At 44.5% G+C, this 54,812-nt stretch overlaps 10 protein-coding genes across 10 annotated transcripts; 4 read left to right on the plus strand and 6 right to left on the minus strand.

Moving 5' to 3' along the window:
* Nucleotides 1–12,379: 12,379 nt before the first annotated feature.
* On the minus strand, nt 12,380–12,889 carry HD556DRAFT_1231844 (uncharacterized protein; the record flags this gene model as incomplete). The annotated part of the gene is made up of 1 exon (XM_041297465.1): nt 12,380–12,889. A coding segment is annotated over one exon (510 nt), but the record flags the coding sequence as incomplete, so codon positions are not given.
* Nucleotides 12,890–15,492: 2,603 nt separating this feature from the next.
* On the minus strand, nt 15,493–15,975 carry HD556DRAFT_1231883 (uncharacterized protein; the record flags this gene model as incomplete). The annotated part of the gene is made up of 1 exon (XM_041297470.1): nt 15,493–15,975. The coding sequence occupies one exon, from the start codon at nt 15,973–15,975 to the stop codon at nt 15,493–15,495; it is 483 nt and encodes a 160-aa protein (XP_041163399.1).
* A 1,832-nt stretch (nt 15,976–17,807) lies between these two features.
* HD556DRAFT_1305720 (uncharacterized protein) lies at nt 17,808–20,615 on the plus strand (the record flags this gene model as incomplete). The annotated part of the gene is made up of 4 exons (XM_041299821.1): nt 17,808–18,314; nt 18,377–18,464; nt 19,279–19,770; nt 20,485–20,615. 4 exons carry the CDS (start codon nt 17,808–17,810, stop codon nt 20,613–20,615), a joined length of 1,218 nt encoding a protein of 405 aa, XP_041163400.1.
* A 2,795-nt stretch (nt 20,616–23,410) lies between these two features.
* On the minus strand, nt 23,411–23,608 carry HD556DRAFT_1232117 (uncharacterized protein; the record flags this gene model as incomplete). Its single annotated transcript, XM_041297486.1, has 1 exon — nt 23,411–23,608. A coding segment is annotated over one exon (198 nt), but the record flags the coding sequence as incomplete, so codon positions are not given.
* Nucleotides 23,609–25,729: 2,121 nt separating this feature from the next.
* On the minus strand, nt 25,730–26,113 carry HD556DRAFT_1305722 (uncharacterized protein; the record flags this gene model as incomplete). The annotated part of the gene is made up of 1 exon (XM_041299822.1): nt 25,730–26,113. The coding sequence occupies one exon, from the start codon at nt 26,111–26,113 to the stop codon at nt 25,730–25,732; it is 384 nt and encodes a 127-aa protein (XP_041163402.1).
* Nucleotides 26,114–26,419: 306 nt separating this feature from the next.
* Nucleotides 26,420–26,638, minus strand: HD556DRAFT_1216167 (uncharacterized protein; the record flags this gene model as incomplete). The annotated part of the gene is made up of 1 exon (XM_041296688.1): nt 26,420–26,638. A coding segment is annotated over one exon (219 nt), but the record flags the coding sequence as incomplete, so codon positions are not given.
* A 2,452-nt stretch (nt 26,639–29,090) lies between these two features.
* On the plus strand, nt 29,091–29,863 carry HD556DRAFT_1305724 (uncharacterized protein; the record flags this gene model as incomplete). Its single annotated transcript, XM_041299823.1, has 4 exons — nt 29,091–29,207; nt 29,245–29,300; nt 29,453–29,618; nt 29,762–29,863. The coding sequence occupies 4 exons, from the start codon at nt 29,091–29,093 to the stop codon at nt 29,861–29,863; spliced, it is 441 nt and encodes a 146-aa protein (XP_041163404.1).
* Nucleotides 29,864–37,487: 7,624 nt separating this feature from the next.
* Nucleotides 37,488–38,134, plus strand: HD556DRAFT_1217180 (P-loop containing nucleoside triphosphate hydrolase protein; the record flags this gene model as incomplete). Its single annotated transcript, XM_041296711.1, has 2 exons — nt 37,488–37,784; nt 37,850–38,134. Coding segments are annotated over 2 exons (582 nt in total), but the record flags the coding sequence as incomplete, so codon positions are not given.
* Nucleotides 38,135–38,453: 319 nt separating this feature from the next.
* HD556DRAFT_1231862 (uncharacterized protein) lies at nt 38,454–39,323 on the plus strand (the record flags this gene model as incomplete). Its single annotated transcript, XM_041297468.1, has 3 exons — nt 38,454–38,568; nt 38,630–39,190; nt 39,241–39,323. Coding segments are annotated over 3 exons (759 nt in total), but the record flags the coding sequence as incomplete, so codon positions are not given.
* A 93-nt stretch (nt 39,324–39,416) lies between these two features.
* On the minus strand, nt 39,417–41,864 carry HD556DRAFT_1430733 (uncharacterized protein; the record flags this gene model as incomplete). Its single annotated transcript, XM_041304935.1, has 9 exons — nt 39,417–39,779; nt 39,833–39,932; nt 39,987–40,220; nt 40,253–40,307; nt 40,344–40,515; nt 40,552–40,590; nt 40,699–40,881; nt 41,047–41,457; nt 41,673–41,864. The coding sequence occupies 9 exons, from the start codon at nt 41,862–41,864 to the stop codon at nt 39,417–39,419; spliced, it is 1,749 nt and encodes a 582-aa protein (XP_041163407.1).
* Nucleotides 41,865–54,812: the final 12,948 nt, after the last annotated feature.

Genomic DNA, 54,812 nt, shown 5'->3' on the forward strand with positions numbered 1-54,812 from the left:
TTTTCGGAAAACCGATGCTACAAGCATTCAAAGCAATACACGAGTATGAAATGGACACCATCGTTATTGAAGACCAGAGTGGGAAGGTCACGATATGCAACCAGATCATAAACACGCCAAACGAGGAGGAGAGCTTAACACTAGATAATAAGCAGTAGGGAAACACAGTGGGGGGCTTGGAAACACCCCCCTCGAGGCAAGTCTTGACAACTCCTAGTAATAATGGAACAAAGGACACTAATAATAAGCCGGAGTATATGCAAATATCATGCTATGGTGGAGATGTTTGCGCGGATACATTCTGCTATAATAGCAGCTCATTCAGCTACATCTTTTTCAGAGTGGTCAAACACCCAGACTACGAACTTGGGGTGTTCTACTTGGAACCATGCTAGTAAGACTCTATTGTCAAGATGGTCAAAGATTTGGGCGGAGTGTGACATATGCACTGTTGGGAATCCCCTGTTTGGAATTGGGGTAAACTGGGAAAGGGCTGCATGGTGATTCGAGCTGTTCTGGCTCAGAATGGATCTGTTTGTGTCTGCTAGTGCTAGGTGCGCTAGGATGGCCTGTTCTTCAGTAGTTGGTTCATGCTTGACAGTGGGACTTATAGGGGCACTCATATTTTGATCTTCTGTGAAGTTACTGGGAGCGTAGATGGAGGTAGCAAGGCCGTAGTTTGGGGGATCAACATTGTCAGCTTTGGACACTTTGACACTAAATTCCTGATAGACGAGTAGGTCAGGTTGGAGGGTGTGTGTGTAATTTGTATTGGGAGTAGGGGTAGGTGTGTCAGGGGGGGATCTGGGGGAGTGCAGGTTTTTGGGGACGGGGGGTCAGGTAAATAGGGTATTAGGTCCATGGCGCATTCTAGGTCATCATCGTCCTGGATGATGTTGGGGGATATTTTGGTCCAGACTGAGAGGTCTGAGACATTGGATGAGGCATGCTTGGGTATGGGTGTGTGGCCCAGGATATGGCCTTGGAGGAGGTAATTTCCTTGTCTTTCATCTTGGTTGGACGAAGGATATGGGTTTTAGACGTCGGGGATTTATACTGTTCCTTCAGGTGTAGTCATTCTGGATTTAGTTAGTTTGGCCTGTTCAGTGGGAGTAGCATGGCCGGGTTCATCTTGGTCTCAATATTAGTTGTGGCCTATCATGACTCATCTTTGGGTGTGATTTCTCAAGGGATATGTGTTAGCGGTGGTATGAGTCGGTGCAATGTCAGTCTCTTTATGTGTAGGCATGTGGTGGTGTGTCAGTTTTGTAAGTTGGTGTGTCTTAGACATCTGCAATGTGCATATATGTCGTTTTGGTCAGCTTCTAGTCGTGTGCGTGGGTGTCTTGTTGGGGGTCATTTTGAAGTGGTTGAATCGATTCTGAGTGGAGTTGTGTTAGGAGGTTTAGAGAGGGTTTATTGTTTCAGGGTTTTAGAGTCTTTTTTTATATTTTCATAGCCAGTTGGTACTGTGAGCTGCGACAGCTCAACCTTGCCCCGCAATTTTCATGTGTGGGAATATTCAACCATGGTGGTGGTACGAGAACAAGGGCCCCCCACTACTACTTTTGCCTATAGCACTCCAAAATTCTACATAGATACTATATATTTCACATAATAATTACTTACCTTTCTACCTCCGAGTAGGAGGAGGTCATCTGATATTAGTAGTTCTTAGCTGAATTCCATAATATCATCCTTTCTTTATCCAAAACACTCTGAAAATACCGACAGTAGCCCAACATTCAGTATCCCCAACATTCACTAACTTTCTGACGCATTCCCGATGCAACCTGACCTGAAAAACATTGGACCCGACATTTTTACCTTTGGACATTGTTTCCTGCACTTGGACTATCTTCCTTTTCATATAACTAATTATTCTACTTCCAAACAGCAAACTCCTTGGATCGAATGCACTTGTCTCACAAGTATAGCAGACTAGGCTGTGCAAGACCACAACATTTATATTTGGCTGAGTACTTACTGTGTGTTGTGCTCAGCTATTGTTATATCATTACACTAAAAAACATTGAATTCATAATTATATCTTTGGACATTGTTTTCCATGCTCAAACTATTGACTACACATCTTATCACTAAATACTACTTCTAAACAGCCAACCCCTCAGGTCAAACACACTTGTCTTGCAAGTATAGCAGACTAGGCTGTGCAAGATCACAATATTTATATTTGGCTGGGTGCTTACTTCATGCAGTGTCTAGCAATTGTTGTATTGTTATAGCATGGAAAATGCAGATAAGGTATAGGGAAATCAAGGAATAAGGTTTAGAGTGAGTGAGGGCAAATATATATTGTGAGGTAAGGAGAATCTAGGTATAGGAACATAATAGAGGCTAAAAAGTGCACACTATAAGGGACTACTTCTAAGGTAAACCTATAGGGAGAGGTATACAGCAGAAGGGAAGTAAGTTATAAGCACTTGGAGAAGGAAGGGATAGGAAGGATTGTAAATATGTAAAGACATGTGATAAGACTGCAACACCTTTTACAAGCCTTGAGGTAAAGAAAATCATATACCAACGGGATTTAGATAGACTATGGATGAACAAAGGACCTTCCTAATGTATTTCTGAGATATCCAAAGCACATGAATGTACATCTGATATGGCTGATGCATAAGAAAATGTGGGTTTGGCTTTACACAGGAGTTAATTGCTGAACAAAGGATGGACAAGAATAGGGAAACTTATACATATGTGAAAATAACCTATTTGACACTCAACTCTCTGTTGAGTGTCATAACATATTGTTCTGCTTCCTTCATGGCACCTTTCCTGACTCTATTGGTTTGTCATATGTGTACTGTTTTTTTTACATCCTTACACCTTCATTTTTTACTTCTTTAGCTCATGGTTACAAGTACACCACTGAGTCACAAGATGTATAGTTTGTTTGCATTGTTTGCATACTTTTATTTGTTTTAGAATTGTAATTAATGCACTCTTTGCTCTCCCTCAAATAATTCTTTCTAAATAACTGGCAAACATCTCTCCTAGTACAAAGATAAAAAAAGATTGCAAAACCTGCTCGAGGGTCTAGTCTCAACTCTTCTCATACATCTGTAAACACACAGATTAATCTTTCTGATGAACAACCACAACCTCTAGTTCAAATATCTAACTTTAATTCATATCATTGGCAGCACCTCCTAGATGTACATAACCAGTAAGTACACTTGTCTATCTTTCTGTACACTAATAATCAAATCACTTTATAGGTCAAGGTCAAGCCCAAGCCACTCAAACTCTGGCTATTTAGATTTCTTAAATCTGGCTTTAATAAGTATCTGGATTCTTTTAGCACTAGTGATGCAAAACCAAGCTACTCAGATCCCTCAAACATATACAACTACCAAGACACTAGCTATGGCAACTTGCTGTCTGATGCTGGCTGCAGAAACTTGTTGTCTGGGGCTGCAAGCTTAATGGTAGATCTGGTGCTCATGCAACCTCCAATAATACTGAACTGTCTTACCAGACCTATACATCATTGACTAGACAATGATACTGATGTCATACATACACTAATATATAATTCAATAGCAGATGAGATACCAAACTCAAACATTATACATGTAAGTGTTTCATACTATCTCATGACATATTTTAACATTGATAATAAACATTGAATCCTGCAAAATCTTCCAAAAGATGCCAACACTCTCAACACATGCCTCCAACACTATCATTAAAACTCTATGCAGTACCCTCTCATCAAATGCATACTTATACTCTTACAGCCACTGCTGGCCCATCCAATGCTGCATCATTTGCTGACATTGTTGAGGTTAGTATAGTCGCTTATGAATAAGTCTATAACTGCTCAAGAGAAAAATTATTAAAGGCATTATTTTTTCCCAATGCAATTGCATCATCTTCTGTGGTCCAAATGCCTTATCAAGAAGGTTATTAATAAGGTAGTGCCTTCTGTTATAAGCCTTTGTGGTAAGTTTAATAATAACTATGATAACTAATATTAATTAAATTGTAGGGCTAACTTGGTAGCCATCTGTCCCAAAGGATGTGTCAGCAATTTGATAAGGAGTAACAGTTGTGTGCTTGGTAACCTCATGTATACAATATCAGGGTGTGCATTGTTGGAACAAGGCCAACTGACATTCATGAAGTACAAGTTTTCTGCAGACAGAAAGAAGAGTAAATTTGATTTTATTAGTTTCTGCTTGAATTCTCTCAGTAAGGCCAAGAAGATAAGTTTAAATAGGTGGCACTGCAGGCATTTTCCCATTTTCCTTCACCAAATATTCAAAAAACATTGATTGAGAAGATGGAATTTTCCCCTCATTTTGTCTGTCAAAATAAAGTAATTCATATTTTAATGATTTTCTGTGTGTGGGACATGATGCAAAAATTGATCATGTTCCTTTAAGGATAATGCTGTATTTTTCATTTATTGTCTGTTAAATAACAGCTTAAAATAATGTTAATTTTCTTCTCTGTGTTTGTCAAATATACATAGAACATTTGAAAAACTAGAAGAACTTTTACAAGGTTGTTCATAGAATTCAAATCATACAGCAATACAAATTCTTGCAGCTGACTTATGTGAAGCTCACAAGATGCTCAAACAGTTCAAGAAGTTTAGACTCCTATACTATTAGCATCATATTAACCACCTCCATTTCATTCAACCATGAGCATATTCACTTAGATATCTCACACCTGAGGCTATCACAAAGGGTCCTTTGATCTGCTTCTCATAGTGGACTATGGAGCAGATGATTGGTAACCTTAGTTATAAAATTTGTTTACATTCTTAGTCATATGCTAACTTGTCCAAACATCATATTCAATATTGTAAGGTTAATGCACTGAAAGTTGTGATTCCAACTCTTGACCCACCAACAGACATACTCCCATGCTATTTACACTGCTGAGTGCTGAAAGGCTATCACACAGGTTTAAAAGTAGCACCCTTGACCGCTGTAGGTAAGAAATGTAAAGGAGTGGAAAGTGGGTGGTGTGAGATGTACTCAGATGGTCCTCTGTATGCAAGCTAATGTTGGCCCAAGGGGATTGCTACTGAGAAGGTTCCTTTATGTATATAATGGAGGGAAATACTAAATCAGGCGCTTAGTCAAGCCTGGTAAGACATGCAATGGTATGTGAAACACGAGAAAGTGAGAGTGCTACTAATTGATAAGGCATGATGGCACACATGCGGGTGGTTGGAGGACAGTGACTCTAGATGAGCCAAAAACAAATGGAAAGAAGTTCTAGTAAGAGTGTGATGATTGGCGCTCATATACATTCAGGTGCTTAGTGTCAGTTGGCAGTTATGATGGAGATTTAGACTTAGAGTCCATCCAAGTGCGAGAAGATGGTGGTCACTTGTTAAGAGAGGAGAGAATACATGAAAACTATCTGAGTATCGCTAAGTGCTGTCAAGTGCTGAGGTGAACCAGGAAGTGAAGCGATGTAGAGACTGACATCTCTGTGGCCTCATAAAGGTCTATTTCTCTGACGTTATAATCACCTTCCTAGCACAGTGCGACTCATATCTCTTTCCCACACACTTTGCACTTTGTTGGCTGCTCGTGCACATGAGCGCTTTGGACATGCATCGGCACATGCATCCTTGGTTCCGTCATTTGTCCTCCATCCATTCATTCCATGTCTGTTTGGTTCGTCAGTGAGTATTCCTATCATATTTCCATATATTCTGACATATCTCTGGTGCTTGTGCACACATTCCATATGTTGTGTTATGGACCCTTATATTACATGTTATCATGTACTCGCTTTGCCAGCTGTTTGCTTTAGCACTTAAGCATTACTTAGATAGAATATATATACTCCTGTCTCTCTGTATAATGATTATCTTCTTCCCGCACATCATTGGACTCTAAGTCTAAATCTTCGTTGTAACCACTGACCAACACTAAGTGTCTGAGTGTATATAAGCACCACTCATCACATCTTACTAGAACCTCTGTCTATTTGTCTTCCAACTTGTTTAGAGCTGCTGCACTCCAACCACCCACACGCCTGGAGGCCGAGTACTACAGTGCCTTACTAGGTTTGACTAAGTGCCCAGTTCAGTGTTTTCCCTCCATTATATACATAGAGGAACCTTCTCAGTAGCAATCCCCTTGGGCCAACATTAGCTTGCACACAGAGGACCATCTGAGTATATTTCACACCACCTATTTTCCTCCACTTTATATTTCTCACCTACAGCGAATATGTGATAATATGTAATGTAAGGGTCCATAACACAACATATGGAATGTGTGTGCAAGCACCAGAGATACTGCCAGAATACATGAGAATAGGATAGGAATATGCACTAACAAACCAAACAGACATGGAATGGATGGACAGAGAACAAGTGATGGAACCAAGGATGCGTGCACCAATGCACATCTGAAGCGCTTGCACACACAAGTGGCCGATGGAACACCAAGTGCACGGGAATGAGATATAGGTCGTGCTATGCTTAGAAGGTGATTAGAGTGTCAGAGGATTAGACCTCTATGAGACCACATAGATGTCAGTTTCTACTCTATGTGTTCTATTCATCTGTTCTGGTGAGAGAAGAAACATCAGATTAATTGTTAGGAACATAATATCTGAGAACAAATTGAGAGATGCATATAGGTATTTGGGCAAAGCCCCAAAGGGGCTTTCGGCCAGAAACAACGCTCCAAACCTAAGAGATCAAGATGAGCCGTGATTCCCACATGCATAAGGAGCCCAGCGACGCGTCAGGCGCAGCCTGGACTCCCCGTTATAAGGAGCGGGGCGAGACACACCTCAAGGCTAGCACAGCTGTGGCATTGTATAACGAGTGAAGGGTTCAATTATTGGGGTATCTTGCAGGTAAGGTGCCATTATCATAGCGTGGTTGCACAAATAGATAGTGAAGGCTTCGCTTGACCATCTTCCCATTGACTTTACGACGTCGAATGGGATCCCACACAATAGATATTCAAGTGTTCCACCAATCCGAATGCTATGACCCTTCAACTCTGGGCAGCCGCCGTGTCTGGTAATATCTCCAATTCTCTTTAGGAAAGCTCCTTGCATCAATGGTCGCATGCCATTTGGATGTCTCCATGCAAATAAATGATTGTCGGAAGAAGGATTATTGATCGTGAAGTGATTAACGAGTGCCGCTTTGGGATCTGATAAGTCCGTTTGAGCTGCCCAATAAATGTCTTCACCCGTCGCTGATGACTTCGTCCGTGGTATCCGAATCTTAGAAACTCGCAAACCATGACAATCTTCCCCATCCAATTGTATGTCTGCCCGTTTAACGTGTTGAGTTGGTGTGAAAGCCTTGATTGATTTTACAGTCAACTCTCCAAGCCGAGCGAGCAAATAGAATGAGCTAGTTAGGCATGCAAAGATGGCAGCATCGAGAGGTGATTCCAGATTAAGGCCAGTTCGGATTTGGATAATAAATGCGCCTGTAAATGGTTCTCTCTTTGCGTGTTTTGATCCCGCGGGGGCTTCATTGGCTGCGCCATCTAGCGCTGACTTGAGTTCACCTTGTTCTACCTTCCATGCTTGACCATGCAGAATATGCCAGGCCCGAATGCCAAAGACATAATTTCCCAATGTTTTCCCTGCATATGCCCTGGCACAGCTCACAATGAAAGTGAGCATGGTGAGAGTATTAACGGGGCATCACTGATGTTCTGGGATGCTTCATGTGTCACAGAAGACGTGAAAAACTAACAGACCTGCCCCATATGATTCCCTCATGCCTTGTGCCCATGAGGAGTTCATGACAGTGAGAACTCGTTGTAGGTCATCATCTGTGATAGTGAGAATGTTTCCATCTGCATTCCGAATTGACCGACTTTCTGCTGGACACCAAAGCTTGAGTCGATCGCGAGCTACACAGTGTGGACACAATGAGGATATTGCTGGGGTGAGTCCTGCTTTGTACAATGGAGGTTTCGAAAGTGAGGCCACAGCTGTGATTGGTGTTGTGAAACGGGTGAGGTTCCTCTGCTTTTGTTGATCATGTCTCATGCTAGCTGGTCTGCAAGTCTCGTTTGATGCTACCAAAGAGGTTGTGGGAACGTTGGATAGTAGATGAACTGAAGATTCTGGACTGTTATGATCTGATTGCTGTGACGTCGAAGGGATCATAGATGAAACGATGAAGTGGTCTGGGAATGGGGATGGGTGCGAGGAGTAACTCTGTGTTGCCATAGATTCCTCGGGAAGGAGCATTGGCTGGATTGGAGTTACTGGTGACGTATGTTGGATGGAAAGAGTGTGTAGATGGTAAGCCGGATAAGAATTTGAAAAGTCGTTGGAAGACTTGGTTGATGGCTTTGTTACGACTTCTCCCATTCTTCCAGCCTTCGATGACCCCTTGGTTGTCTCCATAGACATGGAAGTGTCATTCTGGTCTATCCAAGGTACTAATGTGTCGAATGAGAAGCTCGAAGCCGACTGCTTCCACCCAACCGATATCTTTTTGTCCATCGAGAGTTGACCACCTGGGATATAACTTCCAAGCTCTCCACTTCTTCCCAATGATAATACCAATACCAATACCAGAGCTAGCATCCAAAAAAGCTGCTGCGTCGTATAGCGTGAGTGGTTTTGGGATGTTTTGACCAACGAAGTTGCTTTGTAACAGGTCTGTCCACCAATTGAGATCTTCTGCCAGGCCTTTGACCGGCCAATGAGGTAAGAATGGACAGTTAAGACAGACCCACAGCATAACCTCGAGGTTTGTGAGATATGCGCGGCCTTGTGGATAGACCAAAGAGACGTGAATGAGTTTACCATACAGCTTTTGTATGTCACTGAGAATATGTGAGACACGACCCTGCCATTCTCATACTGCGTTAAGATACTTTGACTTCTTTTCATTTGCGAGATAAACCAGATTGCATGCGAGATCCCAAGTAAAACCAATGTACAAGTTGGAATATGCGAAGTGGGCATCTTTCTGCGGTTCCCAAGGAATTCATGTGGTACGAGAAGATCGATCAATATCGTCGAAATTAAAGGTGAATGCACCGTCTTCTGGTGAACGCAGTGAGGCACTTGATAAATTGAGGATCGGAAATCTACAATCTTCATCAAACTCTTCAATCATCCCATCATCAAAAATGTGCCTGCCAAACCATATTCGGCTTTCATCTTGATGACTTCCTCTTTGGATAATTTCGTCGTGCCATTGTCTACACTGCTCATTATACTCCTCAAGGAATTCGGTTTGTATTCGAAAGAATAAATGGTCATCGACCCATCGCAACGTAGGACCAATGCCATGAGATCTAAAGATATCAAGTCCTGCATCTGCAAGGCAACCGTAAGCTCCAGCTGAGGGAGATACTCCAAAACATGTGCATGTGTTAATGCAGAATTGGTCATCGGAAATTCAGACCACAGCCCCTGGCCATTGAGAATGATGTAAAGGGATTGTGTGATAAGCTTCCGAAACGTCCCTTGTAGCCATCTGTGATCCAGGTGGTAGTCGACTAATGATAAGTGCAACTGTGTGGAACGTTCCCCAGGTACTGGGAAAATCGTCCAAATTAATACAAGAATTGATTGATGGATTAGGAAATCCGACTGAGGGTGCGTGTGGAAAAGAGTAGTCTTGTATGATGTGAAAACATCCTGGTCAGCCGGGCTTTGGAATAATAGAGAAGGGAGATGACTGGAATGGGCCAATGAGATTCTTGATTTCAGCTGCTGTGCATGGACCGATGTATCTATCTTTTTGAATTTTGGAATGGATAATGGACATGAATTCGTTCTTATAGATGAGGATGGAATCTTTATTCGGCGGAGTCTGAGTGGATGTAATAACAGGAAAATTAAGATTAAAGCCTCGACGAAGACCTTCAGGAATATGTGCATATCTATCAATGAGCCCCACTTGTGTAAGGCAAAGCTCCCAGGCATCCGCATCATATGGAGTGAGGGCTTCATGCTTTCTGTGCTCGAGAGCAAGTCTGTGCTCCATGAGAGGAGGAAGTACAACCTGAACAGATGTGTCGACGGTCATGAGTGGTTTTGCTGCATCCTGTAACTCGTTGCCAATCACTGCAAATTGGCCAACTGTCTCGCATGGTGAGGATTCTTCCGACTCGAACACATAGGGTGTCTGATGCCTGGTCCCACATTTTGGTTGCCTTGCATTCAATAATTTTGTGGCAGTGTCTTCCAAAGCAGACAGCGCAAGTGGATAGGGGATTTCCACTTGCGCTGCTTCGAAAATCCTGCCGCGAACATTTATTCGCCTCTGGAGATGGAGTGCATTCACATGAATCTTTGCCTGAATGTGGTGACTTTGAACGTTGACGTGAGTCTCGTGTCGAGTATCTATTGTCCTTGTTTCCATGGCTCTGATTATGCGAAGATCCTGTTATGAGAGCGTTGATCCTTTGATCCATCTGATGATGGAATCAGAGTAGAATGCAAGTGAAGCATGTAGTGGTAATGAGGCGTAATGTGTGGCATTGTCATATCCCGTGTTCCGGATCTGGACGTATCACACACATCATTTCCGGAAGTCCGGATCCGGCCGACGTCTATCTATGTCCGGATCTGACCCGCTGTAGAAACAACAATACAGGGAGGAACAAACAATGCTCCAAACTGTATCTGTAAATGTTGTGAGGTCGTGCGTTGCCTAGTCTGCTATACCTGAGACGACAAGTGCGTTCGACCCTAAAGGGGAAGCGAGTGCAGCAAGGATCTGGTAGTAGGCGCTACTGGTCGGCCAATGTGAGGCGCGGGAAAGTTGAAGGTACGCGCGCGCGTGAGCGGAAACAAGTGAGAGTAAGAGTGAGTTTGCTTAAGTGGTGATATGATGAATAACAAGAGATGTGAGTGCGAGGTGCCAAGGAATAGATTGCTACTATATTCTGCTAGGTAGTAGATGGGTAAGTAGGAGGTAAAGTCTAAGTTCGAAAGTTTTTTAATAGTATGTAATGCTGGCGCTTATATACGGCGCCTAAGCGCTGTCACGCGGAGCCGAAGCGCTACCGAGTAAGGTATGTAAAGCTATATGTAAGTAAGGGTCCAAATTAAGGGTGGAATGATACACAGATAAGAGAAATGGAAACATACGCACTAGAGAACTTGGTGGACAGTGGATGGATGCTTCCGGATGGCTGGCGCTATAGGGCGATCAAGCGCGGGAAAGCGCGGGAAAGCTGCGCCTCATATAGGGATAGCTGCAGATAGCACACAGAATGGTGCTGCAAGTTCGTGCAATGAACTCCCTAGTGACAAGTGCCATATCACACCATGAGAGGCATGAGTCTCTACACCGCGTCTAACTTCTGCGCCTTATCCCTTTGTACATTCCTACTCCAGTTAGACGATATCATTTTCTGTACCTCATTTCATTTCCGCCTTTATTTTCATCTGTTCTAATCTCCGGGTTCATTTACTATTTTCCGATAGACTAGTGTTTGACTTTTCTATACGCTCCGTCCACAGCTTTGTATAGCTTCAGACTGCGCGTCTCTGTTCTCCGATAAGTCCTCAGTAGTATATAAACCCTGTAGAATCTATGTACATCCTTAGTTCGAATATCATCTTAGACTCTGCTCATTCCCTCCTCCGTCCGACTTGAGTTTCTCTCTCGTCGACCTCCGCTCATCTTAGGATTGATTCCTATAGACTTGTCACCTCCGCCTCTACCTCTGGTAGTCCTCCGCTGTTTCCTTTCTAGTTCGGACTTCGTCTGGATTAGTCTTATCTCTTGTTCCCGAACATCCGCCAGAATTCCCGCGCATCGGACATCGGACTCCGGACATCGCCCGACGCCCTCCGGACATCGTCCAGTAACCTTCGGACATTGTTTGACAGCCCTCAGAAGTTAGGGGCACGTACTTGGGTAAGGGGCGCAGTGCACAAGCTGAAGCCAAGCCCTTCGGATCCGACCTTTGAGCACGTTCTTAACAGGCATGTGGCATGTAGCATGTGGCGTGCGGCGTGTGGCATATGGTAGAGGTTCAAAATCATTTCAATTCAATTCATAGATATATAACAAAGGAATGTAGATTGTTAGTGTATGATCATTTGGCTCTATGAACGAAATCCTGACCCTGTAATCGCACTGGTTGTCTTGTTTCGTACATTCGTCGAGGTAGAGATTAGATCTTGTATGCTCTAAGAGTACTTCATTAATTCGCGACAGATCATATGCTCCTGCCATAGACTTGACAGTGATGTGCCAGCGTTTTCGCTGCTCTGCTTGATAGACGAGCAGTGCCTTCTGCGCGAGGGGGTCACGCATTGAGTGAAAGTCATGGACCTGTAAGTTTCGCCAAAACATAGCCATCATCTTGACATGGTCCGCAGGCCAGGAAGCCTCTTGCATGGCTTCAATAATGCGTGGGCATGCTTAACAAAAGTCTTCAAATGTAAGGTGTCGATCATCAATAACAGCTCCAGCATTTTGCATTGAAGCTGCTGATACCCATGCTGTCTCTCCCCCTGCTAAGGTTACCATGACCATGGCATCTTCATCAATGGAGCTTTTGAGCTTCGCCTCATCAAGACCGGTGTTGGTGAAATACCAGAGTTCGACATAGTCTCCTTTGTCGAGTTTTCGAATCACATATGAAGACGGGATGATTACGGGTTTTGTAGGAACATCAAGGTCTGGAATGACAGTGTACTTGAACTTGTTCTTTTTCCTATCCTCCTTCTGTGCTGCTTCGTCCTCATCACAGTGGTCCTGTTTTTGTCTTTCTTGTTCCTCTTTGTTGAGTCTTTGTACGTGCTCACATCGTTCCCTGTCCTCTTCTACTTGTGCTCGCCATTGGGCCTTGGCAGCAATATTATCTGCTTGCCATATATTCCTAAGAACTATGATGGCTTGAGCCCCATTGATGTTCTCATTGGTAAGCTGAAGTCATGTGTTGACAAATGCGTCATCTGCATAGTTTGGGCAGATACTAAGATTCGGGTCACTGGATAGACGAGGCATATTTAGTGTAGAATGAACTAAGTTTGCTACCTTTTGTAAAGAAAGTGAAAGAACGAGTACTCCGACTATGAAACATTAAGTACAAGTAGTTTGGTAGTAGTAGTATGAAGCAAAGAAGAGATGTCCCAACAAGGACATCTGCCGCATAGACGACATTCTATGTTCGTCCTCGTTCCTTGGACTCACTTAGAACACAAACTGCCTTGGTGGTTGAGTATACACTTCAGATGACAACCTAGGATAGAAAGATACTTACATACCCATATTCCAGAGAGAACAGTCACTTATCTTTGAAAGGCAACACATCTAAAACAGCTGGTGGGAATGGCAGACCTGCAGGGGTAACACTCATGCAGGGGCAGGGACTCCTTAGACCAGCTAGTAGTGTCTGATATAAAATATATTACTGTAATGGATATAAATTGAATTTAACAAAGAAAAAAGGAGCCCTCTGTGGCTGACCTCACTGCTGCCTTGGTCTAATGTCTTTCTTGGTACCTCTTGCCGAGCAATATGATATATCTATAAGGAAGCAAGGAGGCAAAGGGGTTGTGAGACATGCTTACAACTACCAAAAGAGTCATTAGAGGCACCATTAATACCCTAGTGACCAGAGTTATAGTTAATATAAGTATCAGTGATTTTGGGAAGGTCTTATATAGCACCTGGCAGAAGTATCTTACACATACCTATCACATAGGTCAGTTTCCATAGGTTGTATACATAGAGTTTCAGATGTGAACCATATCTAATTGATATTTTGTACACCATTCTGATCTCACCAACATTGACTATTGTAGCAAAGCTACAGATATGTTCATGCCATTACAAGAGTTGAGCCATCTGAGCAAATAAAATAGGCCACAAATTGAAACATTGCATTACAACAGTTTAGATATAGACAAAAAACATTAGCAGTAAAAATGAGTATAATATATGGAGTGATGGAAAAGAAGCAGCACTAGAATGAACATCACTGATCCTCATTCCACAGGAGGTTGTTATGAATAATGGTCTACCACTGGGGACTGTTGTTTGTGAGGAGCTTAGGAACAACCATGTTACCAGGGAAATCAGTCAGGTCCTTTTGGAAATATTCTATGAGTATTCTTGGCAATAATAAGCAACAATATGTAAGTTTAAATCATGAAATATTTACTGCTGAAACATGGTTTCAATTATGTATGTGGGGAACAGTACCCTGATGATTGTCTACTACCTCCTGCTTGATAACTTTGTGAATGTTCTTGAACAAAGTATCAACAAAATTCTAAAATTTTCCTAAACTAAAAATGGTAGGCTTGCTATTGTCCCCAAAGCCAGAGTTGTTCTCAGCAAGAGCTCTACTATATGGAGTTGTATCAGGCTCCTTGTTATCCTTGGGCTCATAACCCTGGTCTGCATCATCATTATTACATAAATTATCCTCCAACCCTTTGGTACCATTAGCTAAATAACCATTGTCAATAGCTTCATTGCCAGCAGTTTCTGTATTGTGCATTTCCTAGCCTTCATCCTGGTCATACAGAACTTTTTCTTCACCTAACATCTCATACTCAATGCTGTCAATGTTGATGCCAAGCTTCAGTCCAATTCTAGCATGGACAGCAGTGTGAAGAGACAAAATAAGAAAAGGCAAATAAAGGTCCTTGAGTGAAATAGTCTTGTAGTCACTAATATTAATCATAAAGACATGTAAGCAGTGCCACTAACTATTGCAGATTATTATAACCACAATATCTAATAGTAGGATGAAAATGCACTAGAAATGCAAGCCTGTTCCAATGAGCTGAGTTAACCTTAATGGAGTCATGTGCAAGTGATTTTGCCATGTCCATAATGCTCATGCATCTGCAAATAGATGTGAGCAGCTGAGCAATCATTTCAGTGATTCTTGAGATAAACTTCCGACCATCATGTTATGTACTTTTTTTTGGTATCCTTGTTTATTATCTAGTGGGGCAGAGCCCTATAGTAGACAATACATACACTATTTACTGTTTCAGTTTGCGTCATTGGGTTGCGGTGTCTTTGCTAATGGTCACAGCATTAGTGAGGACGGTTATGTCTGTTGAGACATTTGAGGTTGGGCAGTGGACTGCAGTGGGTGGGTCTGTGCAGCTTTATTTGTTGTTGTCGCTATTCTTCTTGGAGAGAGAGACATCTCTCAAAGTCTGTTCAAGTCTTCTCATGCAGGCAATGTATTGGAATAAAGGTTTGATGAAGCTGTCATTGTTAAGAAGCTGGTGAAGTTGACTTATGCCAGTTCTAGCTTCTTGATGAAGTGCTGCACATTGTTGTGTGTAATGTGGGCATACAAGTAGGAAGTCCTTGACTGTTTCCTCATGTTTGTTGCATTGCAGGCAGCATGCTGTGGGAGATTTGGATATGCGGTGCAGATGTTTGTTGAGAGGGGTGTGTCCGGTGCAAAGCTAGAAGAGGAGCAAGCAGTGGTGGCAGGGAAGTCTTTGATTAGGTTTGAGAAGTGGCTAGATGGAGTGGATGGGTCTATGGTGTGCATTCTTTCATACTATGGCAATTGTTGCATTATTGATTTCGCCTCGCACTTGATCTTCATGTTGAACGTTTGCTTTGCTGTGCAGTAGCTTGATGGGGAGGTTTGGTCTGATTTGGAGTGATCTGGGGAGGAGGTGGCCATCTGAAGTGTCCCTCCTGGCTTCCCTTTTCGTGCATACGTCTGCGGCTTCATTCCCTGCTATGCCCTTATGGCCTGGAGTCCTTCTGATAGTGAGTTTCCTGCCATCTCTGTCTGGAAGGAGCATTCTAAGGTCGTCGTGGAATGTATTGATGAGGTAGTGACCGGGCTGTGATTGGAAGGCATTGGTGGCTCTGATTGCTGCCCGGTTGTCCACCCCAAGGGCCATTGTTCCTTCTCCTCCTGCCTCCCTCAACAGCTCTACCGCCGGGATCATACCCACTATCTCTGCCTCATACATGGTGTGTTCCCTCTCGCTTCCCAAGTGGAATATTCTCTCGCTGACTACCATGTTCCCTCTCATCAGAACTGCCGCCCCGCCTACTCCTCCATCCACTGCTGACCCGTCAGAGTAGACCCTCAGGTCCTCCTTGGCTTCGTTCTTCTTCCTCACAGCATCCTTCTCTCTCCTCGCAATGCTTATGGCTGTATCTGATTCCCATTTGGGGAAGTGGCGGACAGGTAGGATCTTCTCCATCTTTCCTGGGTCTATTCTGAACTCATTGAAGAGTTAGTGTAGCGGCGATGGGTGCCATTTCTGCTTTGTGAATTCCCTCTTTTTGCATTAATTGAAAGCAGTCTTGATGCCATTTGCCAGTGGGTGTGATTCTGGGAGGGTGGACATTCTGAGAGTCGCATAGTGGCAAGTTTTGCGCAGGGCTTGCTGAAAAGATAGGATATTAGCATGACTATCTAGAAGATCAGTTGCTAATGATCGAAACTGTTGGAAGAGTCGGTTTGGGGTATCACATGGTATGTTGGAAGATCGCGTTTGGAAGCGTCCACATTGGGACATTGGTGCCCATTGGGGCAGATTAACATAGTCATTTGGACATTCGGCGCAACCTCGCCACTTTACATTCAATCTCTGTTTCTTCATTCTAACATAAGTACTTTCATCGTTCTCATTTGAGTACCTCAGTCGTTGTTTCACAACACTGAGGTATGCATTCCCACTTTTCTTGCGCATAGCTTCATACTTACGTTGAACTACCTTAGCGTGTTTCCAACAGGTAGACTAGCATTAATATAGTCGTTGTTTCACAACACTGAGCATGTTTCCAACAGGTTATGAGCCCTGGTGTTCCAAATCGAACACACAAATTGGAAATTACAACTTCCTCTCGTTGAACGACTCAAACGTTTAACCTTATCGCAAGCTCCTCTGATGCGTCTTTCCCAGGATGGGAAAATATGACCACATTCCAGAGTTGACCGGTGCAGATAACTATATTCCCTGGGAGATGCAGGTGCAGCTTGTCTTAACCAACGATGACCTCTGGTGCCACGTTACAGAAATGGTAGATCCAAATGATATCCTCAGAACAGCCTCAACCTTGCCCGTCGCAGTCATTCCGGCGTCACCTACCGCTGCCGAGACTGCAGCCATACGTGCATGGCTCATTAATGATTCCAAGGTGAAGACCATTATTCTCTGTAAGCTTGCACCGAGCATTCATCTTCTCATCCCTCGTAACACTGCAGTCACATCGCGTGAAGCCTGGAAAATTCTTAGGGATCATTTTCACCGCAATGATGTCAGTTTCTCAGTTCGTGATCCGCAGGCGCATACAGGCACTCCACATGAAGGACGCTAACGATGCCAGAAACTATATTGGGCTGCACATCAGCTATTGTGATTGGCTCATTGGTATGGGCACTGCATACTCGGATGAGGAGGCTGTCTTCAATCTGTTAACCGGCTTACCCTCATCTCCTGCCTGGCAACTATTCCATACACAGTTGGAGCAACGTATGCACAATAGCTTCTCCGCAACCATAGTTAGCTCTTCAATCAGTAGTGGAGCCCCGATTTCGGCCTCATTTCAAATGAATAGCATTACCTTCGACAGTTGCATGTCATGCATCTCATCAGAAGCCACTCGCATGCTCAATGTTCAGCCCACTGCTACACCGGGCCCTGGGTCCGAATATGCCAACACTGTCACCACCTCCACTTCCAACGTCAATCCCATCACTGGACTCAGGAAGCACAGAAACAATCCCCAGGGTGTGTTTTGCCTAACGACTGGTTGCGGGTGTGGAGACCATGACAAGGATCATTGTTTTTGTGAGGGAGGAGGGATGGCGGGGCAAGCACCATGGCAGAAAAGGAAGAAGGAAATGGCAGCCGTTGCTGCAAATGTGAGCGCACCAACTTCATCCTCATCCTCCAATCAGCCACCTACTCCCATTGCTGCACTCGTCACGCACAGTGCTGAACCTCCATCCAATCATCAATGTGATCTCTCGTGCGCAAGCATTGAAGAACTTCCTAACGATCCCTCTGTCACCGGTGACATCTCAGCTCAAGCTCATGCACTGTCCACCATCCTTGACTCGGGGACCACTAGCACGCTCATCTGCGATCGCGCCATATTCTGGACCTATTCAACTCAAGATCCAGTCATTGTTAAGACTGCGAATCACGGGTCCCTCCCTACCTCAGGTTGTGGCAACTGCGTCGCATGGCTCAAAATTGGCGGTGCTCGCCATCATGTGCAACTCTCCAACTGTCTTCATGCGCCCGGAGCCATGTTAAACCTGCTCTCCGTTGGATGGATGTTAGCAAAAGGGTGGGAGTGCAATTTTCGTGGAGAACCTGCTCGGTGTGAGCTCATATATCCCTCGGTGTGCTACCTATGTCCGGCTGACTCTTTTACGTGGACCTCGAATTCATACCTCCTGATCAGCCAGTAGCTCTTGTTCAAGAGGTCTCTGCATTCGCCCGCACCCCTCTGACCTATGACATTTGGCATGCGCGAATGGGTCACACGGGAGGTGAGTCAGTGTGCTGTCTTCCTCACATTGCTCAGGGATTCTCTCTGGACTCAAACGAAGCCATGTCCCATTGTGAATCCTGCATCATAGGCAAGCACCCGCGCCAACCTCATCCCACATCTGAATCTCCACCAGCTTCTTGATTCCTTGAGCTGATCCACTCGGACGTCTGTGGGCCTCTTCCTGTTGAAACTCCTCATCACAAACGGTATTTCATTATTTTCCTCAATGATCACACGGGCATCCTCAACCTTCAACTCTTGGCCACCAAGGACCAAGCCTTGGATGCCTGGCGCACCGTTCGTGCATGATGGGAGAATCGTCCTGGCTTGCGGGTTGTCACCTTTTGTTCTGACAATGGAGGCAAGTTTCTGAGTGAGGTGTTTACCATACTTGTTCAATCGCACGGAGTCACGCTCCTTGCCCGCTGGTAAGACACCATACGAAATGCTTCACAAAGTCAAGCCAGATCTCACTCACATTTGCATCTTTGGCGCTCGCATCCCATCCAAACTCCAGGTAAAATTAGGTCCGAAGTCGAGGGAGGCTTACTTCATGGGCTATGCCCCAGATGGAAAGGCTTGGCATTGCAGGGACCGGGAGACCAGCGTGTTCTTTAATTCTCGTGATGTAATATTTGATGAGACATTTTCGGGTCATTCATTTCCCATGAACGATGATGACTCAGATGAAGAGGTGCCACCGGCGGTGGCACCTCTTCCTTCTTCCCCATCATTCATGCCCCCCTTATCCCCCCTTGCGCCTACTCAACTGACTGAAGCCCGTCGTTCTGCGCACTCACGACTACCTACAGCGCACGGGCAGCTTTTCCAGGACCAGATCGCATCTGACCGCGAGCGTCTTGCTCGTCAACAAGAGCTGTGTCAGGCACGTATCCAGGGGGTACCACCTGAAGGGGTGAATACGGTGCCTGCTGCAGGTGATGAGGCCGCCACTAACCTTGATCCTGATGCTATCGTTCCAGACCAGGACGAAGTCAGGTATCCTCGCATACTTGCCAACTTAATTGCGACAGAGTTTGCCTGTGTCACCATTCGCAGCGATGCTCGACGCAACCCGCTCACCTCAGACTACAACATGAGAATCCTGCCTGCCACATTCGACAAGGTGATGCAGCGCTCTGACCAGGACCATTGGTTAGCAGCGATGAGGAAGGAGATAAACCTGATGTCCGAAATGGGCGTTTACGAGTTGGTGAAGTTGCCAGAAGGGAGGAGAGCAATTGGTTGTAGATGGGTGCTGGAATTCAAAGAGGATGACAAGGGAGGTTCTGTGCATAAGGCACGTCTTGTAGCCCAGGGCTTCTCGCAGGTGCCAGGAATTGACTTCGGTAAAACCTTCGCTCCTGTGTCACGGCCATCATCCATTCGCCTCCTCTCAGCGTACGCAGCAGCCAAAGACTGGGAACTTGACAGCTTCGACGCAAGGCGCACGTTTCTGTGAGGAAAGTTACGCGAAGACGTCTACATGCGTCAACCGCCTGGTTTCAAGCAACTTGGTCGCGACGGAGCAAGTCTGGTGTGTCATCTACTATCCTCACTCTACGGGCTGAAGCAGGCCACATACGATTGGTATGAGTTGCTGCGGGCAGTCCTTGTCCATTTGGGATTCACTCGTTGTGAGGCTGATTACGCTGTCTTTATCTATCATTGCGTCACCAATGAGGGGGTGCATGTGATCTGCATCATCGCATGGCACGTGGACGACGGCCTTGCAGGCAGCAACAGCTGAAAGTTTCTCAACTGGATCAAAGGCCATATTGCAGAGCGCTTCGGAATCACGGACTTGGGTCCAATCACCAAGCATCTGGGCGTTCAATATGTTTGTTCCCATGCCACACGAGAGCTCTGGATGCATCAGCAGGATTATATAGTATATCTTCTCGAAGAGCATGATCTTTGCGAATGCAATCCGGTTTCTCTTCCAATGGATCCATCCTTCCCTTTTGGCCGCTGTCCTGCATGATATGGGAATCATGCATGGACATAACTACTACTAGGAATAACCCTCAAAAAGATTGTGTCTGTTAGCACAGTCCTCAGACTAGTCACCCCATACCTTGGTATCAAACCTCGGTCCTATATTTCAAGTTTTATATGGAAGAAAAGGAAAAAGTCATATGTGAAGTAAAATGAAGGTTAAGGTATTACCTTACCTTTGGCTTATTCACTTTGGCTAGAGAAAACCATTGAGAAAAGCTCAAAGCCTAACAAAAACCTATCTAAAAAGCCCGTGTCTGGCATATTATATTTGTATCATTGTTTCTATCTTGTTTTCTCTAGCATTGTTCTTTTATTTTCTTTTATTTAGGATGCTATGACCTACCAGATACTCCAGAAAATATTATTTCTGAGTATGATGTCATAATGATGTCATATAGCTCCACAGAAAAGTTCTAGACTATTCTGTTGGAAATTATGATGTAATGTATGAAGTCATAATGATGTCATAGGCTCTAGAATATTCTAGCTCCACTATGATGTCATCTCTGATGTCATTGCTCCATCTTTTATTTGTATTTTATACTTTTATTGGGTTTCACCCAATATTCTGATTGGTTCTCTCTTTATTTTATTGTTTGCAAACCTACATTACTTTCCCACACAAAATGTATATAAGGGGAGCCCATTCTCCCCCCAAAAAAATAGAGATCCCTCTTCTAGGAAATTTTCTTCTCAGAGAAACCCCCTCAGTTGAACAAGACATCTCACTTGTTAAGATCTCCCACTTGTAGCAGAGCAAGTGCAGGGAAACGTATCCCTTGAGAATACAAGTTTCTTACGATAAGAAGCTTACATTACTGTTTATTTGACCAACCAGTCTTTGGTCCACGTGATTTTAGAGACCGTTGTCTCTCCTGTTTTACTGTTTATTTGACCAACTTGTGCCTTGGTCAACGTGATTATTCTTGAGACCATTGTCTCACCTGTACTATTTGTGCCTATTTGACCAACCAGTCTTTGGTCAACGTGATATTACAGAGACCCCTTTTGTCTCTACTCCTATTTTGTGCCTATTTGACCAACTCGTGCCTTGGTCAAATCTACCCAGTTCATTTCAGTGCCTAGAACGTGCAATCTAGGCAAAGCTATTTGTACTTCAGACCACAAGTTCTGAATCTAGGTAGCAAATCCTAGACAAAGTAATTGGAGGTACACATAAAAGCTCTGGCTAAGTTGATCACCTGATTGGTTTAGCGAGCCTCCCAAGAACTCACACGTTATCTACCACAAAAACTAGAAAAGTCGTAGACTGTGTTAATCGAGGACTGGCAAGAAGTCTTATCCAAGTGTAATTGTGGTGTCATTACATTCTTACACACTTTATATAAGACCCTCGGTTATTAAGACACCGTGACACAGATGTGCACCCTAATGTTGACAACCTTGAGACAGAGTGTCGCAAACTGATTGGGGAACTCCTCTACCTCACAATGTACACCCGTCCTGACATCGCCCTCGCCGTCATGAAACTCTCCCAGCACAACGCCAATCCTGAATTGTGTCATTACGCCGCAGCAAAACATGTCCTTCGCTACCTCGCTGGCACTCTCTCTTACCGTGTGCACTATGGAGGCACAAACACTGATACCACTGTTCATGGGTTCAGTGATGCAGATTGGGCCACGTCCCCAGAGGACCGCATTTCCATCACCGGCTATGTCTGGTACTTCTATGGCGGTCCCATCTCACATGCGGCGAAGAAGCAAACGACTCAGGCATTGTCGTCGGTGGAGTCAGAGTATATGGCACTAACGGGTGCCATCCAGGACAGGCTCTGGATTAAGTCCTTCTGCAAATGCTTGAAGATTCCACTTACCCTCCCACTCCACCTCTATGCCAACAACACCGGTGCCATCGCATTGTCTGAAGAGGCAGCTAATCACACTCGTATGAAACACATTGACCTGCGATATCATTTCATCCGAGGGCACATCGAAGCCGGCACTTTCTTGCCCATATGGGTATCAACTCACCGCAATAGTGCGGATATATTCACCAAAGCTCTTCCGTGTCACACATTCGCTATTCACCACTCTGGTCTCTCACTCGTAGCAGGTTGAGGGGGTATGTTGGAAGTATATGTCGCAGTAGCAGGTTGAGGGGGTGTGTTGGAAGAGTCGGTCCGGGGTATCACATGGTATGTTGGAAGATCGCGTTTGGAAGCGTCCACATTGGGACATTGGTGCCCATTGGGGCAGATTAACATAGTCATTTGGACATTCGGCGCAACCTCGCCACTTTACATTCAATCTCTGTTTCTTCATTCTAACATAAGTACTTTCATCATTCTCATTTGAGTACCTCAGTCGTTGTTTCACAACACTGAGGTATGCGTTCCCACTTTTCTTGTGCATAGCTTCATACTTATGTTGAACTACCTTAGCATGTTTCCAACAGGTAGACTAGCATTAATATAGTCGTTGTTTCACAACACTGAGCGTGTTTCCAACAGAAACCCCTCTATTATGATCAAGGTCGCCATCCTTTGGGTGTGAGCCATTAGTGAAGCGAAGCTGTGTGCTCCCTGTCCTCCTTGCTTTCCTCTTCCCTTTGCAACCAGCACAGAACACCATATGTCAGCGGCATAGAGCATTTTGGGAAGAATGACGCTATTATACAGTCACTTCATCAGACATCTGTGAATGCCCTTCATTGGTTGCCCTTGGCCGCAGCATAGGCCACATGCTCTTTGAAGTTCAGGTCTTGGTTGAATATCACCCTTAGGAACTTGTGCAATTTTGACGGATAGATGGTGTGACCTTGTATAACAATGGGCAGCCATGGGGTGGGGATGGTTTTGCATTAGTTGTCTGCACTGGGGATGTGTTGCTTTGACAAGCAAATGAGTGCTGTTTTGTCGAGCTCAAATTCGGTATGGTATGAGCGGCTCCATTCTATGGCTTCTCTGTCATTTTCCATCATCTAGAACCCTAGACTTAGTTCACCTTTGCGGGGGTGTGGGTTAGCAATTCCCAACACATCAGAGTTATAAAAGATGAAGCCTAGCAGAGAGAGAGGACATCCTTGGTCAATGCCTCCTGTTACATTGAACACCTCTGAGCGGTAGTTGTCAAAGATGAGACTTGTTTTCTGGTTGTTAAGTCTGTTCTTGTACCATTCGGTATACTCTCATAAGATTCCTAGTTTGCGTAGGTTGTACATGAGTCTTGTTACTATGCTTGGAAATGCGGCTTTGACATCAAGGAACAGGAGCGAGATGAATTTGTTTTTTGATGCCTAGGAATCTGTGATAAACTTGGTTAGTAGAGGAAGCGAGTCCGTTGTTGAGCGTCCTGGTTGGCCCCCAAAGTGTGTTGACAGGAGTAGGTTATGCTGCTCTGCTAAGTATGTCAGATCATCAGCTACACAGGAGGACAAGATCTCAGCCATGGTATTGAGCAGTGTTGTTGGGCAATAAGCTTTTGGGACGCTGTAGTCTGGTCGTCCTGGTTTCCATAATACAATGATTGTCGATTGTTTCCAGGCTTCTGGATAGATGCCTAAGGAAAATGTCACTCAGAATATAGGTGCTAAGAAGGGAACTAGCAGGTGTGCACTTTGCTTGAATACTATATTGCTAATTCCATTTGGTCCCGGGGCCTTGTTTGGTGAGAGGCAGGCAATTTCTCTGTGTACTTGTTGGTCGGTAATTGGGGAAAACTTGCTTATTGGGGGGGGGGCATGCATCTTCTTCATCTAGGAAGTCATTAGCTGGGGTAGGACAGAAGAATACTTCATAGAGCAATTCACTCTTTCAGGTGTTGTCCTGTGTCATGGTTCCTGGGGGCACTGTTGGATCTTGGAGGGTCTTGATGCAAGTGTGAATTTGATCCATTGGGTTGCTTACTGTGTGCCTATGAAATGACTACATGTCTGAAAGTGTTAGTATTTTGAGCCATTCCCTCCAGTGATCCTCTTTCGCCTTCTTGATACTCTCTAAAAACTTGTTCTGTGCTATCTGGTACTCCTCATGGATTGGGTCCCTCCTGCTTGATAGCCTTGCATGGGACTTACGAGCTTTTTTGTGAACTGCCTTGCATTCCTTATCTAAGTCCTTAGACTACCAGCATTTCGAATATAGCAAAGGTTTGGTCTTGGGGATGCACTTGTTGACTGTCTCCTCTATGGCGTTGGTGAGTGCTTTGAACGCTTGGTGGAACTGGTCCGCTGATGTGATGTCTACTAATGGTGGTAGATGGTTGAGTTGAGTAGATAGTTTTTCATTGAAGTTTTCCCAGGAGACTTGGCAGTAGTTGAGTTTTGGAGGAGGAGAGGAGCATTCTGGACAGAGGTCGAAGGAGCTGATGATCGGAAAATGGTTAGTGATGACGGGTCTAAAGTGATACTCTACCTTGCAGTATTCAACTGCTTTTGCTAGTTCTGGGGAGCAGAATACATTATCTGGGCGGATTAGGTTCTTCGTATTAGATGCCTCTAGAGTGGTGATTGCTGAGGGTAGTACTTGTACAAGATCATATGTTGTGAGTAAGTTTATTAACAGGCCTGTGGTATCCAAGTTGGCTGCCATGAAGAGGTGAGTATTATGAGGCAGCTCCCACATGGAGTGGTGACGGTTGAAGTCTCCTAGCCATATTAGATGTTCGTGAGTGTGGTTCTGTCCGCCTTGAGCGGTTTGAAGTATGTTACATTGGGAGGACATGTGTCTCTTCAGAAAGTGTACAGTATGATCACTATTACATGAGTTGTAAATATTATATATACACACCTTGCCGAATGTCCTAGTGAGCTCAAGGGCCATTATGTTTGGTGATTTGATGGGTATTATGTGCCAGTTGTTTTTGATGGGTGTTTGTTCACTAGCATTATAACTTGAGTGCAGTTTGGAGAAGTGTGTGGTGGTCGGTGGGATATAGCACATCCCAGTAGGTCTTGAGGTTCGATGTGTTGGCTAGGTTGATGGGGTTGAGGTATGGTTCTTGGATGCATGCTAGGTTGAATTTGTTCAGATCCAGGCTCCTTAGCATGTGTTCCCATACATAAGATGACTTCCTGAGGTTTTGTTGCCAGATTCTGAAATCTTCTTGAGGCAGGTTGTTGTTTGGTATATTAGACATTAATTCCATCCTGTGGTGATTTGTGCACTGTCGGTGATTAGTATGTCGTCAGTTGGAGGGGGGTAGGGAACCAGTATCTGGTGGAGTCGTGCATTGATGAGGGCAGAGAGGAGAAGTTGCCGTGTTGCTGGTCGTACTAGGGTTGGTTTGTCCATGTATCAGTGAGCTAGATTTGCATTTGGGATCTGGGGCCTAGTGGGATGTTGTTCGGGTTTTGGGGGTTTTCACGTTGTTGGTTCTGTCGTTTATGGTTTCCGACTGTATGCCATTCTTGGTGGTTATGCTGGGGTGGCAGGTATCTCTCATTCTGCTGTGGGGGTTGATAATGGTTAGTGAGATTTGGGGCTGGAGTGTTTGTCCAGTCTGTGTAAGCATTGGGCACAGGCTCCCAGGTCAGTGGGTCCTCAGTTGGGAAATAGATGTACTTGGCCTCATTGTTCCTTTTCTTGTGGGATTCCCATTTCTGAGTGAATATGGGGCATTCCCTGCTCCATGCGGCATGTCCCTTTTCCTTACAGTTGGCACATGAGTAGGATGTAGGCTCAGTCATTTCGCAATTTTGGGTGCGATGGTCTACCCCACATGTGCCACAGGTGTCATGTGTTTGAAGGCATTCTGCTGCAACGTGGTTGCCATCAAAAAATTGGCACTTGAGACATCACGTTGGTTCTGGTAGCAGTTTGTGATTGTACACATTTTTCCCCACTATTGATAGGCCGAACTTGATAGCCTGGTTGGCACCTTCTTTTGTAGTGAACGTTACGGCCATGTGCACCATGCATTGGTTGAGGTTGCGTCTGGCTATGGGTTTTATGTACCTTGTCTTGATAATTGATCATGGAGGGAGTCCTGTCTTTTTCTCTATATTTGCTATGGCTGCAGGGTTGTCCGGAACAAAGGAGACTGGGGCATTTTCCATTAAGATGTGGTATGACCTGTCTTTGATTATAACATTAGTTCTGTAGAATTCTAGGAAATTACTCTTGTTGGCCATGATGTTGAACCATTCTGCTGAGGTTTTCAAGTTGAGTTCATAAAGTACCCCGCCGTGTGGGAGTCTCCTCACGGATATAAACAATAGTTCCTTTGGGTATTCTATGTTCCAGTGTTCTATTAGTTCCAAGGCCATTGCTGCCTTTGATAACAATTGGGCCTCCATTAAGTCCTTGAGGGAGTTAGGCGAGAGTATGGATCTTCTATCAATGAGGATTTGGCGTGTTTGGGCTTCGCTTCAAGCTAAGATTCTGGTTAGTTGGGTAGGTGTGCCCACCTTAGCTGCCTCCATATAGGTTGATGGTACATCAGACCTCCTGGTTGCAGCTTGGCTATTGGCTTGTTGTTGATTGGACTTTTGTATGGCCACTACCATTGCCTTCTCTATTCCTTCGGAGGTTAAGTTCACTTGATCACGCACCTCAGTTGTTGTTCCTTCAAAAACTGCTTTGTGCGTTGTTGTGAAATCCGATAGCGTGTTAACATTTGCCTCAAGTGTCACGATTAGTCCTTTGACCATAGCCTCAATTTTGTTCAGTACTTGCTCTATATCGCATGTTTGACTTGCTTTGTGCAGTAAGAGGGCTAGGGCCCTCAGTATCTCTGTTTGGATGACACCAGTGTTGGGTGTGAGACTGAGTTCATATAATGCTGATGTTATTTCCTTGAAGACATTTCCTGCTGCTGGAAGTGTCATGCTGTGGGTGGTGAGTAGCTTCCTGGCTGTGGTTGTGCTATTGATATCTGTTCGTATTCCTGTGCCCTTTGTGTGGTCCTCCAAACTCTTCCTGAAGGTTAGGAGAGGTTTGCTTGCTGTAGTTTTGTGGCTCACTTGTGCATTCGTTCCAACCGTGGGAACCATGAGAGTTGGGCTTGTAGCACCACTTGGTGCCATCTAGTGAGCTGAGTCTAGGGACTGTTTTGGGTGTTTATTAGTTTTCCAGAAAGAAGAGAGAAAGGAAAAAAAAAAAAAGGTAAAATAAGGCTGTTTGTGATGCTATTGGGTGCAGAATTGACTTGGAGTTTTCCGGGGTCCTAGTCGGGGTGCCACTTGGTACGGGTCCATTATGTACTTTGTTCTTTATGTTACCATCAATCAATGAAAGCAGCTCACTGATAATTTTGCCACTATCACAGTCAGCTCCACATCCTCAAATAGTGATGGCAGAACTTTGAATACACCACTGTTGTCTTTTATGAAATTTTGTCACAGTGTTATTTCTTGTAAAAGAGTCACCATAACTCAAAGAGGGTCACCATGATGTGAGAATGTGTGTCCATCACATACATGGTAATGTTTGGCAAGAGTGGACATGCTATCAAGTGATTTTGGAGTGTGAACTGTATAACACAATTAACCTGGCAATTTGTTAAGAACATGCTCAAGGGTCGTATTCGAAGGGCTTGGCTTTAGCTCGTGTGCTGCACCCCTTACCTGAGTATGTGCCCCTAACTTCCAAGGGCTAAAGGACAACATCCGGAGTCCAATGTGCGGGAATTCCAGTGGACATTTGGAAACAAGTGATAAGACTTATCTGGACGAAGTCCAAACTAGAAAGACAGAGGAGGACTACCAAAGGTAGAGGCAGAGGTGGTAAGTCAATAGGAGTTGATCCTAAGACTATCAGAGAACGATGAGAGGAGACTCAAGTCGGACAGAGGAGGGAATGTGCAGAATCTAAGATAATATTTGAACTAAGGAAATACAGAGACCTTACAGGGTTTATATACTACAGAGAACATAATGGAGAATCAGTCAGCACAGTGTGAGGCTATGAACGGAGCATGTGGGGAAATGAAGAAGGTACAGAAATTAAGTATAGTCAGTTATAGGTATAACTGGATGACCGGAAACAGGCGCTAACTGAGAAGGGACATATGAAAAGGGAAAAGATCTGGAAGATAGAAGCTGACCGGTGAAGGTGAGGAATCTTGACTATAGGTGAAAACACTAAAGACTAATGGGGACTCTACAGTAAGACCTGGATACAAGAATATGACTCGACCCAAAGGACAGCTACTGAGAGAAGTTCCATGCTAATAAAATGGAAGGAAACCCTGTCAACTAGACAGGCGCTAGTAGGCGCGAATGTGCGCATGAGCAAGAGGTGCGAGGGTTGTGTGCATAAGTGAAGGTGCGCCTCGAGCAATAAGGGAAAGAGTCATCAAAGAATAGCAGAAGCGCGGGTGATAGTTGATAGAAGTATAATCAGATTTCTAGCACTTCCTTGTGCTAGCCTGTGCTTTTCCTGTGCTTCACTGTGAAAACAACAATCTTGCTAGGTGGCAAGGTCAAGCTATGCCTAGCTGCTATGTCTAAACAGACACATTCGATCCTAAAGAGAATTGCTACTACTAAAATGATGATGAATGTGTGCGACCCAAGAGTGCCTAAGCACAGCCTAGTCTGCTATACTTGCAAGACAAGCATGTTCAACCCGAGGGGTTAGCTATTTGGTATTAGAATATTTAGTTATATGAAAAGAAAGATAGTCTGAGTGTGGGAAACAAAGTTCAAAGGTAGTATAATTATGATGTCCAAAGGTAAAAACGTCAGGTCCAATGTTTTTGGGTTTTCAGGTTACATCGGATTAGGTCAGGAATGTGTCAGAAAGTTAGGGAATGGTGGAGATAGCAAATGTTGGATTACTGTTTGTGTTTTCTGATAAAGAATGGATGATATTGCAGAATTCAGCGAAGAACCACAAATATCAGATGACCTTCTCCTACTCAGAGGTTGATAGGTAGATAAGTAAGTAGGAGATATGCAAAATATATAGTGTCTATGTAGAATTTCAGAGCACTATAGGCAAAAGTAGTAGCAGTAATTTTTCGGTCTGATGTCCTATGTAATAAGACATGTGGTACTGCAGACATGTAATAACATAGTCTACAGTGTTAGCGACATGAAAGCAAATAACTGTGCACCTAGTGCGAATAGATATGACAGGACAGGACATAGGAAGAACAAGTGCATGGGAAAATACTGGGTCCAATGCAGCCTAAACATTGGGTTTATTAGATTAGTGTTGGATTTAGCAGATAAACATTGGATTGAGCAGGTAAGTGTCAGATAACATTAGAAAGTGATTCATGTACAACAGGTGTTTGACTAGGCTCCTACCCATCCGCAGCCGGAGAGGTTAGAGGACGGAGTGCTATTACATCTATGTTATGTTACATCAGCGTGAAAATTTAAACCCAGCCCAACCTTATTCCTCAACCTCTCCAGCAGCGGCTGGAAGAAAACATTTGTAAACAGTCTCAGCCACAGCGGCAAAAACCTGCGGCAATTGAAAAAAACTGAAAATCAAGTAGGTATATGTACATTAATTAAAATATAATATTCCATTTGAGCACTTAGTTGTCACATGTCAGAAGCCCCTAGTGTCATATCCCATATATTCACGCTTCTCTTCCGGACTTCGGACCCTTAGATCCGGTCCGGTCCGATGCATAGATCCGCGTCCGGTCCGATATCCGATTAGCTTCTTAATTCATTTCCCGTTCATATAACGTTAAACACAGCCTATTCGGTATTTCCTCTTCCCGGTGTCTCGGTTATACTTATTACCGGTATGATTACTGATCCGTTATCTTATGCTTCATTTCCAACTCGCATTTGATAAGCTTTGCATATGCTTCGTACATAGCCTCGGACCTTTGCTTATTGATCCTTCCGTTATCCTCTTAGTATATAAACCCGTGTATATTTCCTGTAGTACCTCAGTTCGAATATCATCTTAGTTTGTCCTCTTTCTGTCCTCCGGACTTGAGTCTAATCAACTCTTGTCGACCTCTGAGACTTCGGATCGATTCCGATAGTCTACGTCTCCGCCTCTATCTTCGGATAGTCCATACTCTGTTTGTTTCTAGTCCGGATCCGTCCGGATTAGTCTTATACGTGTTTCCGATATCCGGAAGTCATCCGGATATAACTACGAGACCCGTCCGGACCTTCGGACGCATTATCGTTAGTCTTTGAAATAAGGGACAGTACTTGGGAAAGGGGCACAGCATACGAGCTGAGGCCGAAGTCCTTCGGATCCGATCCTACGAGAGTACGACCTTAACAGTATATTCGAACTCACACCTTTCCAAGTACACTTACTCATATCATGGCTCCTACTAAAGTAAACCAAGCCGCTCTGCACGCAGTCGGACTCTCATCCAGCCGACGCGATCCAACCTCCATAGTTAACGCCTTCACCAGTTTCTCGCAGCGCCGTGTCTCAAGCGTTCCTGCTCAAAGTATTTCTCAACTCTTGAATCGTCCGCATCCGGTGACTCCTACGCCTACGCGTACTGCCGCTGGAGGACCTCCGGATGATGAAGGACCCGACGATGAAGACCCTCCGGATGATTTCGGAGGTAATCCGGATGATGATCCGGACGATGACGACGAAAATGACGGACTAAACCCACAAGACCACATCATGCTCCGGCTTTCCGAAGCCATTGACAATCTCGCACGCAACAACCGTCGTCCCATCTCGTCCGAAGATTCCAAAGTCAAGATCCGCGAACCCGATACTTTCGATGGCACTGAGCCTCGGAAGCTTCGTGCATTCTTCGTCCAATGCGAGCTTCATTTCCAAAGCAAACCCAAGTCTTTCCGTACCGGACGGGCTAAAGTCAACTTCGCCCAATCCTACCTTAAGGGTATGGCACTCGAGTGGTTCGAACCGGACCTCCTATCCGATGAGGACGATGATCGTCCAGATTGGATGGATGATTACTCCGCGTTCATGTTAGAATTACAAACCAATTTCGGACCTCACGATCCATCTGGTGACGCGGAACAACAACTCGAACAACTTCACATGCGTGACGGACAACGCATTAATAAATATGTTGTTGAGTTTCAGCGTCTTGCTTCACAAGTCCGTGGCTGGGGTGACGGTGCCCTAAGACGCCAATTCTATAACGGACTTCCGGCTCGTATCAAAGATGAAATCAGTCGCATGGGTAAGCCTTCTACCCTTTCCGAATACAAGACCCTTGCCCAGACTATCGACGCACGATACTGGGAACGGAAGGGAGAAGTTGCCCGCGAAACCAAACCCACCACCTCCAATCCACCTAAGCAACCCACTTCGGACTGGACGAATTCCAACCCGTCCGGATCCGCGAGATTCAAATCCGACAAACCCGCTACTTCCGCATCCTCCTCCACCTCTAAAGCTCCGGACCTTACCTCCAAGTTAGGAAAGGACGGAAAGCTCACGTCCGAAGAACGTAAGAGATGGATGGATAATAAACTCTGTCTATTCTGCAGCGGACCCGGCCATTCGGCTCGGGAATGCACCAAGTCTACTTCGCGCGCTGCCAAAGGCCGTGCTGCAGTAGTCACTCCGGAAGACAAACCGGAGGCTTCGGATGAAGCAAAAAAATAGTCCGCAACCCTCCTGACTCCGCACGGGATGATGGTTGCGTTGACTCTACCCGTGCAACGGAGCTACGTCTCAACGCTGTTTCTCTTTCCGATCCGAACTCTCTATGTCCATACATTTCTCTTCCTACTTTTCCTGATATTTCCTCGTTTCCTTCTCTAATAGATTGTGGTTCCTCACATTGTTTTATAGACTCTGATTTCGTCCGAAAAAATAAAATCCCTACATATCCGATACCTCCGCTTTCTCTCCGGTTGTTTGATGGTACTTGTAATAATATGATTTCCGAAGCTATAGATTTGCCCATTCGTTTTCCATCCGGTGTAGTCACCTCCGATACGTTTTACGTTACTCCGTTGGATTCTTCTTGTTTTATCGTTCTAGGATATAGCTGGCTCACCCTACACAATCCGTTGATTGACTGGGTTTCGGGCAGCATCGATTTCCGAACGACTTCTCATGGAATGCCTTCGACACCTCCGACGTCGCTTCCGTCTCCGGATACCCCTCCTCCGATGGAAGATTTACCTCCTCCGACTACATCCGGAACCTCCGCTGATAAAACCATCCCCAATATTTCCTTGATAAATGCAGTTGCCTTTTGCCGGGCCTGCAAATTGGAAGGATCAGAACAGTTCAGCATCTACCTTCGTCCGACCGGTGTAGACCTCCGGTCCGCTACCCTTTCGTCCGATCCTCCGGACCTATCCGGAATTCCTCCGGAATATCATGAATTTTCGGATGTGTTCGATAAAGGCAAAGCTAGCCAACTTCCTCCTCATCGTCCCTACGATCTCAAAATCGAGTTAGAGGAAGGAACTAGTCCGCCCCTCGGAACCATTTATTCTCTATCTGCAGTTGAGCTTGCAGCCCTCCGGAAGTTTCTTGATGAAAACATTTCCTCCGGACTCCTCCATTCCTCATCCTCTCCTCACGGAGCTCCCGTCCTGTTCGTCAAGAAAAAGGATGGCTCCCTTCGCCTCTGTGTAGATTTCCGTGGACTTAACCAGATTACCAAAAAAGACCGATATCCGTTACCCCTCATTACCGACCTTCTAGACTCTCCGAGCCGCGCTAAAGTATATACCAAAATCGACCTCCGATCCGCTTATCACCTTGTCCAGGTAGCGGAAGGAGACGAATGGAAAACTGCTTTCCGAACGCGCTATGGCTCTTATGAATGGTTGGTGATGCCGGAAGGTCTCACTAACGCTCCGGCCGCATTCCAACGCTTTGTCAATAGCGTGTTTGCTGATATGCTGGATGTATGTGTTATCGTATATCTGGACGACATCCTCATCTATTCCCAAGACCTTGCATCCCATAAGGAACATGTCCGAGAAGTTCTCCTCCGTCTCCGAAAACATCGACTCTATGCTAAACCCGAAAAATGCGCGTTCCACACCACATCCATTGAATACCTTGGTTACCTCCTATCTCCGGACGGCTTGACCATGTCGTCCGAGAAGGTCCAGGCCATTGTCGATTGGCCGGAACCTCGGAAAGTTAAGGATATTCAATCCTTCCTCAGATTCGCAAATTTCTATCGTCGATTCATTTTCAATTACTCGGATATCGTAGTTCCGCTCACCCGTCTTACCCGCAAGGGGGTTACTTGGGACTTTTCCGATGATTGTCGGAAGTCTTTTGAAACACTCAAGAAAGCTTTCACGTCCGCTCCGGTGCTTACGCACTGGATTCCGAATGTTCCGATAGTCGTAGAAACTGATGCCTCTGATTATGCTATAGCCGGTATACTTTCCATAGTATGTCCGGACTCAGAGCTTCGTCCGGTAGCCTTTTATTCCCGGACGCTTACCGCTCCGGAACTCAACTACGACACTCACGATAAGGAACTTCTAGCCATCCATGAAGCTTTTCGGACGTGGCGACATTACCTTGAAGGCTCTGCCGAGCCGATAGACGTTGTCACGGACCACAAGAACCTTGAGTACTTCTCTACCACAAAACTCCTCTCTCGCCGTCAGGCCCGCTGGTCGGAATTCCTCCATCAGTTCAATCTCGTCATCCGTTTCCGTCCCGGAAAACTCGGAGCTAAACCGGATTCCCTTACTAGACGCTGGGACGTCTACCCTAAAGAGGGGGATAAGGACTACGCTCGAGTTAACCCTCATAATTTCCGTCCGGTATTCACTTCGGAACAGTTAGCTTCATCCCTACGAGCCTCAACCTTAGCAACTCCGGTTCTTAGGGCAGCCGTTCTGATAGATATCGATCAGCTCCGGAAAGACATCCTGACCGCACTTCCCAAAGACCCTATCGCGTCCAATCATCTTCCGGAACCTTCGGATCCGAGATGGACGGTAGACGATAGTGGTTTCCTCCGCTGCGACAACCGTATATATGTTCCGGAATCCAATAACCTCCGACTTCGCGTCCTCCGAAATACTCATGATCACCCCTTGTCCGGACATTTCGGTCAAAATCGGACACTAGACCTCATCCGACGCGAGTATACTTGGCCAGGAATACGTACTTATGTCAAGGACTATGTCAAGTCCTGTACTACCTGTGGCTGAGCTAAGGTTCCGAGACATAAACCATACGGATTGCTAAAGCAGTTACCCATACCGGAAAAACCTTGGAATTCCATCTCCATGGATTTCATAGAGCATCTTCCAGATTCATCCGGCTTTACAGCCATCCTCGTCGTAATAGACCGTCTATCGAAACAAGCCATATTCATCCCCACCCACGACACCATTACCTCTCCGGACCTCGCTCACCTGTTCGTCCTCCACGTGTTTTCCAAGCACGGAGTTCCATCCCATGTCACTTCGGACCGAGGGACAGAATTCGTATCGCATTTCTTCCGTTCCTTAGGAAAAGTGTTAGATATGGTCCTCCACTTCACGTCCGGATATCATCCGGAAGGAGACAGACAAACCGAACGAGCCAACCAAACCCTAGAACAATATCTCCGGATATACTGCAACTATCAGCAGGATAACTGGTCGGAACTACTTCCTTTGGCAGAATTCGCTTATAATAACGCTCCGAGTGCCACTACCGGAGTATCACCCTTCTTTGCCAATAAGGGATATCATCCGAACCTGTCCGTTCATCCGGAACGTGATCTCTCCTCCGCCCGCGCACGAGACTATGCAGTAGACCTTGACGAACTACATCAGTTCCTCTGAGAAGAAATGGCCCACGCACAAGAAAGATATCAAGGTCCTGCGGACGCCAAACGGAAACCCGCTCCGGATCTGAAAATCGGAGATCCGGTCTTCGTCAAAGCAAAATACTTCCGTTCCACCCGTCCGTCCAAGAAACTCTCGGAAAAGAACTTAGGTCCGTTCGAAATCATAGCTCGTCCAGGTACGCACTCCTTCACCATCCGACTTCCGGATTCCATGCGCTCCGTACATCCAGTTTTCCATGTCTCGCAATTAGAACCAGCATCCTTGAACACTATTCCTAATCGTATCCAACCACCCCCGCCTCCGATCGAAGTCGACGGAGAACCTGAATATGAGATATCCGAAATCCTAGACTCCAAGTTAGACCGTCGGAGAAGACAATGTCAACTCCTATACCTCATCCGATGGTCCGGATATGAAGGAACAGACGAGGAAACTTCATGGTTGCTTGCAACGGAGCTCGGAAATGCATCCGAACTAGTATCGGACTTCCACTCAGCATATCCGAACAAACCCGGTCCTATTCAACTTTGAAGTACATGATGTGTATACAGATATAAGTACATTTAAGGAAGAAACAGAAACGGACCAGAAAATCCTACATTTCCATAGACCCATCCGCCTCTCCGGATCCGCCATCTTCACTTCCGGACGCCTTATCCATCACTTCATCCTCCGGATCCGGATCCGAAGTCGTCCGAAACCCCTTCCGGATGTGTCCGAACAGCATGGCTTGAAATTCCCTCTGCTGCTGAAGGAACAACTCAATTCTGGAACTCATCCGGTCCGCTGCAGCCCTACTGCCTTCCGCTGCCTGAATGCTCCTCTCCAAAAGTGCGTTCGTCCGAGCCAGTTCCGACACTATATTGTTGGCCGCGGCCACCCAAGCCTGGTCATCGTATTCTCCCTCCATCTCTTCCGGATCTTCCGGAGTTGGACTCTTCTGGCATTTCTTACCTTTGCCCTTCGGAGATGGAGATCCGGCAGCGTGTTTTCTCTTCTTGCCCTTGGACACCTTGACAGTTCCGGGTTGTCCAGGACATGTAGCCTTGTCCTTCCGGCAGATATCGCAAGACTTGATCTATCCGGACGTCAAAAACCCGGATCCGAAATATCCGGACGACTCACCTGAGCATTGCCCTCTGCATCCGTCCAAAGACAAATCTGTCCCCTGTTAGCACAACGCACGCAGGATCCGTCCCTTTCCGCAGACATAGCACGAGTCTTTCCATCCGTTAGAGAAATCCACCATATCCATCTGAAACTCACCATTTCCGCTACTATTTCCTTGCGTCTTTTCTCCTCCGCTGCTACAAGACTCTCAGCCTCCTTAATCTTCCGCAATTCCTCCTGGTGTTTCCGTTCCGCCTCCTGACGTTTCCGATTCTCTTCTTCTTCCATCCGAGCCGCAATTTCCGCGTCCGCTATTTGCTGTTGAAGCTCCAGAAGTTTCTGCTTAGCAGTTTTCTGAGATCCGGAGGTGTTGCCAGACATATCCAATAGAGCGTTATAGAGTGAAAAAGTGGGAAAGGAAGAATCGATCCTGGACATCCGACCTTGTGTATATCTGTCCGATTCCGAACTCAGAAACTCCCCCCATCGACTTCTCCATCATCTCGCATTAATTTCGTCCGGTCCGGACCGATGCTTCTTGTGCCTCTAGGGATCGGCCCTAAGGGGGGGATACTGTCATATCCCATATATTCACGCTTCTCTTCCGGACTTCGGACCCTTAGATCTGGTCCAGTCCGATGCATAGATCCGCGTCCGGTCCGATATCCGATTAGCTTCTTAATTCATTTCCCGTTCATATAACGTTAAACACAGCCTATTCGGTATTTCCTCTTCCCGGTGTCTCGGTTATACTTATTACCGGTATGATTACTGATCCGTTATCTTATGCTTCATTTCCAACTCGCATTTGATAAGCTTTGCATATGCTTCGTACATAGCCTCGGACCTTTGCTTATTGATCCTTCCGTTATCCTCTTAGTATATAAACCCGTGTATATTTCCTGTAGTACCTCAGTTCGAATATCATCTTAGTTTGTCCTCTTTCTGTCCTCCGGACTTGAGTCTAATCAACTCTTGTCGACCTCTGAGACTTCGGATCGATTCCGATAGTCTACGTCTCCGCCTCTATCTTCGGATAGTCCATACTCTGTTTGTTTCTAGTCCGGATCCGTCCGGATTAGTCTTATACGTGTTTCCGATATCCGGAAGTCATCCGGATATAACTACGAGACCCGTCCGGACCTTCGGACGCGTTATCGTTAGTCTCTGAAATAAGGGACAGTACTTGGGAAAGGGGCACAGCATACGAGCTGAGGCCGAAGTCCTTCGGATCCGATCCTACGAGAGTACGACCTTAACACCTAGTCTGGGCGTAATTCGAGACATCACCCAGCAGCGCTTTGGAAAACGGCCATGCCTTTGGCAGATCAAAATCACACAAGCATTCATTGAAGCTAACCGTGACATTGTGTGCATTGCCGGTACATCAATGGGGAAGACTATGACATTTTTGATGCCTTTACTATTCAAACCCAGCCTTCAAATTATCGTGACTCCATTGAACCAGCTTGGGAGACAGAACATTTCGTCACTGGCAAAAGCAGGCTTGCTAAGTATATCGATAAGCTCAGAGACAGCTAGCTGGGCCAATTTTCGTGTGAGAATCTAACAGTTATGCTATGGGAGGACGACTTACTATCATAATGTGGTCTTTTCACACAGGACATCAAAGATATGAAGTATAGGGCCGTCATCGTTAGTCCAGAGCAGCTTATGAAGCCTGGAGGGGAATTTGAGAAACTGCTGCGCAAACCGCTTTTTGCGCAGCAGATTATTGGCGTGGTATTTGATGAAGCACATTGTATCGCAACCTGGGGTGAATTCCGTCCTGAATACAAGGAATTAGAACGTCTCCGTTATATCCTGCCTTGCTACGTCCCTTTCATGCTCGCATCCGCAACGCTCACAGTGGACAATCTCGCACACGTGAAGCGGCTACTCCACATATGCTCAAACAAACTCCTCACGATTCAAACTTCTGTCGATCGTGCAAATATCAAACTCTGCATCTGTAAAATCATGTACTCACTTTCATCATATCAAGACCTCTCGTTTTTAATACCTGACGGCTGGAAGGACGGGAGAACAAGAATGTACGGCTACAAGACAGCGTACCCAGCTACATCCTGTAAGCAGGCAGGATGATGTACATGAGTGGGAGAATGATATTCCTGGGGACGATAGTGACGGTGACAAAGCGGAGGTAGGTGATCAAGAGCTAAGAGGGCAGTTGCAGTCAAAGTTGGAGGGAAAGCCAGGTGGTTCACGGAAGAAGAGGGAATTAGATCCTGCGATGGACTGCTTGATTAATGCTCACCTGCGAGGTACAATTCATTGTCGACGCAAGGTCCTCCATGTTCACTTCAATGACTCATTGGCTGGTAATATATTTTCCAATTGCGGTTGCTTCTATTGACTTGTTGTAATATTATTATGACACAGATCCAGACCATGTTACATGTGACCCATCAAATTCCGACGGCTGCACCCGTTGCGCACCACTCACATCAAGTGTCTGTTGCGACATCCATAATCCCGACTCTCTCTCACATAACAATATATCTTTACCTTCCAAAATCGCCCACCGTTCACACACTGTCAAGTATGAGATGGGGCCACGGGAATTTGAGCTCCGTGATGCTCTGGAAGAATGGCGAGAATTAATAACTAGGAGAGTATACGGTGATTCGGCGCTCAACGACTATGGTCCTGGTGTGACAATGCCGGACTTGGTATTGGACCGTATTGTCGACTGTGCTCACCACCATAAAATTTCTACTACCGATGACCTACGTAAGGAAACAAAGTGGTCTGCAGCGGACCGCTTTGGTAGTGATGTCATAGCTATCGTTCAGCGCATCATACCAGTTCCCGTGCTCATACCTGTTTTCACTACTGCCACGCGTCCACGACAAAATCTCCCATCTACTTCTCAATCCAATCAACCGGTCGTCGCTCGAAAACAACCCAGATGTAGCGCGTGTGGCATAGAGGGACATACCAGTAAGTTGTTTTCACATTCTGGCAGCAGTGGCTCACATCAATCACGACAGAGCGCAGCCGTATTTGTTCAATGAACCCGTCTCGTATTGCGTCAAGCTCGCAAACCACCGACAATAAGGAAAATGTATGTTGAATTGGCCGTGCTGGATGTTTGTGCTCATACATGATAACAGATACCTCAAGCAACTTCCAATGCATCCTCGTCTAACCCAACCCCAAGTCTTTATCACAATCCCAGCTCTACTGCTACGTCCTCTAATGTTGAATGCTCCTCTAATGTTCCCCCCTCTTCTATTCCAGCATCCAAACATTGTTTATCTATTAATTCGAGACCTTTACTGTAGAGATCGGGAATAAAGTGTTTGCTTTTTTGTCCGAGCACCGGTTCATGCGGGGAGTGCTGTGCTATGTACCTACAGAGCTCGTTGAACGTCCGCGTCATGTCAACGATAGCGTGTCGAGTTGTGAGGTGTGAATGCAAGAAATTTTCTTCAAAAACCCGTTGTAAGTTACGATAAACCTGTACAAGGGGGGATTCCAAGATTATATGGTCTATGGTGCGATTAGGGCCCTTGCCGCCATGAATAACCTAGACGTGATTAGCCAATGTATTCCAGTGGTATACTAGTAGAAATAAGTCACCTTTGTATACAAGTTATTTAATTCCATGCACCAGTCAACGGCTCGGAAGCTGCCTGCCTTTCCCGATGGGTTCACAAGAATATGATATCGAATGGCTCTCCTAAGCCATAATTTGAATCAGCTCGTGTTTTGACCAAAAAAGATACAACCTCACCGCAAGCAATCTGGGTATACAAAGTGAACATTGGATAGAAAATCTGACATGTGCATCGCATATTTATGCTTCCCGGTTGCCTTAAATATCAGGATCCATGCAACAATGCACGTTTCCACTCGCCCAATATCCCCAATATTCATAGCATATGAAAGTTCCTCGTATAGTAGCATGTACTTGTTGAGGAGCAGCGTGTTTTCATATTCTCCATCACGCTGAGTGACATCTTTTGATCTCATCCGCCGAGTCTGTGATCAGCAACATACTCCTTTGCAATTACATCTGCCATCGCAAGTAGATCATCAAATAGCGGCTCTGACGCTGCAAAGGAATCCAAGTCCACATGTGAGGAAACACGTTTTTTTACCTCAACTCTCCAACAATCAAGGCGCCGGCAGATACCAGAATAGGTGATGAGCTGGTGCATTCTATGAAACCCAGGCTTCGAGCCATATATACCTGTTTCTTTAGGTCGAAGAATCCCAACATCCCGCATCAACACGTTCTCATCTAGTCGCGCCGAGGAATGCTGCAAGAAGGTGCGCCAGATGGCATCTGCGCTCACCATCTTCAAATGAAATAAACCTGGAATAAAGATGACGTGCTGGAGGCAATTTCAAGGTGTGTTTTCAATTGCGCGTCGCTGGAGTGCTGCTTGGAGTCGTTCGCCTGTGCCAAGGTCGCCGTGGAATAGCGTGATGTACTCTGATACATCTAGTCCTTGCAGGGGGTCACATTCTGCCGGATCTTCAATATCTCCCTGCTTCAATAACTCAAGTACTGAGTTGATGTTCCCAGATACCGTTGAATTACTGATATCCATCGCTCGTGAGGCTAGAATCTTTGTTTTGGCCACGGGGATCATTTCTACTGACTCCAGATGTCCCAGGTGGTCCTTGAATTGACGGAAGTATGTAGGCCCATACTCAATTAAGTCAGAAAGGATCTTCCAGGAGTTGAAGCGGTCTCGTCGTGACAGACCAGCTTCATTTAAGTGGTCTGGATGTATGGTAAGGAGATCCTTCCATCCTTTCTTGGTTGCTGTGTCTGTTGAATCCACTTGCGGGTTGAGTAGCGATCTTTCCCACAAGGCTTTCGAGCAATGCAAGTTGTCGAGAGTAGTACCATGCTGTAGCGGAAAAAGGAGGCCAGCGGTAAGATGTTTGAGCGTATCTTCTGACTTGTCAACTGTATGAACAGTCGATTTAAGGTCCACATCAAAATTATCGTATGCATAGGATGCAAGAAGGGTCCGCCCCAGAGCAGAAATGCCATGGTGAGCCTCCTTTGACAACAACGTGACGGCTGTATTGATCAAATCAATGGAGACACAGATTCCCATCTGTGATAGTGTCTCTATGACCTTTTGAGGTGCGTGTGCGGACTGCAGAAAGATACCAAAGATGCTTTGAAACATGTTTGATTTTTGGTTTGCAGTTTGCATAATTATGTTGAAAATAACGACCTTTTTCTAGTAGAGGAGTAAGTCCCCCATTTTCATGCACATTTAATGTCACTCACGATCATCACCAATTTATTATGACGCGCCGTTATCTTTTTCTGTCTCGCTGACGCATCGGCCGAAACTCCCATTGACCCATCCAATTCTCTGTCACCAAATGCTTCCCAATAGACATCGTCTTCATCACTATCTTCCGGACCTTTGGTGCTTACTGCTACACCAACAGACTTCTTTCCCGCGAATAGCAGCTTATCTAACAGACCCCACAGTTTTGGTGCGAGCCGCTGCATGCCTCTCCCAAGCAGATCCATATTAAATTCCTCTAGTTGTTCTACAGAGGTGTGTGACACAGCAAAATGAGAGCCGTGTTTCTTTGCTGACAGATCAACAATCTCCCGCATATATACATTGCTCATGATGCCGCTTGCCCACTCCTGTGTCGTTTGTGAGTTCCTCACAAGAAGCTCCATGATGCGATGACCATTGGTCAGAAGATTGACCACTATTTCGTTGTTTGAATAAATATTATTGGACAGTATTTCGTTCAGGAATTGCGAGAGTGAGATGCCGATGATATTGAACGCTTCTGTGATTGCATCTATCTGATCTCCGAGGCGCATCTCCAAGGCAGATGGAAATAATAACTATATATATTTTAATTAACGTACATATACCTACTTGATTTTCAGTTTTTTTCAATTGCCGTAGGTTTTTGCCGCTGTGGCTGAGACTGTTTACAAATGTTTTCTTCCAGCCGCTGCTGGAGAGGTTGAGGAATAAGGTTGGGCTGGGTTTAAATTTTCACGCTGATGTAACATAACATAGATGTAATAGCACTCCGTCCTCTAACCTCTCCGGCTGCGGATGGGTAGGAGCCTGGTGTTTGACATGCATTAGGAATTAGCTGAATATGTGCTCAGTGCAAGGCTGAGTGCTACAGTGCCTTTGATGTTGTTCCAATGAGCTCCTAAGACATTCTAATAGGTTTGGATCTCCCAATATGTTCCTTTGAGCTAGTATAGAGGTTAGTAGAATAGAACTTAGAGGATTTCAATGCACTTACTGAGTTCCATTTATTTCTACAGTGTTTATTTGTCTTTGGAGGGCCTGCAGTTAGTAGATTGTCTATCGCAAGGGCAGTTGCTACTAAAGTAAAGGTAGAGCTCTTGAAATTTCTATCATCCATAGCCTTAGAGATATTCTTGAGCAGATGAGCGAGAAGAGCATTGATCTCTGCTACATTCCACTGTGCCTTTGGTTTACCTAAAGTAGTGGTAGATGTGTTGGTGACCATAAGAATAATAGTGAATTAGCCACAGGTGGATATGACAGTAACAACTACTGAATAGAGCACTGAATAGTAGTGAATTAGCCACAGATGGATATGACAGTAACAACTACTGAATAGAGCACTGAATAGTAGTGAATTAGCCACAGATGGATATGACAGTAACAACTACTGAATAGAGCACCTTGTGAAGGTGAGGATCAATTCAGTCTGTCTTTTTGTGCTAGTCAGTAGGCAAGGAAGGTTTGAGCTCCACTTGATTGTCACCTGGCTGAGGGAACATTCCAACACAATTTACTTTGCTCTAGATGCAGATGTTGGCAAATATGCTCCAACATTGAGTTGCTGAACTGACTCTTAGTGAGTTATAAACAAAATACTCAAAAGTAGACAGTTCAAGACAGCACCTTGACTGTGGGAACTTTTCCAATAAAATCTCAAGTTGTAGCCCTTGTCAAATGAATTTAATAATAGACATTATATTTATTCAAGTTGTTAAAGCTGGGAATAAAATGAGTGATTGATATAGAGTTCTATAGAGAGCACTATAGCTGCTAAAGCTGTTGTAGTTGGGCCCTTTTGGGGCCCTATCTATAAAGCTCTCTAGAGCAAAACAGTTTTTCCTAATGTATCAGAAACATTGTCCATGAATATGATGAGGGGAACTGTATATATCTTGTAACTATTTGTCTTTTTGCATATTGGATTTGGCAAAAGTGACACATATTTGGTTGATGAGGCTATTACCATGTGAATCCTGTGATTGTCAATACAGATGGACACATAACACACCTGTAAGCCCATAATCAAGTTCACCCTATGTTGCAGCTATGTCTTCAAATGACTGTACAAATGTGGACATAGGAATAATCTTTTGTTTGTCATGAACAATAAATCTGGCCTGTCATTTGAGTAGTTAGAATATTATATGTTAGGATAGATACATGACAATCACATATCTCTGTTTATTTAACTGCCTAACCAAGTGCATATAAGGGCTTTGCATCTGCATGCTTATGAAATTCAATTTCATCATCATCATCTGCAAGAGGTGAGGCATAAAAAAAAAGCACTCTGGAATGAAGTAGTCTCCAGAGTTATCCTGTAGTAGTTCATTTGTGAAGTAAATTGTTCCATTTACTTGAACTGCTAGTGGTGATGGAAGATTAAGCAACATCTTCTTCCTATTGAAGACTTGTGACATCTCCTCACCACCATTATTAAGGTAGTCTTTCATTGCAAACCAAGTAAGTGGATTTGTGTAGTTCTAAATTTAATGTCACTACTGCACTCATGTGAGAGACATATTAGATGCACCTTTGTGATTGCTTCTGCAATGTTGTTGATATAAAATACATCACTAGCATGAGATGTGACTTGCTAAGTCAGATTGCTAACAAGATTACCTAGGTATGTGTGGCACTTTTTTATCAAACCTAGTGAGAGAATATTTTGAGTGCCAAGATCTCTGGCCCAATTGAGTATGGCTTTCTTCTAGATCTCAGAGAATGGGAGATATAGAGAGCTAAAAAGAAGAAATGTAAAAAAGTACTTGACAGGAATGTAAGTATTAGGTTGTGATGCAGATACAATAGAAACATATCACTTTTGATGGTCATAAATATATTGGGTTATTTATTGAGACCGTATCAAAGTTTGCACTCACCTTAGTATAGATATTATCTGGTAATGTCACTGAATATATGGTCCTGTAAAATAAATAGTGATGTTACTTGCCAGTAAGCTCAACTAAAAAATTGAAAGCACTGTCATTGAAGAGCTTATGCTCCTTATTAGAGGACCAGGAAAGTGGAGTCAAGAATGGTAATTCACCCAATGCAAGGGTTGCTTGAAGTTTAGTGATTAAGTCTGGATATTCTCCTTCAAACTCAAAAATGTGATGGTCAATTATCTTTTTCATGAACTCTGACAATTTATTAGAGTCCACATCATCTGACACCATAACAGGTACTGCAGGTGGTGGTATACCAGACTGCACACCAGCAAGTGACACATCAGAAGTGTTGTCTATATTCATGAAAGAGTTGTCAGTATTGAAAGAGATATCAGTGTTGACAGCAGTTAGTAGTGATTTAGACTCCATGTGAATAATATTGGCATCTTTCTTGCCCTGGACTGAATGTGAAAGTCTCATCCTTGTCTGTTGCTCTATGAAGTATCTAATGTAATGAATATGAATTCCTTGTAAAGTGTGCTTCTTGACATATTGCAGTTTCATTGTATGATAGATACTAGTGAGTATATGGTCTTTGCAATTTCTTTTGAAAATTTACATTGTACAGTCAGTCTGTAGTTATGGCCATGATGATTTTTATGAGCTCTCAGATGTCATTCTTATTCTGTTCCTGCCCCTTCAACACTTTGACTACTCTGACCAGGCCAAATGGGTCTCTGTCATATCCTGTATTCCGGACCTACATCCGACAATATTCCCACACCTCATCCGGACCTCCGGACCTCCTGTCCATGTCTCCAGACCCAATCCTCTATCTGTCCGGATCCCTGTACTCCTGCATCTGATATCCGGACACCAGATCTGATATCCACATCTCCGGATCTCCGGATCCGACCTATCTGTCATGTCTGAACTCAAACCTTAAATCAGCGCCCATCCCCTTATGGTAATCACCTGTCTCCGGACTTCCGAACATCCGGATCTGACCCGCATCTATCTTCTGTGCCTTTTCCCTTTGTATGTTCCTTCTCAAGTTAGACTATACTCATTTTCCGTACCTCATTTCATCTCTGAGTTCATTTCCTATGATCCGTCTTATTTTCTAATACATTTCCACATGCTCATACATAGCCTTACCCCTCTGCTTACTGATCTGCACAGACTTGCCTCTAGTATATAAACCCCAATAGATACTCCTGTATTTCCTCAGTCTGAATATTACACATATTAGTCCTTGCACTAGTCTTCACACTAAGTCCTCGTAACAGTTCTAGTCCTCCGACTTAGTCATTATCCATCTCAGGCCTAGGGAGGAATTCCCTAGGCCGGAGCTCCGATCCTCCACTCCTCCACTCCTCCCATCCTCCCATCCACCATTCCTCCAAGTTTCCGGAAGTTCCTCTGGAACTTTCCCACGGTCCTCCGGACCTATTCTGCTTCAGACTTTGTCCTTGCAGCCTTTCCTCTGTTTGCTTCTACTCAGGACTTGTCCTGAGTAGCCATTATACATATCCCTGTCAGGACGAAACTCCATTGTAATTTCCAGAAGTTCCTCCGGAACTTTCCCGCACTCATCCAGAAGTTTCTCGCACTCGTCCGGAAAGTCCTTCCAAAGTTTCCCACGCTCCTCCGGAAGTCCTTTGGACTTCACTGGACTTTCTCTGGACTTCATTCTGAAGTTAAGGGCACATACTCAGGTAAGGGGCGCAGCGCACGAGCTGAAGCCAAGCCCCTTGGAATCAGTCCTACCCTTTGTGCACGGTCTTAACAGTCTCTCAGATGAAGGATATTTATTGGTGCATATGTTATGTATATACTATAGTACAGTGCTTATCTGCAATGCATACCTTGTTGTACTCTTTTAATTGACCTGATCATACCACCAGGACACTTCAAAGAGATTGATGGAATCACCTGTCTGTCAATATTTAATAGTGTGCAGAGGAATTAACAGTGAATGTCACATATAGAGGTCACTCATATATTAGTACGAGCTCTGTCATAGGTCTGCCATAGGTATGGCCCCCAACCTGTATCATATGACTCATTCTGATGTATCTGACATATGTGATTGCCAGCCTTGCTGTCATATCCCGCGTTCCAGACCCGGACCAATTACACAATCATTGCCGGACTTCCGGATCCGGTCAGCTCCTATCTTCTGTGCCTTTTCCCTTTGGTATTTCCCTTATCAGTTAGTATGCTTCATTTTCCATCCCTTATTCATTTCCATCTTCATTTTACTAAGTTCCGATAGACTAGTGATAGTCGTCCCACATGCTCTGTCCATAGCCTTGCATAGCCTCGCACTGCACTGACTGTTTCTCCGTTATGTCCTCAGTAGTATATAAACCCTGTACAGTCTCTGTAGTTCCTTAGTTCGAATATTATCTTAGACTCTGCTCAATCCCTCCTCCGTCCAACTTGAGTCTCTCCTCTCGTCAACCTCCGATAGTCTTAGGATCGACTCCTATAGACTCAACACCTCCGCCTCTACCTCTGGTAGTCCTCCACTGTTTCCTTTCTAGTTCGGACATCATCCGTATTAGCCTTATCACTCGTTCCCGAACGTCCGCCAGAATTCCCGCGCATCAGACATTGTCCGACAACCTTCGGACGTCGTCTGACAGCCTTCGGAAGTTAGGGGCACATACTCGGGTAAGGGGCGCAGCACACGAGCTGAAGCCAAGCCCTTTGGATTCGACCCTTGAGCACGTTCTTAACACTTGCATAAGCCCAGAATTGGGCAGAAATATAGCAATAATCAAGGTATTGCCCAGGATTGGGACAACAATGTAAGGATCCTAAGTCCTTTAGGCCCCGACCACACTTCAAAAGTGAGATGCTCGAACAGATCATATGTTCGGAGTTGTCTGCATGACTCACTGATGCCAAGAGCATCACTCTTTCCATCCAGGTCACAAGGATACATCCTCTTAGTCTAACCATTCTGTACTTTACCTTGTGATCTCATCTCCGTTCCACCACCAAGTATTTTCACTACGCCTCATACTATTTTCACGCTCGATCCAGCCCAGACAGGTATCTCAAACATATAAATACCGCCCATGTACACTTATATCTAGCAGTGAAATCTATCCTAATGATCCCCACTCCAAGCACGACAGAAAGCTTTCTGGAACATGTCCATTTCCAACATTTCTCAATTGTCTCGTCTTTCGTTTCTCTCTCCTTTCATCTAAAAACATTTGTGTTCACTTTCCCCATCGAGCTCGTTTAACCGCCTTACAACAACTCTCAAAAGGACTAGATCTATAAGCTTTATAGGATCAATTTATGATTTATGAGCCCAATTCTATATTCAAATTCATATCCACCTGGTTGCCAGCATGCTACTCATCTAGAAACTGTTAAGAACGTGCTCAAGGGTCGGATCCGAAGGGCTTGGCTTCAGCTCATGCGCTGCGCCCCTTACCTGAGTACGTGCCCCTAACTTCCGAGGGTTGTTGAATGATGTCCGAAGGTTACCGGACGATGTCCGGAGGGCGTCGGGCGATGTCCGATGCGCGGGAATTCCGGTGGACGTTCGGGAACAAGAGATAAGACTAATCCGGACGAAGTCCGAACTAGAAAGGAAACAGCGGAGGACTACCAGAGGTAGAGGCGGAGGTGACAAGTCTATAGGAGTCGATCCTAAGACGAGCGGAGGTCGACGAGAGAGAAACTCAAGTCGGACGGAGGAGAGAATGAGCAGAGTCTAAGATGATATTTGAACTGAGGAAACTACAGAGATTGTACAGGGGTTTATATACTACTGAGGACATAACGGAGAACAGTAAGTGCAGTGCGAAGCTATGTAAAGCTATGAAGAAAACATATGGGACAACTATCACTAGTCTATCAGAACTTAGTAAAATGAAGACGGAAATGAATAAGGAACGGAAAATAAAGCGTACTAACTGATAAGGGAAATACCAAAGGGATAAGGCGCGGAAGTTAGACGCGGGTCGGATCCGGACGATACATAGAAGTCGGCCGGATCCGGAAATCCGGAAATGATGAGTGTGATAGGTCCGGGTCCGGAACGCGGGATATGACAGAAACCCCAAATCTATCTGAAAGTGTATCTTTTGTTATTAAACCTAAATACATGGGACCTGGCAAACTACACAGTATGAGCTTTGGCTCCAAATTGCCTGTCTCCAGGAACCCTTCCCCTATAATGCCAAGAGGACCCTCCATAGAAAGAATAATGAGATCTACAAATGTAACTGTTATATCCCGCATTCCAGACCTATATCCAACAATGTTCCCATGCCTCATTCAGACCTCTAGACCTTCTGTCCATATCTCTAGTCCTCTATCTGTCTGGATCCCTGCACCTCCACACATCCATTTCTGCATATCCACATCTGGACCCCTGTATCTCTGTACATCAGACCTCCACACCTCCATAGCTAGCCTGCATCATTTATTCTTTGTTCCATCGTCCTAAGCATATTCTGTCTAATTCCCAGATCCAATATCTAGATGCCTGATCTGCTATTTACCTCTCAGGATCTCTGGATCCAACCTATACTTCATATCTGAACCCAAACCTTAAATCAGTGTCCATCTCCTTATGATAATCATCTGTCTTTGGTCTTTAGTTATCTCTGTTTCCATTTTGCTTATTAATCTTTGTACGTATTTTATTTCTGAGTTCATTTCCTTATGATCTGTTTCACTTACTGATACATTTCCACATGCTTGTACATAGATTTACCTCTCTGCTTACTGATCTGCATAGACTTGCCTCTAGTATATAAACTCCTATGGAAACTCCTATAGTTTCTTAGTCTAAATATCATATTAGTCCTCGCACTAGATCTCACACTAAGTCCTCATATCAGTTCTAGTCCTCCAACTTAGTTAATATTCATCTCAGGCCTAGGGAGAAATTTCCTAGGCCAGAGCTCTGCTCCTCTATCCCTCCAATCCTCTAAGTTTCTGGAAGTTCCTCCAGAACTTTCCTGTGGTCCTCTAGACTTATTCTGCTTCAGACTTTGTCTCTGCAGCCTTTCCTCTGTTATGCTTCTACTTGGGACTTGTCCTGAATAGCCATTACACATATCTCTATCAGGACGAAACTCCATTGTAATTTCTGAAAGTTCCTCCAGAACTTTCCTGCACTCCTCTAGAACTTTCTTGCACTCGTTCAGAAAGTCCTTCCGAACTTTTCCATGCTCCTCCAAAATTTCTTCAGACTTCACTGGACTTTCTCCGGATGTCATTCTGAAATCAAGGACATATGCTCAGGTAAGGGGCACAGCGCATGAGCTGAAGCCAAGCCTCTTGGAATCAGTCCTACCCTTTGTGCACAGTCTTAACAGTAACACTCACTCCACAAGAGATTGAATTGCAACCCAGCACCATAACAGATGCTGCTAGCATACACTTATACCTCAAAAAACAAGAGTCTTTGCTATGCAACTCAACCTTATATAATAACCCACTTAATTTTGGTCCTTTTACAGATTATGCAAATTCCCACTTCTACTCCTTTATTCATACTAACAGCCATCAGATCAGTCATGTTTCTTCTCAAACAACATATAATAGACAAAATATCAGCAGCAGTGGCTTAGCAGATCAATATAACAGTGGCTCATCAAGTCTCAGAACTGGTAACTACAAAACTGATTGACTATGTCATTACACCAATAGCTTCACAAGTAGGCCATCTACTAATGGCCTCTAAAAGCCTAGAGAACATGATTTAGAAAACAGAACTATCCAAATCCTTAAAGCCCAAAACAGACCCAGACAAAGTAACCTCTATCTAACTGATCTCAAAATTATAGACCATATTGCAACCATTATAGCCCTACAGATAGAACAACTCTCATCAACATCCTACTCACTATCTCACTCCCTGGAAAAAGCCATCAAAATATACCAGAAGATTGATGAATGCACTGACCTGGACTAAGACATTAACACAGCAGCAGACTGAATTACTAATGCAATAGATATGATATACAGTACTATTGAAGAATGTCATAACTCCATTAACCTCCTCTCCTCCTCGTTTGAATTGACACAGGACTCCCATTCCAGAACTAGTAACAAATATATATACCTCACACAGCAGCCCACCAAATTTTCAAGTCTTCTCCTATCAAACTCACGTACCTTCAAAGCCAAACAGCAAAGCATAGCACCAGGTCCCACCAATAGATGAAGCCCTAGCCAGATCCACTGTATGCACCAGACAGATCCTCTTGAATCCCATACTAGGCAACTCAATCTTCCCTCCCACCATCAGCCATAATGACACCTTACCTAAGATCTGTGACGCCACTCAATCTGCCCTTGCTCCCAATAAGCATAAAGATAATATCAAAGCCCTTCTACAGACACAAAACAGAGGTCTTATCGTGGAACTAGACAGTGAAGAAACAGTAAGTAGACTGCAGAACCTTACACAAAAGAAATTTCTCCAGATGCTGGACTTCTTTATAACCTTTAAGGACAGAACCTACACTCTAATAGCACAGTATGTACCAGTCAACCTACTCATTAAGTGTCCAGATCTTTTCTGACTCATGGAAGGCAAGAACCATTTAGAGGACAACTTACTGCCTCTATGTGCTGGATCAAGCCACCATATAAATGACCACCCACCCAAATGATGGCCTTTGCAACACTCCAGGTGAAGAACCTAAACACTGCTAACAAACTGATCAAAGAAGGCCTATACATTGATTATCATCTAATCTGAGTCAAAAAGAACAAGAAGGAATCTATTTGCTGCGCAAAGTGCCAATGCTACAGACAGATTGCCTGCAATTGCAATGCAAACAAAGACATATGTGGGACATACACTAATAATCATTAAATAGCCAAGTGCAACACCTTCAAAACCTTCTGATGTGTCAGCTGCCACAATGACAATCATGTCAGTAGGAGCAGATTCTGCCCTGAATTCAAACAACAATGCTCTGAACTCAGTTGTGCTATATATGGATTACTCCATGAAATTCTTTATCTCATGTAGAACTAACCCAGCATTGTGAGAGCCCAAAACAGATCATGTTCCTATCCTTAGCATTATCAAACTAACTATTTCTAGAATAACACAGAACCATGCCTGGAACTTCTGAGAAACTGACTGGGTCAAATGAAAGGAGACCCTCTCTGCATGCCTTGATACCAGACCAGCTCCTGCACCTCTTCTTTTTATTGAAGCCTTTCAGACCGCTGCTAGCAACCTGGCACTCTCACTCAATGAGGTCATCTCAGAGACGGTCTCCATGACCAAACCTAGCCCTCATTTCAAATACTGGTGGACTCACAAACTCACGCTCCTATGTTGCCTAGTCAACAAAGCTGTGCATACTGCCTACAAAATGAGAGTCATGCCTCTATATCCCTATCATAATGAATCTAAGAGACTTCATAATCACTATGCTAACAAGATTTTTAAGTCTAAGAAACAACACTGAGTTGACTAGCTAGAAAAGATCTCAGATAATGATATTTGGGTCACTAACAAATATATCTCCTCAGACCCAACAGACAGCAGCAAAACCCAGATACCTACCCTCTCCATCCAGTAAGATGATGGTATAAAACTTAATGCCACTAACAATGCTGAGAAGAGCATTGGACTAGCCAAGTCTTTTTTTCCGCAATGTCCTAGCTCATCCTCTATCCCCATAGACTTTAAATATCCCGAACCAGTGGACACAATGATTCTGATAACAGCCAATGAAATCCCCTGCAATATTAACAAACTCAGCCTATTCAAAGCTTCAGGCTCAGATAGTATATGTAATATTGTATTCAAGCAATGTACCAGTCTATGAGTGTCTTCCCTCGGCTACTCTTCAATTATACATACTATTAACCCTGGTGCCAATTTATGACAGTAGTTCTAAAGAAGCCTGGTAAACCAGACTATACCATAACCAAAGTGTATTATCTCATAGCACTTTTTAATACAACATATAAATTACTAACTACAGTGATCACAGATCAGATGACCTACTACCTTGAACACCATCAACTCCTACCAGCAACATATTTTGGCAGTCAACCAGATAGATCCACCATAGACTCCCTGCATCTGTTAGAAGAAACCACCAAGAACACTTGGCACATGAAGAAGGTTACATCAGGACTATTCTTAGATATTGAAGGTGCTTTCCCAAATGCATGCTTCACAACATGAAGGTCTGCTGCCTCCCACAAGCAATAATTGACTTCATGCAACAAGTTCTCACTGGACGACAAATCTGCCTGCAATTCAACAACTTCAAATCCAATTGGTTTCCAGTAACTAATGGTATAGGTCAAGGCAACCCTCTCTCTATGATCCTCTATATTATATACAATGCTGACCTAGTCAATGTGGCCAAAAACTACAGCAAGAAAGAGTCCACCCTAGCCTTCATAGATGATATAGCATTCATAGCAATCAGTACCTTCTTCCACGAGATGCACCGCACACTGACAGATATGTTAGAGCACACTAGTGGAGGATATAAATGGTTAAGAACATATAACTCTAAGTTTGTTTGAAACGAGCAAGTTTGCACTAATTAATTTTTCATGAACAGAACCAAGACACATCCCCCAATAATTATTGGAGATAACATCATCCATCCATCTGCTACTCACAAATTTCTGAGTGTTATACTGGACCAAGAACTATGTTGGAAAACACATATCACTTATGCTATCGCTAAAGGCTTAGCATATGCACTTCAACTACACCACCTTTCCTCCACTGCTTTAGGAATGCTGATGTTACACACTCATATAGGTCTGTTATGTGGAGCCCTAAGAGGGATGTCGTCCACTAACGTTCGTGACATAACTGGAAGGATCCGGTATAGCAAGTGAGACTGGCAACATCGAGTCGGCAGATATCACAGACGTGCGTGTCACGTGACTTCTAAGACGGATGTCTTAGAAGTCACTGAAGTCAAGGTACGGACTGTCTTGTCCGAACGATGACTGTCGACTGAGGTAGACTTAGATGCAACAAGCACCTAAGAAAGTTGTACTAGAGACAAGAGCTGAGGAGGCTCTTGAAGGAAGTAGTTTCGAGGGAAGATTGAGTAGATTCAAGTTAGGGAATCTAGTACAGGATGACCGACTACTTATACTAAGTAGAAAGGGTTGAGGTCTGGATTACCGTACTGTAGGTAAGGGTAGAGGGGAAACGGAAAGGGTATAGGTACGCTGGCAACACAGCCTAATTAGTGATGGGAGGTCGAATGCAGAATGAGACCGAGGAATGTTGGACCGAACCAACGGTAGTGATACAATGCGCAGCAGGTGCAAGTTAAAAGAAATAGGAAAGAAAAGCCACATTGGTGGCATGAGTTATGATGAGTCATAGTGCTAAGGCACATGCGCACATTGGTGCTTTATCAGAGATAAGGTCGAGGAGGGGGTGGAGATAAGGGACGAGAATGGTCCCAAGGATCCAGTCAACAGATATTCGGTAAAGAAGTGCAAGCCGGTAGATGGTAAGGGCAAGGACGAAGGGAAAATGATAGGGAGGCCACGTGACCGATGTTACTTGTAACAGCTAATGAAGCTGACACAACAACTCTATCAAACAGTAGCCATTCCCAAGATGGTATACATGGTAGACATCTGATTCACCCCAGCATATCACACCAGCTCTAATACAGATCAAAGAGGGTCACTAGGTATTGTGAGGAAGATGACTTTAGTGCAAAGAATTACAGTCATAATTGACTGATTAAGGTTGGTCACACTGTGACCAGCACGGTATGATTATGAAAGCCAAAATATAGATTCTAAACTTGCATAAATATTGGTGGCTGAACAGACTCTAAAGGGTTATTTATGACTGTTATTGATGATGCATTAGAAGTTGTGAAATGGTTCAATAACCACAGCAGGGCACTTGGAATTCTCAATGAAGTACAATGAAATGTGTTTTCTGGAAAAACCCAGTTCTTAATATTGCCTGTCCTCGCATGATGGACATCTCATTATCTTTCTATGTACTGACTTCTTGAGCTAGAAACTTCATTCAAAGAAATTCACACAACACACATCAATGAGCTCAAGACCTGTGGTGGGAATTGAGCAGATGTTACTCAAAAATCAGCTTCGATACTGGCAATTTTGGGCTGCTTTGATTTCTGGTACAAACTTCTAATGTAAGTAAGATTTGAGCTATTGGGGTGGTTTTCTGATAAATTTCATGTTTTAGGGTGAAATGGCATCTCGAACCACTAGCCATTGCTGCCAATGCCACACAAAGTGATTTTACACTCAATGTGGTGCTTATTATTCTCATCAATCTGTATCACAAGTTCTGTAACATATCTCTCAATTCTGGTGTATGTAATGCTGTTTAAGTAGGCCTGGAGAAGTGGTGGGCCAAAGCTA

The sequence above is a fragment of the Suillus plorans genome (genome assembly GCF_016647745.1).
Source record: "Suillus plorans strain S12 chromosome Unknown HD556scaffold_12, whole genome shotgun sequence".
In the NCBI taxonomy this organism is placed as follows: Eukaryota; Fungi; Basidiomycota; class Agaricomycetes; order Boletales; family Suillaceae; genus Suillus; species Suillus plorans.